Source organism: Anguilla anguilla, chromosome 12, assembly GCF_013347855.1.
Source record: "Anguilla anguilla isolate fAngAng1 chromosome 12, fAngAng1.pri, whole genome shotgun sequence".
In the NCBI taxonomy this organism is placed as follows: Eukaryota; Metazoa; Chordata; class Actinopteri; order Anguilliformes; family Anguillidae; genus Anguilla; species Anguilla anguilla.
In genome coordinates this window covers 30265059-30335752 of record NC_049212.1, presented here as the reverse complement: position 1 = coordinate 30335752, position 70694 = coordinate 30265059, and the positions used below count along the sequence as shown (strand labels likewise).

The window sequence follows — 70694 nt, the reverse complement described above, 5'->3', positions numbered from 1 at the left end:
CAAGAAGGCCTCCCCGACACACTGTTATTCTAAAATGGCCACCTGTTTTTCCTTCCAATATGAATGAATTTCATAGAATTAAAAGGGTTTCTTCTTTGTGAAGTTGAACAGGCGAGTGGGTGAGGGTGGGGAAATATACATTTAAAGAAATGCTATGGCTTTGTAGTTCGCATTTATGAGCTCCATGTTTGAAGAGAATGATTACTTCACTGCAGTCATCATTCTCTTACTACCATTATTTAATGTAAACTGAATCCATTATATGGTCGTATGTGTGGGTGAGCGATTGTATGCTTATTCACTGTGGTTATACGCTGTTTGTCTCTTGTTCTTTCTCTCTGTTCTGTGTTTTATTGCTGTGTCCTGTGTTCTCTCTCTCTGTGTTGTGTTCTCTCTGTGTTCTCTCTCTCTTTCCTTTGTGTGTGAGTGTGTGTGTGTGTGTGTGTGTGTATGTACTGGGATCATTTGTTCATCAACTGAAACATGTTCAGCACTAGGCACATAGGCTAGAAAACACTATTATCAAACTAACATGGAATGTACACACGCGCACACACACACACACACACATACACAGTAACACTGATACACTCGCACACGCACAGAGAGAGAGTTCAGCCGATTTATCATAATATGCTTTATCTGAAAAGTAAGTATCTTACCTCGGGATAAAGAGAGGAAAGAGAGCTTTCCCATCAGTGGGGCAGAGGAGAGGAGGATGGAGGGAGCGGGTCAGTCGCATGGAGGGAGGACAGCACAGAGCCCGGGCGCTCAGACGGACACACGGGACAGAACGTGGGGGGACAAGATGGAGGAGAGGAGACGAGAGGCCGGCGAGGTCACATGGTCAAGGCACTGGGCCTCGCTCGCAGAGCTGGAACTCAGGCTGATACGCAGGAGGACAGACAGAGGGACTCGGCCGGACGGACAGACGTGGACTGCCAGAATGAGAGACCCTCTGTGTGACTGGTGGACAGGCAATGGATATGACAGGTGGGCTGGAGAAACTTTCTAAAGTTTGCCGCTCAAAAGGGGAATGAGGAAGGAGTGCGGGAACAAGAAATGGAAGAGAGAGAGAGAGAGGGGAGAGAGGGGGGGGTTTAATGAGAGAGAAAGACAGAGAAAGAGAAGGGAGGGGCACAGAGGATGTGTTGGGCCTTCAGAAATGGAGTTGTAATGCGCCGAATAAGTTTAGTTTGGTATATACAGGATGCAAGTTATTTGTATTTTAGAAGATTGCATATTTGTGCATCAGTGTATCTGTGTGTTTATGTTTTCATGTGCCAGTGATTTCATCCATGCATTTGTTTTTTTGGTACCTATCGTGTGTGTGTGTGTGTGTGTGTGTGTGAACTTTCATTAAAAGCTTAACTTTAGAAGTCGTAAATCCAGAACTATCACCCCTTTCTGGAATGGACATCACCTGCTATCACTGCTATATTTATGTCAGGGGGGGTACTTCAATTAAACTGGGGTGTCAGAGTTAATTTTCCAAAAAGGGGATTTTCATTCTAAGCCGTTCTGTCAGTTTCATAAGCCTAATACCTGACTGTGTGCCCATCTATTTATGCAGTGCCTACAGAAATATTGCTCTCAGTTTAATTCTTTAAAACAGGATGAATCTTTTGGAGGGAAAATGGGTAGATCCTGGCATTTTATTTGAACTAAAAACCTCATATGTATTCAAATATTTTTAGGCCTTCGCAATATATACACTTAAAGAATCCAAACAGTCTTCATCTACATAATCTGCATCCATCCACCGAGTGGAGTTCCATGTTTTCAAATTATTCATACCACATGCTGCCAATGTATTCTGCAGTATGACTAGCAATGTTAGAAAAGAGTGTCCGATAAAATCGGTTTTTGGTCATTTTAATTGGGGAGGCAGATGATATGTCCAAGTAGGGAGATGTGCAGTGCACTGCATTCCCCTGGGGGGTGTGGCTCTAATATTTTCTCCCTGTCCCTCGAGATGCAAATCTTTCTGGGGAGAAGCCAGAAGAATTCATTAACAGTCCAATAGGGTTCATTGCCCCTGTAGGCCTGTGTCCATGTTTTCTCTATCATTTCCACTCACTTCCACCCATTTTATCTTTCCCAATCGTTCTTATTCTATATGCCCCCTGCGCTCAGGAGGGTGGGCGCTATATTGTCTTTCCAGTACGTCTGAGGTATTTAGCCAGTTTAACTGTTGCCTTCAGCCATTTTACACTGTGTTCAATCATTGCCTGTCCTGTTTGACCATTTTTCATATCTGTGTCAAGCCACCATCTTCAGTTCTCAAGCAGCGCTTTCAGAGTCCAGACTTTATTCGCTGCGTTCAGCCGTGGTCTCCAGTGTTCAGGCAGCGTCCGCCATGCTAAGCCGTCTTCTGCTGCGCTAAGCCTTTGTCCGCTGTGTTAAGCGATCGGCAGCAGCGGCGGCGGCGGCGGTCAGGTTGCAGCCCCTCCGGTGGCAGACAGCTCGCTAATCCCCCCCCCCCGAGCACAGACGCAGCAGCAGGACGTCTTCCTGAACGCGTCAGTGCTGAGAGCGTTAAGCTCCCGCGCGTGCCGGCCAGACGCACGGAGCCGTCTCAGCGCGGGGATTGCTCCGGTCTCCACCTGTTCCCACCTCCAGGCAAAGGGTCACCGCACGACGCCTCCTCAGCCTGTTAGAATCTCACCAACAGGTAGCAGTACCCAGCCCACGGCGTCACGCTCCAGGTATACTTCCAGGTATGTGGGGCAGTCGGTAATGAATGTAGCATTACTGATTGCCCCATAAATTCCGCCCACTATATACTGTGACTGAACCTGCGTACATAGGCGCAGACCTGAGGCTATACTTGCAAGGTGCACTGGCGGTAGACCGAAATCAATAGCAATATGGAGATCGATATGGAGTAAAGCACACTAATTCCATTAATCAATATGAAACCTTGGCTGAAAAAAAACATTTGGCAGTTAATTGTTTAAGCTACTATTCGTTGATTTCAATAGCCCAATTAGCAGTACATATGGTGGTCACTCACAACTACTAATCTGTATAGCATCTAAAGTAAAAAATACAACAACAAAAAAAAAAAACAGACTTTAGCCACCAAAAAAAGAGAGAGCTTCAAAAATACCCTGGCGTAAAGACACTTTAGGTGAATATTTTAATTTCATATAATAAATGGTGTGAAATGTTACTGGGCATATGCCACATAGTTGTTTGGGTGGTAGAATGGAAGTTGCAGTGTGTTAGATTTTGAACTTGCTGAGGGACAATATACATATTGTTGATCCATAATTGCCTGCTTGTATTGGTTTAATCCCAACACTTTTTCCTGAGGTTTTTCCTCATTTTCTGGGCAAGGCATTAAGAAGGCTAACAAGAGGAAGAATGAGAATTAATTAGAGCCCATAACCAACTTACACTTTCAGTGGAAATTAGGGGGTGGCACGGTGTTCAGCTGAACAGGGTATAAGTACAGGGGATAACTGATCGTAGAGCAGATATGCTTTATGAATACAGGGCCAGACATACAGCGTGACCTAAAAACGGACATCGCTCACAAAGATTTAAATGCAAAACACTAAAAAAACGGTCATTAAAACAATTCTGGGGCTCACTCTCATTGTACCGTCCTTGCAAAATATGCTGACCTATATTATTTTATAATTTATCAGTACTATGATCCTTGGCCCTTAAACCCCTGTGTATTTCTTTTAATTAAAATAAAATTGTAGCCATACATTTTCTAGGACATTTTGAGTATAGCATTCACAGAGATTTTGGCAAACATGGGCCCTGCAGGGTGATCATTAAACAGTCCATTAAGCAATTTCCACACGCCGCCATCTCCCAATTAGAGCATTATGCGCTGCGTAAGCCGACCAATGAACACGCTGTCACAGGGAGCCTCGCGTTAGCCGATCAGTGAACATGCTGTCACAGGGAGCCTCGGGGCACAGGTGTCCCGGGTCCCACACAGACATGCTCACACCCAGAGAGACGGGACAAGCGCACGCGCGAGCGGCCGCACTGGCCTGTATTCCTGCTTCAGATGTTATGGCCTGAGCCAGAGAGGGTCCAGCTGGTGTGTGTGTGCAGGTGTGGGTGTGTGTGTGTGTGCGTGCGTGCATGCGTGTGTGTGTGTGCATGTGGGTGCGTGTGTGAGAGTGTGTGTGCGTGTGTGTGTGTGTGTGCGTGTGTGTATGTGTGTGTGTGTGTGTGCATGCATGCATGCATGTGTGTGTATTTTTGCATGTGTGCATGTATGTGTGTGTGTGTGTTTATGTACTGGTGTGCTGGGGGTGGGGGGTGGGGGTACAGGGTGGTGGGCTGTCGGGGGTGGGGGTGGGGGGTGGGTGTACAGGGTGGTGGGGGTGGGGGTGGTGGTGGGGGTACAGGGTGGTGGGGGTGGGGGTACAGGGTGGTGGGGGTGGGGGATGGGCGTACAGGGTGGTGGCCTGGCTGTCCATATGGCAGCAGACAGCAGTGCGGATGCAGTAATAATCAGGAGTAATCAAGGAAGTGGAGCGACAGGCCTGAGCTTCAGTAATCCCCAGCCACACGCTGACACGTGCCACACTGACGCACACGCTGACACAGAGACACACTCTGCATCTGTCCCCCTCTATCTCACACACACACACATTGCATCTTTCTTTCACACACCGACACACAAAAGAAGCTATTGTTGACAGCAAGAATGTAGATTTAGCCAAAATATTTTCTCAGCACAACTGTAGGAGCTATGCTAATTAGACATGAAGGGAATTAAGGGGAAGTTCAGTGGATGCCCATGAAAATGTAAATGAAGGAAAAGTAAATGTTGGCAGCTCAAAACTAGCGAAATACGTGGACACCATCAATCACACGCTCAGTTTGTGTTGTAGGGGTACATACTGTGGCAATTTTTCTCCTCTGTAATTCCTAACCACGTGGAATTCCAACGTCACCCAAACATTGCGCCTCACAGTCACACGGCCTACTGTAATGCCCTGCCAAGTGTCGACACACACAATGGCAGCCATTTCAACATGCAATGCAGCACGCAAACGAACACAGCCACATACTGACGCTACAGCACAACACAGTGACAAATCGTTGCCTGCACTCTGTGTCACGTAGTATAACTGTTTCGATTTCAGGCTTGTATCTTGGAACTGTGTTTTCTTCTCAAATACACACACATACACAAAAAACACACACACACAAACCTCGTTTTTTGTGACGCACATGCACACACAATCACAATGGGTCTCTCATTATTAATTGGCAGTCTAATCCATTGGAATGCCACTAATTAGCACAGAGTGGTGGTTCAGGATCTTGCACAATCTGTTCCGTTACAATAGAGGGGCTGTACTAACAGTCTCACACCACACACAGGGAAACACACTGCCAGACAAAATCACACACACGCACACACACACGCAAAGACTGCACTATCAAAGGATACAGTCTTGCCACATAACATCCAGGACTTCAAGAAGCAGAAACAAGTCTGGGGGTAAAATGGTCTCAGCCATACATACCTACACCCCCTGAAAGGTTCCAAACAGGCATAAACACAGGCCCAGATACACACACTAAACACAGGCCCTGATACACACACTAAACACAGGCCCTGATACACACACTAAACACAGGCTCTCATACAAACACTGAACACAGGCCCTCATACACACACTAAACACAGGCTTTCATACACACACTAAACACAGGCCCTCATACACACACTAAACACAGGCTTTCATACACACACTAAACACAGGCTCTCATACAAACACTGAACACAGGCCCTCATACAAACACTAAACACAGGCCCTCATACACACACTAAACACAGGCTTTCATACACACACTAAACACAGGCCCTCATACACACACTAAACACAGGCTTTCATACACACACTAAACACAGGCCCTCATACACACACTAAACACAGGTCCTCATACACACACTAAACACAGGTCCTCATACACACACTAAACACAGGCCCTCATACACACACTAAACACAGGCCCTCATACACACACTAAACACAGGCTTTCATACACACACTAAGCACAGGCTTTCATACACACACTAAACACAGGCCCTCATACAAACACTGAACACAGGCCCTCATACACACACTAAACACAGGCCCTCATACACACACTAAACACAGGCCCTCATACACACACTAAACACAGGCCCTCATACACACACTAAAAACTGGCCTAGACTTAGAGTCTGATACAGGAGCTTCTCACATCTGAATCTAATGTGTGTTAGAAATAAATTTAAATCTTCTCACTGTAAACTCATTCGATTGCAGTTAAATTGGGAAACACATGGGAATTTTTAATGAATTATGTTACTAACAAAACATACAATCACATGAAGGAAGAATTTGTTCCAGATAATTGTGAAAATCGCAGTTTCTTTAAAAAAATAGTTCAGTAGTTTAAAGGAATTTTACTGGCATGTAAAGGTTTTTCAAATAGTTGTTTGACCCAGGTCTGTGAGCAACAGCAGGGCATTTGGGCTGTTTGTAAGATGAGAGCATTGTGAAGTCTTTTTTATCTCATGTCTTCAGAATGAGGCTGCTGTTTGGTTCTGAGCACTGCACTTTAAGTACTTCCTCTAAAATGAAGTACATTTGATCCCTATAAAACTCATAAACTGTAAGAGTTAAATTATCGCTGAACATTTTCCTGAGTCTGTTTATGATGTGTTATCATTTTAGAGGAGTACTAAAAAAGTACTGTACTTCCTCTAAAATGATAACACTTCATAAACAGACTCAGGAAATTGTTCAGCTGTAATTTAACTCTTACAGTTTATGAGTTTTATAGGGATCAAATGTACTTGATGAAAGTGAAATAAATGAGAGCATGTACGCATGCCCACAAAATGCACACAAATTCAAGTCACATTAAGGCTAAAGAAGAGTGTGACTATTTTTCTGGTAGATGGAGAGTCTGAGTGATAGACGGTGTGGACACAGACGTGAGATGGACTGATGGAAAGGAATTATTTGAGAGGAAAAGATGGACAGAAGGAGTTAGGGGGCATGCTGAGGCTGGGGGGGCCACCGCACCTGAGAGCGGAATGGCTCCACCTGAGGGAGAGGTGTGGGGAGAACCAGCAGCCGGACACACTCACAACTTTGGACATCAATCACAAAGTAATTATTATTGCTAATACCATTCATGTTACTAGTTGTACTTGTTACATGTGGGAGAGAAAGAGAGAGATGGAGGCAATGAGTTGGTGGGCAAGGGTTAAGGGGGGGGGGGGGTGGGGGGGGGGGGGGGGTGGGGGGGGTGCTGTGGGTTCGGCGGTGGGGGCTGAAGGAGGTCCGGGGACCTCGTTGCTGACACACTGCTGTGACAAATCCAGATTAGTGCGTCTAAAACGGGCCTGAGAAATCTGCCGCAAGGCCTGTAATACAGAGACTGCTGTCACCCCCAATAACTCACACACGCCTAATCCCCCCCTCCACCCGGTGACCTGCCGCACCACTGCCGCAACCGCACACTGGCCCCCGTTGCTCAACGGGACCGTCCCGGGCACTGGGTGTCACGGGCGCAGGGGTCAGCCTGCTGAGCTGCAGACTGAGCAGAGGGGGGGTGGGGGGGGTGGGGGGGGGTGGGGAACTGACCTGTAGGGAACTCAAAACTGAGGTGAGAGGATACAGGCAGACACAAGGGGTCAGACGCAGTTTGATGTGCCCAAAGAATTACTATGTGTTAATATTCAAAAGCAATCGCGTGAACGCAAAAATAGGACTAAATCAGGTTTCTGTTTATGGTGTATATTTGTATTTTAGTGTATGTAATATTATATGTATATTGCATTTTATTTTATTTTTCCACCTACCATACCATCTCCTTTTAACTGATTTCCGACCCCCTCAAAGAATTATTATTATTTCTATTTTCAGATTGCCATCCAAGCATGGACAGAAATGCATCTTTACTTATAACATGCGCAAATGCAAATACAGCATTAATAACTGCTGTAACATCCAAATACTTTAAATAGTTCTTAGTTGCTATCATTATTCTACCTATTGCAATTATCAAGTCATATTTAATTTCAGTTGCTTTCTGGGACCAAGTCCTGTAATAGGGTTTGAGTCCTGGGTGAGACAGTATTGTTGCTCCTCAGAGAGAGAACAGTAAAACCTTAAACACTCAGCAGTAATGGCTAATGTGTTAAATGTCTGTCCCATAGACAGGTCCCCTGGTAACAGCCTCCACAAAGTGAATTAATGGTGCCCCTGTGGAGTGTGAAGGACTGGAATCAGGCCAGAGGTTGAGTTTAGGAACTGATATTCAAGGTGTAGCTGGATTGTGGAGGAACCTTGTACCACTGGACAGGGACTTGGACTTGAGGTCAGGATTCCTACACACTCCAAACCCACTGATGTTCCAGACACAGTCACAGTCATGCTCACATTCCCATTCAAATATTAAGACTGTGCAGCCTCTTTTTGGAAGCTTTAAGGTGCATGCTTAAAACACTCCTCTTTAGTATTTCCTTTTCTAAGAAACTCGCTGTTGTAAATTTTGACTGCGTGCGCAAGTATGTGAGCGAGAATGGAATCGTGCGCCTTTGGAATTCTTTCACTTATATTATCTTATAACTGTTCACTTTTGTAAAATTAATGTTTCTTTCCACTTTTTTTTGTTTTTGTTTTTTTTTTGTCAGCAGCAGAGGTGGAGCTGTGCTGGAGGCTGTAATGGTGGGCTGGCCAATGCTTAATGGCTTTTAATGGCTGTCTCTGAGTTCTGATGCCCTCTTTCCCAGTTTGCCGGAAGAGGCCTCCCTGAACCTGCCGCAGTCAGCCGCAGTGGAATGAACCCAGGTAAGTATGCCCAGGTAAGTATGCCCAGGTAAGGGCCTTTGGGCAGCACATTGCTCATTACTCACCTGCCTTTTAATTAATTAGTGAAGCCAAGCTGACTGGGTGCCGATTAACACACCCGCTGCCTTTGACCGCCCGGCGTTGAGTGCATGAATTAACTCGCTTCAGACGATCGTTCATCAGGCATGTTGTCACATGGCTGGCACGAGGTCGCCACTCAAGTCTACCAGGATGGAATACAGTAGGATTTAGGAAGCGAAAGCATATTAACAGAGGCACACGATGCACCATTATGACCTGTCCTTTTGTCATCAGGGCTTAGCCCTCCATAAGGATTGCAAGAAATATTACATTAAAGCATGTCTGCAGTACCTTCTATTCATAACAGCATCGTTGATTGATTGATTGATTGATTGATTGATTTTATTCAATAATTTTTAAAAAGAGAAAAACATGCACCTGAAGCCAACTTCTCTTACACATTTAAAAAAAAAACTACCAAGGATAGATACAATAAAGCTAATAGCTTATTTCCATTGTGGTCCTTTTTTGATCAAGTTAAAGATAAATTTGATGACGTGCATTTTGGCCCAGTGTGAAGAAGTGCAGCCAGATTACAGTGTCCAGATTACAGAGTTAAAAAGGTACTGAAGCACAGCTAACTCCCCACAGTCTCATCACATCTCAGATATATCTTTCTTTTACAGAAACTGTGCGTAGGGCGTTTACAATAATTTTTATCAAATACGGTCGTATATCATACATAGGCCTCAAATAGAATAACAGCCATTGACTAATATAGCAGACATTGTGCTCTTAAATCTGCTGTTGTTAATAACAATCCAAAGACCATTCAAGATCTTAGAGAGAAACTACACTACAAGTTATCCAAGAACAGACGACGCCAGAAACTAGCAATGTGTACAAAACAAAAAAGCAGGACATTGATTGAATTTTTATGTTTTAGTTTTATTGTGTTATGTTCAGAAATTGCATTCTATATGGCAACCCATATGGCATAGGACACCATGTAAGAAAAAAGGACATTGATTGAAACATTTTTTGATTGAACATTGTTAAGAAGCAAAGTGAAACACACTCTCCCCTCTGCTTTATTCTAAGCGAAGGTGAAGGTACCTGCTATCACCCCTGCTATTCCATTCCGCTGCTTTGTTTCCATTTTGAATCCTTCCCTTAATGGGTTCCTGCTACGTTACAGATGTCTAAAGATGGTGACATACTTTGATCTTGAAGCATGTTGTCTCCTTTCAGCAAGGCTGATATATTATCTGTACTTATGCTGGTTTATACGTTCAATAAAATTATGAAAAGCATTTGCTGTTTGGGTGTAAATCTCATTTTTACATTATAAACACTTTCAATAAAACACATGTTCCCTGTCTTTGTTATTATCTTGCCTTAATGAGTTATATCCTTTCATAAACTGCACAGTAAGAGCATTGAAATATCTTGCAAGTCTTGTTATTCTGTTCTACTTTTGTGAAAGTTCAAGGTCATTTCATAAATACATACAAATACCATGGGGTTTATTGATAATGTCTGACAGTAATAGCTCTGTGTCACAGAATATAGTTTAAAAAAGTAATATTATTGATTCATAGGTATAGGTTCAATGATGGTGCCAGTCTATGTTCGTTTATGCCAGTGTGTGTACGTGTGTGAGCACGTGTATGCATGTGTGCATGTGAATGCCAGTATGTATGAGACTCTGTGTGTGTGTGTGTGTACGTGTGTGAGTACGTGTACACGCATGTGTGCATGTGGATGCCAGTATGTATGAGACTCTGTGTGTGTGCGTGTGTGTGGCAGTGAGTGAGATGAGGCTGCAGTTGCCACAGTAATTGAAGTGGACAGTCATCCAGTCAGGAGATTAGAGGGTCAGTACGGGTGCAACTGGAAGAGGGGGGGAAACTATTCTTGAGCAGACAAAAATACACAGTATAGACAATTCAGAATAGCCACCGTCTCCCCATGAGGGGTTCTTTGGCTAATACATCCACACACACAGAACCTCACATAACCACGTACATCCACGGGTGTGACTTATTCCTTAGTCTACACACCTTTCGTCTGTATTTTCCTCCTCAAAATCACCCATCCACATGCATATAAAACTCACCCATTGTCTGTCACCACAAAAACATTAAATTCTGCCACATGGCACAGGTCTCTTGTGTAAAACAGATTGTTTTATCTCTTATGTTACAAACCTGTTACACTAATGGTTGAATAAACAAATCATAAAAAAATTTTTTATAATGCAGGCACTGCAGGCCCAAATATCTCAGTGTTCTCGAATTCATGCTAAATCCTACCGTACCTGAGGAGGAGTTGTGTATGGAACTCAGGTTCCAGCTTCCTGAGGAGAAAGTGAACATATTTTCAGTGTTCTGTCTCTACGGAGAGAAAGGAGACAGAAAAATGCCTTTAAACAGCCTTAATTTTCTTTCAGATATTAGTCCAATATAAGGAAGGATTTATGCACAAGACAAATTCTGCCATACATTCATATCACTGTATTACTGAAAATCCATTTATTTTTGAGGGAATCAGGAGGTTACCTAACATGTATGGTTTCCTATACAAACAATATACTCATTTTCCTCCAACATGATGATGATGTTCTATGTTGTAGTACTACTACTAAAAATAAGGGGGCAAAGAATTAATTTGGGGTCCCTATGATTGGCAAAAATCTGGTTTTTATTTTATGACTTTTTATCATAGAACTTTCAGTGATGTCAGTCAGAGCCTTAAGTCATTAAACGTTACACCAAAAAATTCTAAGCCTGACCCAGGAAGTACTCTGCTTATATTTTCATTTTAGAATAAAGATGACTTTGAATAGTCGTGCAAATTTTATTATTATTATTATTATTATTATTATTGAATCATCAATCATTGACCAACTCTATTAATAAACTGAAACAAATAGTAGGAAAATAGTCAGAAGTGTAGTGCAGGAGTACATGAAAAAACAATGCCTGGCAGGGAAATATAGACAACAGGATAAAACAATTAGTGGAAAAAAAAGTCTTCACAATAAAATACTACATAAAAACAAATCTGGATTGTTGTTTCATCTGAAATTGACCATGAGTGTTTTATTTGATTGCCAAAGTTTCATCTTAAAAGGCACAGCAAAACTGGCATTATTTACTAGTTTACAGGAGACAATAATTGTGCAAGCAGAAATTTAACAGACAAATACAATGAACTGTGAGTCTGGGATTTCATGCCACATAATGTGAATCATGAAGTTAGTCTACAGGAGTCTGAAATTTATTTAATGAAGCCCACCAATGTTCCACCAAATGTATTGCACAGTGGAAATTCACAGTGGACATACAAAACACAGTGAAGTCAATTCCACCCAGGTCAGGATTCAATTAATAGCTACATCAAACCTAATTAATTAAAACCTCAATGTGGAACAAAATCCAACAAGTGCAGCATGCCCCCGCGCGGGGCCCTGGCTTGGAAACACTGACCTACTCCGGGGCTATTAACGGGGTGTCAAAGCCCTGGAACTGATAGTCATTTAGTGCCCTCTAGAGGTGAGACTGCAATGGTTCTAATATGTTCGAACATAAATTAGAAGGGCTGCATTGTGAGCGGATTTGTGGATTTTGGTAGTTTATAAAATATAGATTAATGCATGATCTTCAAAGCAATTCATAAAATCAGTTGATTATGGGTCTAGTAGTATCCAGGATTAAGCTACGACTCTCAATACACGTCAAAGTAAAACTTACATGCATCTCTGCTGTGTTTACAATGTTCATGTCTAACAAGTAGAAGATATAGAGGCAATTAATTTTGTATAAAATATAGGGGAAATATTTCCTGTTACTATGTTTCTACTGTCTCTGTGCGATTTAACAATCACAGCCGACAGATGGCAGTATATAGCTTTTCACACCATATAAAATCACAAAGAAGACAAAGAAGAAGAAGAAATCGCGAAGAAATTACTCGCTAGGTTTGTCCACAATTATGTCCTGTAGAAGTTGGTTTCTTGTAACATGGCGCTGCTCATGCTGGTAAGTTTATCCTTCGGTTACTGACAGAGTGGAATATTGTTCAATTTAGTGTACGCCGGAGAAAAGGAAACGAATAAACGTAACGTTATATATTGCAATCGAGGTGAAACCGTATGAGTTTTTTTCCAGCCAGCGGTTTATATCTGGTATGTGGTTTATCACCGTTTAAATCGTGGTGTCATATTAACGATAATCTCATTTAGAAAACGTTAACTATTTACCATATTTACTTATCGGTAAATCACAATCAGGATGTTGGGACGTTGCGCGTTGTGCTTTGTTGGGAAGTTGTCTGCAATGCCGCGTACCTAACGTTTCGGCATTACAGACAAGACGTAGGGAGCTGTTGATACTGCTTCAATGTTGTGTGAAGAAAACTGTTGTATTATTGTGACAAGAATTGTGACAATACCACCATTCATAATTTCAGTCCACTACTAAATGATGTACAGCCTGAATGATATCAACTTTGATTTGTGAATAAGGCTTAGAGTCATCGCTGATGCCAAACCCGTTCGTAGATGGTTAGTCTCTGGCAGCGTTTTGAAACGTTAGCCACACTACCATAACACCTTGAAAAACGTAAAGCAATATTTAAAACAGTCCAGTTAAATGCTGTTATCCAGATTAAGAGTGTTTTGTAGACCCTATGCCTCTAGTTAAAAATATCAGCTGGGTATCAGGGGGAATTGGAAATTCTTGTGAATCGAGTTTGAGTAGGCTATAAGTAGACCCCCTGGGCCAATATGGTGGTCGACAGCTGAGATAGATACACAATCCATCAGGTTAGTTGTCATGACATGAACCTGGAACAAGGGCACATAGTCAAAGCTAGATCCTTGCCTCTGCAAGTAGCTAAGTCATGGTCCATGATCACAGTTCATAATAGCACTTAAGCTATTACTGTTGACATTATAGTTATAATGAGTCATTGGACTACTCACACAGCGGACAACAACCATTGTTGTCACTAGATTGAGAGCCAGCATTGAATGATCCTAAGGAGTGGACTAGGTCAGAAGTAATGACTGAATATTTGTTTTTAGTGTGTTCTCCCTGTTTTTCTTGGTTTATTCTTCAATGGTTTTCATGGTTGGTTCTAAACTTAACTCAAATGTGCTGGAGTATGGAACAGAAATAATTAATATTCGGTTTGTTATTCTGTTTTTCTGGATTCAGATGAAGTCACGGGGCTGCGTGAGGTCATGTGTCACTATTACCAGCCGCAACCTGAGCTCAGCTCCTGCACCCCTGGCTCCTCCCAAGCTGAACTCTAAGCTTGCTCTCTTCCTGTATCAGCGGTTCCATGATGTGGAGCAGATGGTTTCCTGGAGCTCTTGGCTAAAGCGATGGACTCTGAGGCGCAAGAACGTGTACGGTGACAGTCCCCGAATATACTGTCTGTATCTTCAATTATGCAGCTAGCATGTTAGCTGTAAGTAGCAATAACCTGGGGGATCAAGCAGAATGTGGCATGACTGTTGTCAGAAGTGTGTCAATTAAAACAGGTCAAAAGGGTCATCATTTTAAAATGACCATTGTTCCTCTTAGAAGTTGTTAGTTAGCACTACAAGTTAGATTATAATATCCAGAAATATGTGCATCTTTCTGCTAGCAGCCTCTTAGCATATCTATGCTGCTAGGCTGCCTGTATGTGCTACACTTATGGTATCTGTACGTGTTTTGAGCACTGCATGGCCTACCCGTATAGTCAAAACCACAAGCCCCTGTGACTGAACAAGCTCCTGTCCCTCCTTTCACTGCAGTTACTATGGCTACACACAGATGCATTATGGGGACAACGTCGCTGCGGCCTACTACATCCTGTGCATGAAGGGCAGATTCAGGTATGCAGTCTCATGTGTCTGACATCGGGATGGATGGTGTCTGTCAGAAAACAGGACGATATTTTTGCAGACCTCTCAGATAATGGTATGGACTCTGGTATGGTGTTACTGTATGAATGTGTATGTATGCACGTGTCTATCATGTCTGAACTGTCTTTGTGTCTTCATATTTGGTGTCAGTATGGGATGCCATCTGCTTCCATGTATTTATCTACAGGTGCAGTCTGTCTGTGGGTCTCATGTCTTCTTTGTCCGTCTTGTCGCCAGGTTTGCTGGGCAGTCAGATTGGTTCCAGGCCAACTACAGAGGAAAGTTCAGCTGGGACTTTATGAATTTCCGGGATGTCCCAATCGAGGAGGTGGACATGAGCGGAACGCTGATTAATTATTCGGGGTTGGACAACCTAGGTACTGCTGCGTTGTGCCTAGACTTCATAATGATAACAATAATGGCTTGTGTGTGTGTGAGTGCACAAACACACACACACGCACACTCAGTAGCTACTTTATTAGGTATATTAAGTACACCTATCTAGTACCTGATAGAAGCCCCTTTTGCCTCCAAAGCCTATATGTTTGTCTGGTGGAGCCATGTAAGTTAAGGGTGACATGGTCTGACTCTGGAATAGGTCATTCAACATGTCAGGCTTTTCAAACAGCTGTCAACAATACCTGGTGAGTCTGATCCTCAGTATACGTACACAGACAAATTATCTTGCAGCGTTAATCAAATTAAAACAATATTGTTTCAGAACTATAAAAAGAAAAGGGCAGATGAAATCATTGAAAAACCTAAATTAAGAACATATCATATTAAACAAAGTTAGCATCCATAGTAGTATGTCACCCTTAACCTGACCAGAGGGAGAAGGTGTATTTGTGCCCAATTTAGAGGTGGTGCCCTGCCCCTGGCTCTGGAAACAGTCCGGTTTTATGGTGTCCCAGAGGAGGACAGGAAGTGTCTGTTGTGTGATCTAGATGAGGTTAAAAATGAGATACAGTTCATATTTAACTGCCCATTTTACCATGATTTAAGGTTTAAACTTTTTCTTGAGCTTCTCTTCACTGCTCCTGCCCCTCATCACAGAGAGTCAGCAGGGCCTGCGTTCCCTCTCTCTGCGTGGCTGTCCCGAGGTGGACGACTGGTTCCTGTCCCACCTGCACATCTTCCAGGACAGCCTGGAGGAGTTGGACCTGTCCCACTGTTCACAGATCACCGTGGGAGGGCTGGCCTCCCTGCATCACCTCAGGTATCCCAGAATTCTGCCGCTCTCTGCTTTTGTGTGATGTTGCTGATTTACTCACTGTTTGAAGCTTCACCTTCTTCTGACTCCTCCCCCTGTGTCTGCCCAATAGAAAGTTACGGAGACTGGGCCTCTCCTCCCTCCCCCGCCTGCAGAGCCCTGGGCTGGTGCGAATCCTGCTGGAGGAAGTGCTGCCTCACTGTCACATCAGCGGAGTGGAGTACAGCCAGGGCCTGGATGAGACAGGCACTGATACAGGCCTACAGACTGAGACTGAGATAAACCAGCTCACTGAGGACCACACATACACACAGGGTCCCCACAGGCAAACCCTGACACGATGACCTGAAAAAACACACAGATGTGCACATGTAAAAAGAAGCCAGTCCTCACAAAGACATTGACAGACAGGACAATGGTTTGGAACATAAGTGCATTCTGGACTTAAATCAATGGTCAGGCCACTGCCGCAGTAGATGTAAACTGTAACTCCTATATCAGTCTGTACATATTTTCTAAAATGTGAGCTTTGGAAGCTCTGCTTGGTAAATAGGTAAAGTAGTGTCATATGAAGACGAGCCTAATGTTGACAGATAAACAGGAATAAAACAGGGTCAAATTTGTTTCTGCATTTCTATTTGAAAGTTCCTCTTCAGTGTCGAAAAGGAGTAGCCTGCCCTTGGTCAAATACTCTCATCAGTTTCTTAAAAGTCCAGAATGCATTTATGTTCCAAACCATTCTCCTGTCTGTCAATGTCTTCGTGTGGACTGTCTTTTTTTATTTTAATCTAATGGAAAACTAATTTGTCTCAACAGGCTGCTTGATATTTTCCACTTAATGTCATTAGTTTAGACATTATTATGAAGTGTTTTAATGCAATGTCTGTGAGAAGGACAGGCTTCTGTTAAAGTATTGTATATAAATATGTAAAGTATATTTGAGATTTTGATTGCTATTGAATACATGGCACTGTAAAAATGGAAATAAAATTATTTATTAACTGATTTATTTTACTTGTTGGAATGTTAATTCAGACAAAAATTATTATTCTGCCTATTATGAATTATTGTTAAATATTATGTCTATCATTCATACAAAAGCTGTATTTAATGTTTTGGGTACCCTGTGAAATTAACCCTTTTTGGAGGGGTATGGTTTGAAAGTACAACTGTGTGGTGTTAAATTTATAGTTCACTTACTAAATGTATACTAAAATAATATATTTTTTAAATGCGGCAGTAACTGAACTATCCATTTAAATTAATAAACATACTGTAAGTGTACAAGTGATACTGCTAGAAAAGTCTTTGGTTGCTGTATCAAAAACTTATTGACAATAGGATGTCCAGAGCAATGAGACCTGAGTGCTTAAGGTTGGATTCTGAAACAGGTGTAAAATCTTGTTAACAGACTAATGTAAACCCCATAATCCTCTGGGAGTGAGACTGAGAGGGTTGATTGCTCCCAGTGGTGTCATAAGGAACAACTGCCAGAGAAAGAGAGAGAGAGAAGGAGATGCTGCGTTTGGTCTGAATAGACAGGTAACTCAATGAATTAGAACTATGGATGGGTGGAACTAAAATGTTCATGTTATACAGTAATAAAGTACCTATGTTAGTGTATGGCAGTGCTGTTTTTGTACCGTATTTGACTATGCACATCAAGCTATTTACAGTAATGTACATGTAATAATATTTATATTACAAAACATGTACATGGAGCAAGTCGATTCACGTCCAGCTCTTCGTATGTAGTTTTAGTTCGGCTACTTTTAACGTTTGAACATACCTGGTAGCGAACGAGTGAATAATATACCGATTTTTTGGGGGGAGTTGTTCTTTACTCCTGCCAGTTTCATTTCTTCATGTACTGATTCGATGCGTTTACTTTGGTGGCGCTTCATTCTACCCGGATGAATTTTGTTGTGACAGATAGCCTAGTCTTACGGAAGCAATTCGTGGCGGACGAAAACAAACCCAGTTCTTTGACCCGTTTGCAACGAATACAACAGTGAACTGCGGTCCTTCCTCTATGAAAATAAGTGTCTATATATATTTAGCGTAAAACGTGTTAGTGTGGTGGCTAAGAGGAGACGAATAGATGTCTGATGTACCAGGTAACAGTAATGTTAATTCTCTTTAGCTCGCTATCTGGGTATGCTGACTGATGGCTGACGTTTTCTGCATATCCCGTCAGTGAAGTAGCGAACTGAGTTAGCTTGTAGCCTATGTCAGCTGGCTGTATATAAATACTTGGTGGAATACTGTCTTTCTGTGACGTTGTCATGTATTGGTTTTAACACTAGAACTAGACTAACTAAATGCTGTCACTTTATCGAGTTACTCCAGCCACAACTAAAAGACATTTTCATTCCTTTCGAGATTTTCTTACGAATAACGTTAGATATATCTGACGTTGGTTAGTTAGTTATCTGACATTGCACCGCTCAATTAACGCTAGATTTATTATTATTATTATTATTGTTGTTGTTGTTGTTGTTGTTATTATGCATTTTATTCTTTAGAATCGTCTGATAAAAAGGAAGAGGAGACCAACATCCCTGATCCCGAGGTATAGCTGGCCTAGCATGCTGTGTGCAACGGAGATATATAGACTAGCCAGCTAGAAACAACATAACCTGGCGATTGACTGACCAGTGATTAGTTTTGTTTGGTGGTGTCTTATTCGTAAGGGGAGATACCATTTTTTTAACAGAGTGGTTGACCAGACTAAGCCCGGTTGATAATGCATTGTCTGTGTTTCTGTGAACTAGTGATAGATACCAATTAACAAATCCTAAATCGAAACAACTGTCGATTCTTCAATTAATAGGAGGAGGAATCTGACGACAGCAGTGACGAAGGCGAAGGTGGTGCGTCGGGGGAAGCGGAGAGTGAGTGACAGCCAAATTGGCTTCATTCTCAATATCCCCCCGCACCCCCCCCCCCCCCCCCCCCATAAAAACGAATGAAAAGTTCTTCCGAGTAGAAATACCTGTAGATGTCTTTCCTTTTTTTGCCGTGCCACACTCTGGTTTCGGCTTTTTTGGCTGACAGATTGCTACACACAACTTTAGTTTTGGATTGGATTTTGAGCACAGCCTTGTAGCCCTAGTGAGATCTGTGGATAAAGGAACCGGGCAGGCCCAGAGTGACTTATTCATCTGTCAGAAGGAGAGGTTATAACTTTTCCTTATTTTTTTACTGTGCATTTCAGTGGATTTTCTTCGCAACCTCTTCTCTCGGACTCTGGGCCTAGGGCCCAGTGAGAAAGTTCTGGATGAGCTCACTTTGGATGGCGTGGCTCGATACATGCAGAGCGGCACCTGTGAGTCACAACACCCACAACTTCAATATTGTATTGTATTTTTGAGGTACTGTCGCTTTAAGTGGGAATGATGGCATTGTTAATTATAATGACTTGATGTTTGGGCTCTTACTGGGATGGGTTAGGTTGGAGTATTAATTGACAACCTGGAGGTTGGTTATGTGTGCATGAACTGTCTCTGTTATCACCATAGGAGCACTCAGTATGTATATGCAGTTCTACCTTTTGCCATGTTATCCAAGTGAATCACAACCTGGGCTGCAACAGCACACGTGGAAGGGAGTGTATTGAGGGCACCCTGGGCAAGTTCCCTATTCTGCCTCTCTGCTGCTGTTTTACCAAGCCAACCTGGAACATGCTAGGAGTACAGTTACACTGTGCTGCAACACCATCCCAGAATGCACAGCATCAGGCTTTACATTACCACAAACCCTCAGCCTCTTTGCAACAAAGTGCCAGGCTCTACGCCATCAAGACACTGCACCAAAATACACCTGTGTCATCACACCAGTGTGCCTGTCCATCACAGGAATGATAATATGTGATCTCTCTCTCCCTCCCTCCTTCCCTCCCTCAGGTAAAAACATCATCTGCATGGTGGGAGCAGGGATATCCACATGTGAGCATCTGTCCTGTCATCTTTCACATGTTTATAGTACAGCGAGCGATAGAGAAGATAATATACTCCCTCTCTCCACTTCTCTTCCCCCTTCTCCTCCTCTCTAGTCTTCTAATAATAAGCAGATGTCCCTCTGATAGTCTTTTTCATGATGGGAATTTGAAAGCCCTGTCATAAAAACAAACAACATGGAATTAAGTTTACAGTGTGCTGATAATTGGCTATACCTCCTGAAACAATGAAATAAATTGTTTCGTATTAAAATTAATTATATCAATAATTAATTAGATGAATCTCCCAACCCCCCCCTCCTCCCCAGCGGCTGGTATCCCTGATTTTCGCTCTCCTGGCACCGGACTGTATGCCAATCTGCAGAAGTATAACCTGCCTTATCCAGAGGCCATCTTTCAGATCGACTACTTTAAGGTTGGCCTCCCTGCTCCGCCCACTCTTGGGTGCCTCACTGTCTGCTGGTGTCATGTGACATACTCAATATATGACCATGTTATTTTCCCTGTGTTCTGCTTATCTGCCTGATGACTTTCCATCTGTGCTTCTGTTCCTCTCTCTGTCTTCCTCCCTCCCTCTGTCTCTCTCTCTTTCTCATAGAAACATCCTGAGCCTTTCTTTGCCCTGGCCAGGGAGCTGTACCCAGGGCAGTTCAAGGTAGAGAAACCTCTGTGTGTGTGTGTTTTGTGCGTGTGTGTGTGTGTGTGTGTGTGTATGGGATTGGCTATGCAGTGTCTCTGATGTTTTTAGACCTGTTTTTATTATATTAGTCCTTGGTTTGAAGTGGTTGACTGGACATTTAATTGTTTAACAGCATGCCAATCTGTATGTCTGCAGCCCACAGTGTGTCACTACTTCATCAGGTTGCTGAAGGAGAAAGGTCTGCTTCGACGCTGCTACTCACAGGTCAGTCCACCTGCCCGTCAGAACGCCGCCGGACCAATCAGTTGGTGGCCGTCAGTCGAAAGCCATTTAGCCAGTCGAGTTTCACCAAATTTTAGTCGCACCCACATTGTTTTAGATGTCGGGTCAGGGTGAACCTATGCTCTCTGATTGGTGGAGCAGAACATCGACACCCTGGAACGCGTGGCCGGGCTGGAAGGAGACGATCTGATCGAGGCCCACGGGACGTTCTACACCTCCCACTGCGTCAGCTTCTCGTGCCGCACGGAGTACAACCTGGACTGGATGAAAGGTGAGACACAGCGGGTTAAAGCTCCTACTGTGAGCACCAGAGGCCCGGGCCAGGAGATCCTGCCCAGCATAGCAGTGTAGTATGTAGTTGAATGGTTAGGAACTTGGCTGGTTGCTGAGAGGTTGCAGGTTCAAGTCCCAGCTGGGACAGTGGCGCTCAGTCTTCCAGTTCCCCGCTGTCCTTGCCCACAGTCAAAGTTCACAGAACATATTGAAACGGGGAGCAGGCTCTCTGGCTGATATCCAAGCGCTTACTTCATTACGTCCTCTTGCACTTCCTGTTGCACTGCTTCCTGTTGCACGCCCTGTGGCATTACTTTCTGTGCATTGGTCATCCTCTGTGTGCAATGGAGTCCTGACCACATTGGTAACTCATGGTCCACAGAAAAGATCTTCTCAGACGAGATTCCCAAGTGTGACAAATGCAGTGCCCTGGTCAAGCCTGGTGAGTTTGCGCCTGTCCGGCCTCTCTCATCCCCCTCTGTCCATCTTCCTCTGTCTGTCCTGTCTCCTGTACTCCTCCTTCAGCCTTTCCCTCTTCTTTACAAGCTTCAGTGTTGTTTGTTCCCATACTATCTCCTTTATCTCTCTCTTCTCAGTGCAGTGCAGAATTTAAATTAAATCCTTTCATTTATCTGGTTGCATGAATCATGGCTCCATATAGTGGCGTTCCTGTGGCATGTGTCATGTCTCTTAGCCCTCACCCAAGATTCCCCATTATTTCTTCCTCCGTTCCAGAACATTCTCTCTTTTCCATGCCAGATGGCACAGGGTTTCTAAAGCTGTTTCTCTCTCCATCTTATGTATGAAATAATTTTTTAACGCATCCCCCTGATGACTTTCCATCCCTCCCCCCTCTCTTTTTTTCTTCCCCTCGCCCCGCCCCCCCTTTCTCTCTCTGGTCAGACATCGTGTTTTTCGGTGAGAATCTCCCGGCCCGGTTCTTTACCTCGATGAAGATGGTGAGAGAGGATAAGTGTGCCGTTCGGAATGTGTGTCTTTGCTTAATGATTATCAGTGTGTCAGTGTTACCCTCTCTCCCTTTCTCTTCCCCTCTCTTCCTGTCCCTCTCTCTCTCTCTCCCTCTTTCTCCCCCTCCCTCTTCCTCCTCTGCAGGACTTCCCTCGCTGTGACCTCCTCATCATCATGGGAACATCCCTGCAGGTTCAGCCCTTTGCTTCTCTGGTCAGCCGGTTAGTCCCTCTGTCCCTGTGTCTGTCTGTCTGTCTGTCTGTCTTTCTGTCCGTATGCCTGTCTGTTGGTCTGTCTCTCTCTGAACTGGTCTGTCTGTTCACAGAGTCCCAAAAAGCACTCCCAGACTGCTCATTAACATGGAGAAGACTGGGCAGGTAATCATTCTTTCTGTGTGTCCCCGGCTCACACACACCTGCACACTCTCTCACGCTTCCCCTCCTCTGTAGGTTTTAGATGTAACATTTCGCACTCCGTAATTGTCAGTAACAGTGTGTGTGTGTGTGTGCGCGTGCATGCATGTGTATGACTGCGTGCGTGCGTGTTTGGGGGTGCCATAGTGGAAACACAGAGCCACAATTGGCTATTCCAATTTTTATGACAAAAATAAAAAGGGGGTGCGTAGTTTTTTTTATTGTTTGTTTTTGTTTATTGTTTGTTGTTCTATCTCTTTCTCTATAATTCTCCCTGGTAGTCAGATGCCCTGATGGGGATGTTGGGTTTTGGAGGGGGCATGGACTTTGACTCAGAGAAAGCCTACAGGTGAGAGTCCTACAACCTCTACAGACCCTACAGACTGACACAGATACAGACCCACAGATATACTGACCCACACAGCTACAGACACACTGAGCTACGTGCCCAGAGAGCTATGGACCCCACTGAACTGCAGACCCGCACAGCTACAGACCCTAACCTCACTACGAACTGCACTCAACCACACACGCGCTGGTGTTTGGGCACAGATCTGTAGATCCGTGGTTCTGTGCATGAAATAGACATTATTGCAATGGTGATGATGAGGATGATGAGGGTGATTATGGTTACTGTCTGTCAGAGACGTGGCGTACCTGAGCACCTGCGATGAAGGCTGCTTGGCCCTTGCTGACCTGCTGGGCTGGAAGGTAATTACAGACAGACCGACAGACAGACAGACATACACACATTATCATTCAGTGTCAGAGGAGCTGTTAGAATTGGTTTGAATCTGGCTTTTGTTTCTCTCTCTTCCTCAGGTGGAACTGGAAGAGTTGGTGAAACGGGAGCACGAAATGATTGACAGCAAAGACAAGAAAGACAAAGCCAAGCCAGCCAATCAGAGCCCTGGGGCAGCACAGGGAAATGCTGGGGCGGAGACAGGGAAGAGTGACAAGGCCGAGTAACCAATGAACGGGCAGCGCAGATCATGACCAACACTTAGCCAATCCTGAGCCTGTCTCCGGCAGCTGAGTGATGCAAATAAGACTTTGCACTTTGAATTATGTTTCAGTCTCCCTGTGAGGCAGTAGTTTGTACTTCCTGCGTCCTGTCTTCTTCCTTCCTGTCCACTGTTGTTCCTCTACTGCATCAAGCAACAAGCAATATACACAGTGTCATCCAGGAAAACAGGGGCGTAAGCGGAGGAGAAAGACAGACAAGAGATTTGCACACTAAGGCCACTCAAGTTTGCTAATTGAATTGGGTCAGTCTTGACTGGAAGAGGAAGTGATATAGAGAATTGGATACCAACAAGGCAATTTTTTCAAAATGGTTTACCAGAGGAGCAAACTTATAGGTGATGTAAATATAAACACTGATGGAGTGGTGTCTTCTCTTCCTAGTGCCGCTATATTTCTCTTATCAGTAATGGCTACTAATATATACTGAACTGATTTCAAGATTTTTTTAATGGATGGTTTAATATAATTTCTCTTTCAAAAAATATTTACTAGATATTACCAACACCTTTTGTCTGATTTTATTTATATGTTAATATTGGCTGGTGTGGTTTCTATATCTGAATAATGGAGGCAAAATTGAATTGACTGTAGGGGATATTTGCATGACAGTACACCTTGTGGCCTCAAGGTGGAGACAACGCACAATCTGGGTGAAGCTATCAGGCAAGGGCGAGTAACAGGTAAAAATAAATCAAGTTCCAATATCTAAAAATTAGTGATGTTGGGCTTTTTTTTCTTTCATTTTGTGAGAGATGCACACACACAGGCTTCAAAATCAACGCAACCTGTTTGACACCAGCAATTTCTCCTAATGTCTCCGAAGCCAAAAGCTACTTTCCTTTCACTTAATTGGTCATTGGTAACAGAGTTGTGCTTGTATGTGTTCAGAAACCCAAAATTGGGTGTAGCATTACTGGAAGTTGTATAACCACAGAAATTGGCAGTTTTATGGCCTATTTTAATGTACATTTACATATGGAGAACTGGCATTTCCCGCTGCTTGCTTCCAGTTTATGTTATGGCCACTTCTGCGTTTCTGCCTGAGTAGAGATTCACATTCGGGTACTGCACACCCCCAACTGACAACATTCAGTTCATTTCAGTTCAGTTCATGGTTACCAGTAGTTTCTCGTATCATTCCAGTATGGGTTTTCAACTTCTCATGAAAGCAGAACAGACCCAGGAAAGTGTGTGTGTGTGTTTGTGTGTGTGTGCACGAGCATTTGTGTGTGCGTGTGTTTGTGTGTGCGCGTGTACATGTGTGCATATGTGTGCGTGCATTTGTGTGTGTGTATCTGTGTTTGTGCGTGTGTGTGTGTGCATGTGTGTATGTGTATGTGTGTGTGTTCCAGCCATAACCAGCCATAACAAGTCCAACACCACACAGCATATCTGAAAAGGAACAAAAGCCTGGGGACTTCACTTCCTCTGCTCTTACACACGAATACACATACACACACACCTACTTCACTGGCAGCACATTGAGAGCGATTTACACAGAAAAATTGTCACACACCCACACACTCCTGAATGCATGCATACACCCCTCCGAGGACTTCCTTTCCTCTTGGCTGTGTTCAGCATTTACCTCTCTGGTACTTATTTCACACATGCACTTGTCTGTCTCGTATTCTGAAAGAGCACCTGTAGACCCTGATGTGTTTGTGAGTGCTTCTCAAAGATGAGGAATTAGGAACCGAACTCTCCATGAGCCCAGTCATTCCACATCTATGCATCCTGGGTTTTTTGTTGCTAACAGATTTGAGAAGTAAGAGACCCTCCTCTGATTGGTACAAACTGTCCAGCAGGACTGTCCAGGGGCACGGTCACCCATCCCAGACTGGCAAGAAGTGCAAAATTGGAATGTGAAATGACCTCGTCCGGCACTGTGTCTTGAGTGACATAGGTACTGAGGAGTACTTATTGACTTTGATCCATTTTGACTTCTGACCCATGACTGTTTGTCCCAGCAACAAGCCACTCTGTTGCTTTGGTGCTTTTTTTAGGGAACAGTTTGCTATAAAATCAAGTGCTGTAAAGGGCAAGGCAATGTGAACAGTGAGCTGAGCAGAGTGCACACTTTCATTGAGCTGAGCAGAGTGTGCACTTTCATTGAGCTGGGCAGAGTGTGCACTTTCATTGAGATGAGCAGAGTGTGCACTTTCATTGAGCTGTGGAGGGTGCACTTTCATTGAGCTGTGGAGGGTGCACTTTCATTGAGCTGAGCAGAGTGTGCACTTTCATTAAGCTGAGGAGAGTGTGCACTTTCATTGAGCTGTGGAGGGTGCACTTTCATTGAGCTGGGCAGAGTGTGCACTTTCATTGAGCTGAGGAGAGTGTGCACTTTCATTAAGCTGTGGAGGGTGCACTTTCATTGAGATGAGCAGAGTGTGCACTTTCATTAAGCTGAGCAGAGTGTGCACTTTCATTGACAGGATTTATATGTAGTGTGTATGTGTGTGTGTGTGTTTGTGTGTGTGTAGTCTGTGCAGATAGACCTCATTGTTTGGGTGTATTTATGAAATGTCACCCATTGAATGTGCACTTGAGTCTCTGGAGTCTAAATGCATGAAATATGGTTTGCCTTCTGTTCAGTTCTCTGTGCAAGATAAACGTGAGGTAAACCACACTCATCAAGTTTGGGGAGGGGGGAGGGGGAGCAGAGAGCACACAAATTAAAAATACAGTTTCAAGTGGAAGAGATGATGGTAGAGACTGAGAAACAGAACAGCGAACGACCACAAATTTAGAGGGAGTGAGGTTGATGTCAGCATTCTGCTAAACACAGCGCATGTACACATTAGATGGGGAAGATGTTGTGAAAGAGGGAGAGGAAGAGAGAAAGTCGTTGAGTTTTAGCAGAGGATTGCGAGAGAGGAGGGGTGTGATGCAAAAAAAGACACGATCACAAAATACAACAAACACAGACCTGAAGATCTGGAAAGAGAGTAGCAACCGAAACATCAAACGTGAGTATGGGAGCGTACCTGTTTCATGCTTCTTTTACTCCTCTTAGCTCAGTCTGCTTTTCGCCATTACAAAGAGACATTTGTTTTGCCAAAGCGTGTACCGCTTATATTATTATTACAAAGCTGATTTAAATGACAAAATAATTAACTTAAAATAATTTACTGTTAATAACGGTAACTGGAATATCTGGAATATATATAAAAGTTATTTATGGGGAAAAAAATAATCAGAATTATAAATAAAACTCCAAAATAAAGTGGATGTTCATGCAGTGAGCCTAGCAGTACAGCCCAGCCTTGTGTTTATGGGAGAAGGGAAGGAAAGTTTCAAACTCGGTTAATAATGAATACTCCCTGAACTCTGCTTATAAGATACTTACAGTATGTTTGTATTGAAATGCTGCATGTAGGGTTTATTATCCATCTTTGTCAAAGTTTTGTGAAATCAAATACATAGCTTGAGATGTGACTTCTTCGATTACCTTCAAATAGGCTTGGCAGGGGAACTCATGCAGAGGATATAGCATGCAAATGCAGATGTTAAAAAACGTGTTGCTGGTAAATGCATCTAAGGGGAACCTGGCAAATATCTACTTCATTTTCTCAATTCAAACTCTCCTAGCAGATTGCACCCTATTTTGGGAGAAGGCAGATCAGAACTATCAATCAGCTACTTTTTACTTATTAAGGGAGCATTGCACGTGAGTGAAAAGAGTGTAGGCAAGCCTACAAATGGTTTGATTGACAGATTGTCCCTTCTTTAAACATTTATGCAGGTGTCCCCGTAAAACTGTTGGTTTCACACCTGCTGTTTTTCCACCCTGTATCTTCACCACGAGCTGTAGGCATAAATGTCCTCATTTTCTCAGTGTGTCTCTCGTGCCCCCTTTCCATTGCCCAGAACAGTTCATTAATCATTCATACCCAGAGCTATGGGGAACCAGGATAGTTCTCAGAATGTGTGCCTGTTCCTGTTTCCACCAAACTTTGAGATTACCCTCCTACTGCCACCCTTACGTGGGCAATTGAAATATTTGATCTGAAGCGGAAAAAGATCAAATTTTGGCGACAACAATTCTATCAGAAGTTAGCTTGACCATCATCACAGCAGAAACGCTGCTATTATTGGGTCTGCGGCAGACCTGGGCAGGTGATAGAATGCTCGTTCTTTATCTTTTACAACTTTTCAACAGTTCTCTCAAGGGGAAAAAACCAGGACTGGTTACAATTTACAGTCCGGTAACAAAGAGAGGGAACAAAAACCAAAGTTCCAGCCCCGTAACCGCTGAAATAGTGTGGACAGAATGCACCTTTGAACACTGATGCTGGATCGGTTCCTGCTTTATAGCACGTAATAGTGTTGCACATAATACTGGTTTGGTTACAATTTCAAGATCAAGATTTCAGTAGGGTGAAATTTGTTATTTTTGCTATTTATGTAAGGCCTTTGGATTTTAGATGAAGAAATGAATATGAGACAAAAATACACACACACACACACACACGTATAGAAAGAGTGAGAGAGACAGTACTGACTGAAAAGATAAGAGAGGGAAGGAGTTTGGTTACTTGGGTGGTAATGTTAGTGGGGTGGGGCAGTGGGGGTGAATGAAGCAGGAAGTGGTGACATCATCACAAGCTCTTGTACCCATGTGCTCAGTGTTACTTTCATTATGTTTCTCAACGTTGCCCCACTTGCCTCCTGCTACAGCCTGCAGATTTCCAATGGAAGGGTGGTGCCATTTTAAGCAGCCCGGCTGTGTGTGCTAAGCCCAGCATCGCCTGTCCACCGAGCTGGGGGCGATGAGGGGGTGGGAGGACCAGGAAGATGCTTCTGACAGGTAAGAACTGTGTTGTTCTGCTGGACTTTGCTAAATGTCAGCATTTACAGTTAATGTTCGTATTATGGCCTTGTCATGCCAGCAATACTACTTCATAATCCGCAATGGATCTCAAAGAGAGATGTACTGTCCACCCGTATGCCTGTGCTGTCTGACTACAGCACATTGGTAATTCCCCGTTTCATGTGATGAGTAGCGTAGAGTTGGAGGGTGTGTAAGGTGTAGGGCACTTGTGTGAGAAAGGCGGGGGTTATTATGATGCTTTCGTCTTCTCTTCACCTCCATCTATCAATCAATGTTTCAGCAGAGATACATAAAAAGCAACAGAGGCCTGGCTTTGGCATTGCAGGCACTGAAATGCAGGCATTGAACTACAAGCACGTATCAATCATAATTATGCCATTAGACTGTTCTTAAGTGAACACTCTAATGCTGATGTAATAATCACTACTGGTAACTGAAAGTGCTAGAGTTCTAGAACACTAGTTATAGAACATTTTGACTTTGAAAAAACATTCCAAAAACATACTCTTAAAGGGGGTTAATATTTTCATGTGGTTAAGTTATCCTACAAGATTTGGAATCTTCATTCAGAATCAAACAGGATACTAGAAGTATAAAATGGGAGATGCTGCTAACGCAGGCTGTTGTCCTGACATGCCTTTTAGCCTGCCTGATTATTCTAGGTCTGTGTCAGCAGGTGCACTAGGCCTCCTGGTGAGCTGGCGAACGGAAGCGACGTCGCCCCAGGCGGGCCCCTCACTTTGCTGGACAGGCTGCGACTCTGCCAGTCGGCCTGGGCCCCTGGGAGCCCCTGGGGCCGAGACGGGGCCTTCGCTGCTCTTTGGGGGCGACTGCCTGGGGTGAGCTGTCTGACCATCACCTTACTAACAGAGCAATATTGCCCCAGGGTCAGCGTGAGGATGTGTACATGTCCCATTGTTGCTGGCTACATTTATTAGAAAAAGTTGTGAGAATTCTCTGTCTGTGAATGCATATTCTGTCTATTACTTATTACTAAAAAAAGTATGACAGAGATTAGAATGGTTTTCCTTTATACTGTGCTTTTCCAGAAAGGTTTGCACCCTTGGATAAAGATGCGCCATTGGTGTCTATCAACTTGATCTTTCACTCAAAACATGACAAAACGAACCTTTAATTGTGAGAAAATTTTTTAAAGAAAAATAATTTTTTCAAGAAATTTATATTTTTCTCAAACCACAAAGTCCCAATTATTGAAATTCTTATGAACAAAATATAATAGAAGTGTATTGCCTTTTGTATCTTATGTTTAAAAAGTTTATCCGAGTCTTTAGGAACTCTTGATTGGTCAGCCGTTCCTTCCTGTTTGTCTGTGGTGTAAAAACGAGGTGACAAGCGTGCCAATCTCCCTTAGTCATCTATCAGCAAGGGGCAGGGCTGAGAGCGCTCAAAGGAAATCAGACAAAAGGCTGTTGATCTTCATAAGTCAGCCAATGGTTATAAAAAATGGCTAAATGCCTGAAAATACCCACCCTCACTATTAGGGAAATAATTCATGAAACTGCCTGTGAGGAGATGCTAGTTTGAAGGATGCTCTGAGAGTTTCAGAAGCAGCGTCTGAGTTTCAGAGCGTGCATGTCCCAGCATGCTGTGTGGCAGCAGAGATGGCAGGATGCTACTCGGGACAGTGGCCCTGTCTCCTGGTTTTTGGGTGGGTTACAGACCGGCACTATTTCAAAGAGACACAATAGGGTGCTCCAGGGTGCCAGGTGAACCTGTTTCAAGAATAGTGGGTGCCTGTGTGAGGGACATTGGGTGCCAGGCTTACCTGTGTGAGGGACATTGGGTGCCAGGCTTACCTGTGTGAGGGACATTGGGTGCCAGGCTTACCTATATGAAGGGCGTTGGCTGGTGACAAATGCAGGCAGCTGAATGTGGAAGTCCCAGTTCTGTGTGACATCGGGCAATGACAGTGTGTTAGTTCATGCAGTATTGCAGAAATATAACATGATGTCTGATATAACACGAGATACTGTATAGTGTGAGAGGGGGAGAGATAAACAAAGCATGCATGTGTGTTTGAGAACGGGAGAGAGAGGGAGAGAATGCATATGTGTGCATGCTTGTGTGCTATGGTGTGTGTGTGTGTGTGTGTTTGTGTATGTGTGTGTATGTGTGTTTTTGTGTTAGAGATCTCAATAAATAGCATGGATACAGTATACTACCTGCATGTTATTCTTTGTATGTCAGACTACTAAAACATTGAATTGAACTGAGAAAGAGAGGAAGGGAGGGTGGAGTGGAAAAGATAGACTGCTAAAGAGGAAGCAGAACAAAATAAATAGGCATACCATCAACCTACTGAATAGCAAAGAGTGGCTGTTTGCTGGCCGGCACAACGTTACGAAGAGCAGTATAGGTAGGTTTACAAGAGTCTGGACTTAACAGGGGTGTGGTATTCAGCTCTGAGTGAAGTGTATTCTGTAAGTAATATTACGCAATATAGAGAAATTCACTACAGATTCTAAGAATATGAAATAGCTGTTAGACGGGTATTTACACCACAGTAACATAACACTTGGTTTGCTGTAGTCTGGTTGAAGAGTAAAGTGAACTATAGTGACAATAAGGGTTTTTGCTAAATACTCTGAGATGTACACTGTAAGACTCAAGCTTAATAATCTATTTCTATGTATGGTAGTGTGTATTGTAGCACTGGTTTAGCCTCCTGAAACTTTCAAAAACTTTAGTCCTTAAAGTCCTCTACAATATATTAGTAGAAATTAGGAATTGGAATCACATGTGATTGATCTCCTTTTTATTTATTTATCCGATTGCCCAAACAAATTTGCAATGGCCAATTGTCTGCAAGATCTCTGCCTAATATATTAAGCAACACAGAGTAGAGTATGGACTACCTGTCTCTGCTATCAAACGTCAAGGGAACTGAGATTAGCACATTGTGTTTGCATTGCAAAGCAGAAGAGTTTTCAGACAAGCACTTGCACTTGCATTCCAATGATCAATACAGCCACAAATGTTTTCATCAGATTCAAAACAGTACATGAAATGGGTGCTCTGTTTCTCTCCACAAAGTAGCCTTCAAACAGCCTTTCCTCTCTCCTTTGACTTGCAGTGAACTTTTCAAAAGGGTTTCTTTCAGTGTTACCAACACTGTGTTCTATTCTGGTTTGTCCTGAGCGTTGCTCTCACTTATGTCTCTGACTTCCTGTAACCTCTGTGAGTCTGTGGTGTGTGTGTGTGTGTGTGTGTGTGTGTGCATGTGCAAGTCTGCGTGTGTGCATGTGTGTAGGCTTGTGAGTGTGCGTGTGTGTGTGTGGGTGTGAGTTTGCTCGTGAGTGTCTGAGTGTGTGTGAGCGTATGACTGTGTGTTTATGCATGTATACATGCATTTCTGTCTACATGTGCATGTGAAAGCGAGAGAGAAGAACGGGGTGAGAATTATGTTAAGTATTCACTGTTGACTTCACTGCAAAAAGCTATCGCTAATCCCTTCTTTGTTTCTTTTTATGGTGATTGACTTCTAACTTCTGGTGTATTAGCGCCATGTTGCTAATCTCATCATTATTTATAGTGCTGACAAGGCTTGGTAGTTGAAGCACTGATCGTGTGGCCGCGTATGCATGTGTTCCGGGGTCAGTAGAGTTGCGGTGGGACAGTTGTGGTGTGTGTGCAGTGTCAGTATTGTGTTTCTGGTAATGACGCACCCCCCCCCCCCCCCCCCCCCCCCCCCCGGCTGTTCCTTCGCTGCTCATTTCGGTAATTCCTCTCTGCAGTCACCTTTTCCAGAGCCCTGGGTGGAAAGACCGCTGACTCATTTCCATTAGTAACCTCCCAGCCCGTGCGCCTCTCTCCCCTCCATACAGAGTTTCCTGGTGCTGAGCGACTCGTCCTCCCAGCCGCAGCTACTGTGTTTGTCTGTAGGCGGCAGCGATCAGCCAGTGAGGGATTTCCCCATCCAGCGCACCGGTGCAGGTAGACACTCCCCACAAGCAATCAGAGCCCCTCTGAAATTCCTATGCAAACACAGACACACACAGACAGGGACAGTGATTCAAATTCGAAGAATGTTATTGGCAGGAAAGACATTTGTAAATTTTTCCAAGGCATTAGTCTATATTTTTTTTCATTTGAACATGAGCACAGGTGTATTTGAATACTCAGTAAATTCTATTCATACCTCTCTCCCTCTCTATTAGTGTTCCACCTTCCAGAGTCTCACCTGGGTTTCTCAGACCTGGTTCAACTGGTTGCCTTCTACAGTCTGTGCAGGTGAATGAGAATTAGTCTATTCTGCCTTTTTAGAGCAGTGTCTTCATCCTTAGTTTTCTTTAAGCACTCTGACCTGTGCAAATGTGAATATATTGCCATGAGGGGTAACGTTTATGGGCCGATTTCGGGTGGGTTTTAATGTATAATTTTTGGTTTATGCCCCCACCTCCCCAGGGATGTTTTGCCACTCTGCCTGTTCCTTCCACCCTGTATGTACAGCCTCACTGAGCAGCCAGGCCAGGACATGTCTCTTCTGGGACCCAGTGAGTCTCTTTCTCACCCTGTCCTCTCTCTCTTTCTCTTTCTCTCTCCCCATTTCTCTCTGTTTCTCTCTCTCTCTCTCTCTCTCTCCCCCTCCCCCTCCCTCTCTCTCTCTCTCTCTCTCTCTCTGTCTCTCTTTCTATTTCTCTCTACCGCTTCCTTTCTCTCTCTCTCTCCCCCCTCCCTCCCTCACTGTCTCTCACTCTCTTGATCTTTCTTTATCTCTGTTCTCTCTCTTGCTTTCTCAGTGCAAAGCAGGATTTTCCCCTCCTGTCTCTCTCTTCTTCTTCATCTCTCTCTCTACCTCTGTGAATCACACTCACTTTAATATCAAAAGCTCTCTGCCCTCTACCTCTATGTGTTCTCCGTCTTCTCTTCCATGGTGTGCAGAGCTGGCCCTAAGGTTTAGGTGGCTATAAACAAGAATGCTGTTGGGGCCACAAAGCGCTCAAAAACAAAGCTTGAATTGTGTGGTCCAGGGGTGGTTGTGGCCCTAAACGACTTTAGTGGCCCTAAATGACTTTAGGGACTCTAAATGAGTGTTTATGCCAGCGGCTGGCCCTGGCTGTATGAATCTTCCTCTTCGTCGCCCCATGAAATTTGACAAGAGGGAATAAAGTATTTCCTTACCCCAGCAACTTTTCCAAAGGGCAAGGGTAAAAGACAGGAACACTTAATATGCAGTGGCACATGCATACCTTCATTTAATAGAAATGAACAGAGACACGTAATCTGGACTGACTGCAACATTGGTCTTCATTTTGTGTTCCTGTTTGAGTCTTGTGAACAAGACAAAAAATCCTCAATCTAACCAAAGTGTTTACTCAAAAGTTCACCTACCCTAGAAAAGTCTGCATGTCGCCCTAGGTTGAACACTCAATTCATTGTATTTAAAATGATCAATATAAATATTTCTCTCAGCTATTTGTTCTGGTTTCGCCTGCATTACTGCAGTGTGCACTTATTGTTTGATCATCCCATCTGTCTATCTCTCTCTCTCTCTCTCTCTGGTTCATCTCATCTGTCTTTCTTTCAATGCATCTCTCTCTTTCAAAACATCACTATCTTTCAATTCATCTCTCTTTCAACCCATCTCTCACATTCAATGCATCTCTCTTTCTCTCTCTCTCTCTCAGTCTGACTCTCCCTGTTCCATCTGTTTGTCAGAGTTCTGGCTGTGCCCCTCCCCTGATCAAAAGCTTGATGACATGTCCATGAGGTCTACTGGAATCACCATGTGCTCCATCCAGGTACAGAGGCCCATTGATCCAGTCTGCAGTATGGTGTTCATTTCTAAGCAAGAATCTTTGTATTGTGTTAATCCTCGGTTTTGGGACGCTGACTGACAGGTGACCTCAGCCAGTGGCGCGCTCTGCATCATCAATCCGCTCTACCTCCACGAGCACGGAGATGACTGGCTGAGGCCGGCACCGCGCTCCCAATCCAGCCCCTCGGGTGCCAGCCAAACAGCCAATCACAAGCGAGAAAGGCGACTGAGCACAACCAGACCATGGGGAGGGGCGGGGCTACGTAGACTGAGAGGCCTCTCATTGGACCAGGAACTCCATGACACGCCTCCAGATGGTTCAAGTAAAGCTGCCAACTCTCTTCTTACTTAGTTTAACATGATGGTCATTAAAATGTGTGTGAAATTGTTCTGTATAGGATTAATGCCCCTTTAAAATAGGGTCTGCGAAAGCCTTCACGATTTCGTAAATAAGGGCCATAACCACTGGCAAAAGCATAAGCATCAACAGCACACAACTGGCATGATTCTGCACTAGTGACATACTGTCACATATATCCTATGAAATTTAGTTGTTTTAAGCTGTTTATAATAATTATGCAATGCTATTGACAATGAGCAGATGTATTATATGCCACTTATTAATTAATTGGTGCTACATAAGACCTTTGAGTTTTGTTGCTACTGAACCAATATGACCTGCTCAGATAGACTAGAAAATTTGATTGACTATGGCTGTCTGCTGGGATGCTGCCAGATTTTGGACCCTATGAAAAGATCTCACATTGGGTCCCACCACCCCAGGCCTCCCCATCCCTGAGCAATTTCAGCATCATTTTTGAGGGCCCTTGGAATTATCCCTGACTCCACCCAACAGCCCCCCCCCCCTCCCCCCCTATACATTGTCCCTGGCTCTCTGGGATTGTATCCAGGATTTTGCCTCCCTAACACAAAGGGATTTCAAAAAAGCCAGTTTGAAAATCCAAATCCAAAATTGTGTTTCTGGTCAGGCCAGCTGGGTTTGGGCTAAAAAGCTTGGGCAAGCTGGAGCATGAAGCCTTGTGCTAAAGACCACTGACCCATTTATCTGTCACCATTCACCTCAGGGATGTGAACAACTCATAAGCCCATCCAATATGCCTCCTTTAACATCACACTCACATTGAAAGACTTTATTTTAATGAATTCAGTTTATTTCTTAGGGATGAAGGAAAATAATTGTTGCTTCATTGAGGGCAGGTTGGCTTTTAGGATTAGTACTCCTGGCTGAGGCACAGTTGGGTAAATGGTGCTGTTACTTCTCTCTTCAGTGTGCTGTCTCTGTAAGCCGACTGGTACCTCTCTCTTTCCTCAGTGTCTCCCAGTGTCCCGCCCCCTGCCTCCCCCTCTGCCCCAGGGGGTGTGGTGCTCCGGAGGGCCAGTCAGCCTGCTGTCTGTGACTCATTCAAGAGGCGGAGCGAAGGGGCCCTCCCTGTGGACCCCAGACGCTTCAGTGACACCCCTCAGTCCCCGCACCGCGTTTCGTGGATTGAGGAAGGGGTGTGGCTTTCACCCCCTCCTCCCCCTTCAATGCTCCACCCCCCTTGCCTGGAGCTGGACTCCCTGTCCATCAGCAGCCTGGAGGAGGAGCCGGACACCGCCCACAGCCCCGCCCTCAGCCCCGCCCTCAGCCCCGCCCAGCACCACACGCACCGCCTCCCGCTGGTCCTGGCCGACAAGATGAAGAACCGCCTCTCGGCCGTGGGGCAAGCCTTCGGCGGGCTGGTGTCGCCACAGAAACGGCTGAACAAGCGGGTGCAGGAGCTGAGCGAGCGGAAGGGCGGGGCCTTCGCCGAGGCGGTGCGGGCCTTCGTGGGGCACACGCTGGGGGGCGACGCCCACAGCCACCCCTCCGCCACCGAGATGCTGCAGGAGGTGCGCAGCACCCTCACCAGGCTGAAGGAGGCGCTGTTCGACTGCCTGGAGATACAGGTTCTCATAGACGGCCTGGGAGACGTGTCGGACTGGGAGCTGGGTGAGTGCTGCAGGCAGTGTTTGGCTCTGTCAGGGCCCAGGAGCTGTTCGCTGTCTGCTCTGGGTATGAGTATAGATGTCCTCCTGAGACACGATGGAATACATGTGTCACGGATGGAAAAAATGTGTTGTACTGAAACTACTTATTGTACTGAAAATATTATTTTGTTTTTATTGAATGTCCCTTTGCAGTGTATGTTTCAGACTCATAGAATATATGATTCTTGAGATTAAGACCAAAGACATGTCCCTTACAAAAATTAATGAAAATATTTTCACTGCAAGATGTTTTTGTCATTCTTATCATGTAAAAAATTTTTTAATATTTTTTGATTTGTCCAGTTGAGGAGAATATGGGCCTCAAAGCCATGTCCAGTACCATATCTGTCCTGTGGTTATACTCTATTTTTTTACACAGGAATGCATGTCTGTGTATCGCAGAGAAGGAACAGAATGGTAGTCAGTTTATTTGGTCTGTTTGGGGGGAAATTTTGGGCTGCCAGGCAGTGGCCTGACAACAGGAAGGTACAGCGGTATCATGTCCTGTCAGCGGTTTGTCACCTTCGTGAAGCCAGTGCGTCTCATGATTGCAGCGTTACGTGGTTGCGTGACTGTCAGCAGAGCTCATATCCGGGAGTCTCCACTCCCCCTCCATTTCCTTTTTTCACCGCTCAGAATGTCCGGTCAGAATTACGCACCCCACCATCGCTTCGTCGCCTTCTGTCAGTACACCGGGCCGTAGACCAGCGCATGCCGTCCCTCCGAAGCGCGCGCTGACCCCCTTGCTGACCCCCCTCGCTTAGCCCTGCACTTCCTGTTCAGGGCTGCACTTCCTGTCCGGCTGGTGCAAGCAGAATGCGGGGTTGCAGATGACCAGATGCGCCACTGGCACGTGACAAAGAGGCCTTGCAATACGTTTTTGCCCTCTCTAGAGGACATGGGTCTCTGATCTTAACGCCCTCTACCTGTCTACTCAACCAAATGATGGACCACATTTGATATTCTACCATGCTGAAACCTACACTACAAGGGACGTTCAATTAAAATAAAATAAATACTACACATTTAAAAAAATATTTTCACTGCAACAAGTTCTTGTCATCTAATATACTCGTATTATATTTTTAAAATGTAAATACGGAACTGTTTTTTTCTGCTGGGTCTCTGGAGGGTATACTTGCTGATTCGTACCCTGTTCACGTTCTCTTGCTTTTACTCTCTGACAGTGAGATAGATGTTTAAATGTTCCAAAGAGACTGGAACGCTCTCTCTTTCTCTCTCTTTCTTCAGTTCCATGCTATTTGCAGTGCAATGAGTTTATCTGGCTCTCTCTGTCTGATATATGATCAGTGTGCATGACCCTCCAGTCTCCCTGTTACTGTGAGATTGAGGCAAGCTGGATATTAATAATAATAAACACTTATTATTCTTGTTGAAATTAGCTGAGGGTCTGACAACTGATTTTAATGTTAATCTCTCTCTCTCTCTCTCTCTCCCTCCTCCTCCTCCTCCTCCTTGGCAGATGCTATGGTAGAGGGCTCCTTGCACAAGGCGACCCTCAAGCCGGTGTCCACGCACCTGTACACCTGCCTCCGGGAGTACCGCAGCCGCGACGGCAGCCTGCGGCAGCTCCGGGACAACCAGCAGGCCCTGGAGGCGCAGGACCCGAAGGGCCTGGGCGGGACGGCGGGGGCGGGCGTGCCGGACCCCGTCACCCTGGAGAGGATCCAGCAGCGCTGGGCCTCCATGCATGAGGCCTACTCCCCGAGCAAGAAGGTGCAGATCTTGCTGAAGGTCTGCAAGAGCATCTACCACAGCATGAGCGCCAACGCCAGCTCAGGTGAGGGGTGCACGAGGTGCATGAGTATGTATGCTGCCCCCTAGCCCACTGGCGGTGAATTACAAGGGTCCACAAAACATTCTGGTATTGGTAGAATTAGTAGAAATGAGCTACATAAAACACAGAGAATAAGGTGTGCTGTTCAGCTGTGTATATCTGCAATGACACCATTTAACTACATGAGACACAGCTTAATATTGGTATCGCAGCGATCAGGATAAAATCAGCAGTGAGAATATGTTACAGGAGATCACTCAGCCACCCCCCTGGACCTTTGATCAGCAGTGCAGTGTAGGCTCCAGCTCCCCCTTTCAATTCAACGATTCCCCTTGCATAGTCTCTCTCTTCTCTTCTCCTCATGCCCCACTCTCTCGCCCTTTCTCTCCCTCTCTCTACCTCCCTCTCCCCATCTCTCTCTGTCCCCTCTCTCTCTCCCTCTGTCCCCCCCCCCTCTCCCTCTCTCCCCCCCCCGTCCTCTCCCCCTCTCTCTCTCTCTCTCTCTCTGTCTCTCAGGGGCAGTGTTTGGGGCAGATGACTTCCTCCCGTGCCTGACCTGGGTGTTACTGCGCAGTGATCTCACCTCTCTGCAGCTGGACACAGATTATATGATGGAGCTGCTGGACCCAACGCAACTGCAGGGGGAAGGTAGGATTTACTCTCTCTCTCTCTCACACACACACACACACATGCTCACACACTCATACACACACACACACACATGCACACACACACACACACACACACATAGGCGCCCACTCACACACACACACTCACATACATACGCACATGCACACACACACATACGCGGGCACTCACACGTACACACACACATAAATACGCACACCAACAGTGTAGAGGTTAGGTTGTATTATTTCCACATCCCATAAGCCTGTGCATAGTCAGCATTTAAACCAGTCTATAATAACAAACCCGCAATATATATAACAATCTGATCCGGTTATCCATCACAGTTCCACTGAGGCAACAATACATGGGGATGGATTACCTTATTAACTTTGCATACCCCAACAGTGTACTCTAATATGCTTCCAGAGGCACTTCACATAATGTTGTAAGTTTGCATTATGATGCTTGCTATCGATTGTCACACAAATAACTGTATTGTTACCAATCCTTGCATAACTCTTTCTGTTTGCACTTTATAAGTTGCTCTGGATGGGAGCAATGTGATTGTGAGAGCAACGTGATGTGACTGTAAAAGGCGATTACAGTAATATTGAATTTGCTTTCCCCCCTCCCCCTGTCTCCTCCCAGGCGGGTACTACCTGACGTCTCTGTACGCCTCCCTGTTCTACATCAGCAGCTTCCAACCTCGCCTGGCCACCCGCCAGCTCAGCGTCGAGGCCCAGCAGTCCCTCAGCCGATGGCATCGCAGACGGACCCTGCACTGCAACCAATCGCGACGGGGCAAGACCAGGAGGACTATTCGGAGGCATGTGCACAGTGAAGGGGCGGGCCCTCGGAGGGAGGTGGGGCCAGCTGATGAGGACATGCCCGGGGATGCGAGGGGAGGGGCTGGGACAGAGGCGCCCTCTGGGGGCGGGGCAGGGGCGTCGCTCCCCACTGCTCCGGAGGGGCTGGAGGTCCTGGGGGAGGAAGAGGGCTGCCGAGAGGCCCCCAGGACAGGAAGCAGGGCAGGAACAGCGGAGCCAGTGGTCTGTCCCCCCGAGGGTGGGCAGGGGGAGCAGGGGTCGGCTCGGGAGGGCAGGGGCATTCCAGAAACGGCCGAAAAACATGAGAAAGAGAGGAGCGAAGGGAGAGAAGGAGAGAAGGAGGAAGGGAGATTCCGGGAGGAGGGGTTCGCTGACTGTCTGTGGGACGGGGGGACAGGGGTCCGGGGTCAAGCACAGGTCCCACAAAACCCACGGACTACATCAGAGAATCTGCTCGGTTGGGAGTGATTGCAGCTGGGTGAGAGGAGTCGTGGGCTGGCCTTCCAGCTGCTGGGACACCATAGAGAGCAGCAGGGGTTAGAGCTGCCTACACAGCCCCCTGTGAGGAGCCACAGCTGAGTGGCTGTCTGGGCTTGGGGGCCTAACCAATCAGAGGAGGGCCCTGCTGGGAGACGTGCAAGGGGGTGGAGCTCGTGACCACAGAGATGGAGCTGGAAGTCGTGATGTCACAGAGAGCATTCCTGTGGGGTTCTCAGTCCCAAGACAGTGGCTCAGACCAGCACTGCTGTAGGCCATTTCAGAAACCTTCCCTCAGAAAAGCTAGAGAAGATAGACAGACAGGGGTAAATAATCATAGAAATTGGGTAAATATTTACATTCTTAAAACATGATGGATGACAGTCGATCCTTTTATGTGTATGTACTGTATGCATGTATGATTGAAATGAACGCACATGTAGAACTGCATACATTATGTTCCAAGTAATTTCATAGATTATATGTACCTCTTCTGCATACACCCATTGCTTATTGGAATATGTACATCATATATATCAGTTGAATTTTGGATTAATAGCAATTATTTCAGATATTTGCATAAATTAGCTTAATGTCTGTATTTCTCATGGTAAGAAAATGCTAATTAATTTCACTGAGTGTGTTTCAATGAATGTAAAACCGTTTAAAAGCAAACACCATTCGATGTGGCAGTATAGACTGAGTAAAAAATTTTGTATTCATATTACAATACTAGTTACACTTTTTTTACCTTTATGATGAAAAATAATAACCTTTTCTAACAGGCTTCAGTTGCTGGGGGAAGGTTATGGAGATAATATGCTGTAATCTATAAACTTTTTATAGGATGAATTTAAAGTATATCTGGTTGCCTTGTGACCGTGAATATCTTAGCTGAAAGGATGTTAGACTTTTAGTCTGAACTATTAGTCTGACAAACTGGATGTGCTGTCTCTGGATAACTATTGCTGCTGGTTGTGAGAGTATTAACATTAATATCATTCAGATTTTTTTTTCACAAGCAAAGCTTTATTCATTCTTAAGAGCACTTAAGTACATTATGTGCTCAAAGTCCTGCACTTAGATTCATATATTCCAATTATAATGGCTTATATATAATGTATATCGTAATATATTTTTGATTAGACCTGTGTGATTGTATTATAGACATTTCTCAATTGTGGAAATGTATTTTGAACTTTATTGTCGGTCTAATTTACAGCCTCCAAACCTTACCAGATGCTCGCAATTATAATATTTATGTGTTTTTCCAATTGTTTCACTGTTGTTCCTCTTCTCATCATGTTTTTGACAATCAATCCATCTACACCTAATACTATTTTTTATTAGACTGGGTGACTGCTGCTTTATTATGTTTTACCACAAGATGGCGCATTCACCTCATATGTGTCCCCAGATTAAAGGGGGGGAAAAATGCTTCCTGCTGAAGCATAGTAGGCTATCTTACCACGTCCCCAGCACCATACTACACTCACAACCTCTACACACAAAGCCAGGTTAGCCACAGTTTTAAATAGACATATAACACGTTATGTACTATTCAGTAATGTGTTCAGAGGCACGATGAATTGTATGACCTAACCACAAAACATTTTGGCCTTAACACCGCTATTGCACCTAACCTAAATGCATGCACTGCTAACCTGAATGTATTCAAGCGATACCCAGCTGCTTAAACGTATTTCAGATGTGCATGTATGTATTTGTTTGAGCGTCCACGAAGACAGTGCAAACACATGACTCACAAATGAACCTGGAACCTATTACAAGCCTGATACACGCTGCTCAAACTGGTGCTCACTCTATCACACAGAAAAAGAGCCTCATGAAACTATATTTACACTTATTACACATAACATGCATAAAGCACTGAAAGGCATAAAAAGTAATTACACACACACACACACTCCTGTTCTACACATGGAGACACACTGCATCCAGTCTTACTGTTGTCTGCAGTCATTACACCCACACAGTTTTGTGAAAACTGGGGACACCTGGCAAAACCATCCCTTTATACACACAATCATTACACACACACACACACACACACAAACACATACTCTCTCTCACACACAGACATTCTGTATCCATGCATACTACTGAACACACACTATCCATGCTTCCTACTATTCTACACACAGTATTCATACACTGTTCTGCTCTTACTATATAATGAGTCCATTCGCATTACAAGTGTGTGCAGTAACTCCAGTTTGAAGTGTCCATTTCTTTACCTCTAAAAACATTCTGCTTTTTATAACACATGTTGAGCTTGCACGCAAGCATGCACTTACACAGAATCTCTCCCTTACACACAAGCACATGCACACCCACACTCATGCAAGCACACACAGAATCTCTTCCTCACACACAAACACATGCACACACACTCACGCACACACAAACTCAAATTAATTCACATACATTCCAAAACATATGGAACGACCATAATTCTGAATTTTAAATCACACGCCCCACCAAATTTCCCTAATTGAGCATCTGGCACAAATTCAGAATTTTTAGATCAGGGCATGACTGCCAGAGAATGTACACCTTATCCAACAAGCACAATTTGAAACACATTTCAAAGTTGGAATCTTGAAAAATATGTAAGTGCCCAAATACAGGGTCGCCCGTCGTCTTCTTGCCAATGTGACGGGGTTCTTTGATATGCATGCGTCATCTATTATGCATGCATAAAATACAATAAGCATACAGCGAATCCATAAATTAGACATACAGGCCGTGCGTGCGGGGCAGTCAGCACACAGATGGCTGCAGCCCGGGGCAGTTAGCCAGGGCTAGCAGAGAAACGCCGGGACGCACTCCTCCTAACCGAGGACAAAGAAGGGCGATATCTGTCTTTGTCTTTCTCATTCTTTCCCTTCTCTTTCACTTTCTACCACTCGTTTTACGCTGCTCAGATTGTCCCTCTCGGTTCTCCCCTTTTGTCTTTATTTGTGTTCTTTATTGACAGCTTTTATAAGTGCTTTTAAAATAAGTCTCTCGCTTTTAATCTCTCTCTCTCTCTCTCTCTCTTGCGCATGTGCAATCTCTCTCACTCTCATGCACACATTCCTGAAAATAATACCCAACAAAGCATAAGCATAACAAAGTAATGAATAACTAATAAAGTGCGGGACATGGCAACAACAACGTGGGTTCACATCAATAGCTAATCATGTATGGATTGATTACTTGACATATTCATTTCACATCTGGGTCTACATAATAATACAATTTTCTGATTTTATTTTGTTACATTTTGAACAGCTACATACGACTATGAGCCATGTTACAATGAGTACAATTTATATAAGGAAGCAAGTAACAATAGTTATATGCAAAACATTTCACAGCCAAATGCTTAACTGAAAGACCTTTCGATATATTCTAATTTATACTGCACAGTGTTTGTCATTAATATGTCCTCTTTCCGAACGAGGCCAAAACAGTGCACATTAAAACACAATCCAGCTGCCATTCCATACATTTGTCCCTCCCCAAGGAAAATAATAACAGGAAACTCTGTTTACAGTGACACGGAAGCCACACCAAAATGTGTCGATCACTGTATCGGGTGATCAATAGCACTATCGATTCTTTGGTTCCACCATATGCGTCGATTCTTCCCTGCTTTTGTCTTTCGGACGCAATCATTCTCTTTTATTGTTTGTTTGTGTCTTTGTCTTCATTGTTTTTCTCTCTTTTCAGCCCACTGCGCACTGTAGAGGTATAATAGCTTGACGGCCTCCCCCTTTCTTTCTCCCTCTTTCTCTCACTCTCTCTTTCCCCCTTCCCCGCCCTCTCCGCCTTCGCTCCCCTTGTCTGTAGTCTGACAGGTGTGTAATTGGATGATTAATGATCACCAGTTCCCCTCCTCCAGCTCCCCTCTCAGCCACATGCACACACAAACACACATACTCGCACTCACACACACACACACACACACACTCACACTCACACACTCACACACTAGCTCTCACACACACACTCGCACTCACATACACACACTTGCTTTGTCTCACACACACACACACACACACACCCGTCACACATTCACATACAAGTTCCTTCACAAAAGCGTATCCATACACACATGCATTATTTCAACACTGCATTATGCTACACTGCTACAGTACAGAAGTGGGCATTGCCACTACACACCACACACACACGCACATACCCACAAATACATAACAGCAAATACAAATGTATGTGCCTGCACGCTCACACGCAGCACATAGCAGGGAATGTCTGTGCACGCACCCCTGTATGCGTGCCTGCGCACACTCTCGCACGCTCAAACGCACACGCTAACCTTCTCCCCTACCCTGTTATACTACAGAGCGTCAGCGGTGATACTGGGTGACCCCGCCATAGTGTCACCACTCATCCGCTGAACCCCCCGCCTCTCCATCCACCCGCACGCACCGTTACCGTAGCGATACCGCTGGGCGCTAACGGTTTTAGCCTTCGTCGGCGGGGCCTGGCGGCGTTCGGCTCGCCGCGGCAGGGGCTGTTTACAGAGGGAGCGTTTGTCCTGTAGCGGACTGGAAGTGGTGTCAAACGGCGCTGACCCCCTCGAACCAGAGCGGCGGACTGACAAACAGATGGACGCGCGAACAGGAAAAGCATTTAAAGTGGAGGCTATCGCGGTGTCTCGGGTCGCCACCGAGGGTCAAAGAGCGTGGCCACTTCCTGTTGACCCCTGGCTGAACTCTGACCTCTTCTGCAGCCTGCATCCATCATAAGGGGAGGGAGCAAAGGGGAGGAGGGGGCGGGATTGGTCAGGCCAAATATGTTTGAATTCATGTTTGACATTCAATGAATAATTACCTTGGCTTGAATTTGAACTCTGGAAAGAGCGAGAGGGAGAGAGAGAAGCAGACAGGCAACAGATATGAGGACCGTAAGCGAGGAATGCTGAAGACAGGGGAGAGGAAGAGGGGAGGGACGAATGAAGTAAAAACACGAGCGAAAGAAAAAGCCAAGAAGAGAGACTCAGAAATGCACTGAGACGCTTAAAAGAAATTCAAACAGAACAAATGCAACCAAAAAATAAGAACAGTCGCCCATGCAAAAGCATACTAATAAACTAATGGATAGAAACACATGCCACACTCACTATGATTATCATCAAATGTATTTAGCGTTATAGTGAACAGCCATTTTTTTCAGCATTCACAATGTTATCTCCTTTTTTTCCCATGAGCTATACTGGCACCGTTACTGATCCCCCACCCACACCCATCCCCAACACAGATACACCTTTTCTGAAAGAAAGTTTACACAAGATTGAAAAAGAATGCTTTCTTTTTAATATTACCATCATAATTATAACCATTAACATCATCTTCAAATGTTTTTTTTTTTAAATCACAGAAATAAAATTAAACAAAAAGGCCATCATCCACTACTGAGTCTTTCAACTGTCCACCACACAGAGTCCTCCAAGCCTCCTTCAGTTCAGTCCTCCAAGCCACCTTCAGTTCAGTCCTCCAAGCCGCCTTCAGTTCAGTCCTCCAAGTCGCCTTTAGTTGAGTCCTCCATGCCATTCAGTTTAACACACACAAGCCGCGTCTGCCTCTCCAGCAGAGGGATCAGCGCTGTACCCCCGATTGGAATTCGGAGGTCCGGCTCGTCCCCGGTGTGGGAGTGTTGAGTGGGAAGTGCCGAGGTAAGCGTGGCTTTGGCCGGTGAGTGCGGCAGGCAGCTGTGAGCGGCAAGTACACGCATGTTTCCAGGGGAACGGTAGCCGTGTTGCTCTTGCGACGGCCGAGGCGTCAATCCGACGCAGGTGGTTAGAGGGCCTCTCCGAAGCGCGGGAAGGCGCGTCGGGATGGAGAGCGCGGGAACGCCACGCGCACGTTTTGCAGCAACGTCGCCTGGGCTCGCACCGCTTCAACTCAAAAATGACCAAAAAATAAAAGAATGAAAGACACGAACAAAGCAAACCCGTGAAACTTCAAAATGCACCGGCATTCACTCCGCACCATGAAACAACCGTGATTCATAATGCTGCTGCACAGATATATAGATATATATACAAAAATACATTAATAAAAGGAAATTTAATTAAATAATACGTGTGTGCATGGCATAGAGGTGAATGCTGTACAGGCAGGCTGATCCTCCGCTCGTCTTTGTTCTGTTTTACTGCACCCTGTGAATGCTGCTGCGGACCCTTATCAGTCTGCGGTACAGTGAGGGAAGACCAGGACCGAATGGAGCTGTGTACCAATCAGCAGACAGTTGCCATGGCAGCACTTCCAGGAAGAGCATCAAACTCCTCCCCCTTTCCCCCCTCACTTCCTCAATCTCACAGCCCCTCCTCCCTTTCTGTGGCAAATGGAAGACTGCTATTCCCAAGCCACCAGCGTTAAAACTCGGGTGGCTGATGGGGAATGCTCCTGTGGGGTGTCGGTAGGGCCCACTTAACAGTGCACAATTATTTCTCCTGTTGCTGGTGTTTCTGCTTTGCCTGTTGGGGGAAGAGCCTGATCAGAGTCGATTGCTGCAGTGTGTCTGCTGGGCTGCTCACAGAGGGGGCGCTGTGGGGGGAACTGCAGTGGCCATGTGAGACCAGGAGTGTCACAATGGGAGGGGGGCAGTCTTTATGGGTTGGGGGGAGTCGTTAGAAATGCTCAAGCTTGTGTTCAAGTCATAAGGAAGAACAGAGTGTGTTGGTGCATTTCGTTGGGCCGGGCTAGTGTTAGTGTTATGACGACTGACTCCTGGTTTGTTGGTATACAAGCTGTCCTGCTAAATTGTGTGTTTGTGTGTGTGTGTGTGTGTGTGTGCGCGTGTGTATAGCAGAGTCAGCGGGAGCATGTCTGTGAACTGTGGGACCCTGTCAGCCAATGTCCTCCATCCCAACTGGAGCCCCGCCCCCTTCCTGGTTAGTGGGCGTGTATGTCCAGGCCTTGCCCTATGAGCGGGTCCGATGGGTGGGGGTGGGGTGGCGGGTGCAGCAGCATGGCGGGATGGGGGGGTGGGTAGGGGTGCAGGGAGGGAGGTCCGTGGGGGTATCCCGGCTGGGGCAGGACAGCCCCGGGGTACTCTGAGGACAAAGCTGTCATTCCCTGAAGCCCTGCAGACAGAACCATGAGGAAAAAGCACTGTTTAAGCACACAGTACCGAAATACATCACTTAAACCTCATAAACACTTGCAATTCACACTCATGTCTGGGGTCAATGCTAACGAAATGTCAGATTACCACTGTGCCTTCATTTCAGAGTGTGTTATTTATGTCAAATCAATGTGTCTTAATTATCTATAATTAGTAATTATGTCATTGATCACAAGGAAAGATGGACCAGGACCAATTAATATTGCAAAAGCAATGAAGCTTTACCTTGTAATGGCATTTTTATTTGATCTGAGATGAATGACATGTTGGAGTATGACATATGACGGAGAGGGATGTTCTGATAAAAAAGCCCCCAGCTCTCTCTCTCTATCCCTCTCTCTCTCTCTATCCATCTCTCTCTCTCTCTCATGCTCTTTTTCATGACTGCAGGTTTCTTCCCTCCATATTTGCCATTCAAGTGATGGATGGCTGATCCACTATTCTCCCCACAGACGCTGATCTCGGATCAGTGCTATGCAGGTGAGCAGATCAGCAGGCCCCCCTGCATGCTCCTTACGAACTGATCTGGGATCAGTGTTGCCGAGGATAGCATGTCACCTGGCAGCAGTCTGGAATGCCAACTGTGACACATCAGACGGCAATTCTATCCACTCTCGCCCCAGAGGTGGAAAGTCCAGGGGTCACAAAGTAAAAGTCCTGCCACGTGTTTCTTTCACTGATTTCACTCATTAGTTCTACTGCTTGAAGAATTGTGCTAATTAGCAAATCCAGGTGACTGGAACAAAATACCGGGGAAGACTTTTACTTTCTGAACCGCCTGATTCTCCACCCCTGTCTCCCCCACTCATCCGTTTCTCCTCTTCCTCCCCGTCCTCTTGCTCACCTGCAGCCCTGATGCCCAGGTGGGGTTGTCCATCCAGGCCAAACCCTGCCATCGCCGCACCCTCCGGACTGTAGGGGGCGCCCTGACCTGAGACACACACAGACGGACCAGTTCAATTAGCACGCTTTCAGTCAGACGATCTGGGCACGTGTTTGTAACGGGGCTTTGTAAAGATCAACTGAGGAAGCTGATCAAGTGTTGAGATAGAGGGATGGTTAAAAATAGATGAGGTAAGTAAAGATAGGCCTGCAAATGAACACAGGAGAAAGAGAACAAATCTACCCCTGCAGAGGAAACTCTGAATAGATATAAAGCATGTCTAAAAAAAAATCCCCAGCATTTGAATAAGCCTATTTATGGATATTTGGAAGCCTTCTGGAGTAATTAACCTTTCCCTTTATTCTCACAAACAGTACTAGCTGATGTACATTAGGAGCCTAATGCATACCTGCTGAAACAAGAAGACACACCTTTTTACATTTAAATCCAGTTAGCAGATAAATAAGCATATCCTCCTGATACCCAGCAGAAAAAAGGTCAAGTATTTCAATTGTTTTGACATAATGCAAGTGTCTTGCAGTTAAAAATATTTTCAAAATATTATTCATTTTATTTATATTGCATGTCACATGTAGTGTAGATTTCAGTAAAGCAGAATATACAGTTCTTGAGATTAAGACCAGAGACCCGTGTCTCCTACAAGGGACAGAAATTAACTATCGGGTCTCAGGAGTATATAGGCAAAAAGCACAGCCCACAGGTCCGCACGATTGGACGGCTCTTACCTGAGCGATTCGATTGGTCTATCATAGGCTGGACGATTCTGCGTCTGGCGTTGATAAACCTGCAGGGCGGGGGGGACAGGAGACAGGCAGACGGGAGGGTGAAGCCGAAGGCCGAACTCAAGGAGACCAAGCCCCTTAAATTTTACGACCTTTTAGCCTATTACCTGCTCCTCATAAATCGCGGGCCCAACGGGCCCCGACATTGATCACGGAGTAATAATTGATTGTAGGGTATCGATTGTGTCGGGGCGGGCGGTGATTACAGATTGCATTATGGGCCGGCGCTGAGCGCCGGAGCGCTGCCTGAGGGGTAAACGGAGAGGGGCTCATTGATTATTGATGGACGAGTACTGACCAGTTGTTGACCTGCAGGATGGTGAGCCCGGTGTCCTGTGACAGCTGCTTCTTCTGCTCCTCGGAGGGGTACGGGTGCTGAGGGGGGACACACAGAACCGCGCTACGGTGACTAAGAGTATAAACAAAACAAAACAAAACATTCCCTGAGGAGATATATCCTGTTGGTGCTTGATATTTTTTAAGCGTACTTAAACTTGAATGTCTGATCAAGCACTAACCCTGGATCTAGTCATCCGAGGGTTGTAATGATCACTATGCTGGGGGCAGACAGCTGGGCTGGGCGTGTATATTGTCATACAGTGTTCCGAGTGTGAAAAAACCCTCAGGCTCAGTACACAGTCACAGTACACAGCATCAGTGACTGATTTGGTACTAGAGCCCAACCAATATGACAGATGACTGATATATAGGGCCAATATTTTTTAAGCATATCTGTGATGGTAATCAAGGACGACATGCGGCCAACATACAGGACCGAGATCCGATCTGCCAACCTCATCTGTCCCTACCCCACCTCTCATCGAATGCAAACTACAGCACAATTCGACACAATTCGAAAACAGACCCTGACCCGTCGAGACAGCCGCTCACAGAAGGCTGGACACACGGGCTGCTCGCGAGCCTGCAGTTTGGGAATACTGTTTCTTTCTCCAGGGGAACCAATGGTGCCAGTTTGAAACAGGCTTTGACAGCGGGCAGGTTCAGGGAGCAAAGTCACGTCAGTGCGGGTTCGTTTCGTTAATTTCAAGCATGTCACTCGATACGTATTGTGCAGAGTCCCCGTCACGAGGGGGGGGGGTTAACAGAATATCCAGCTGCACCCGAGGCTGACTGCTGCTCTTAAACTTTCACGCGCTATCACAGTAGCAGATTATAGGCAGAAAGAGAAACTGTTGTACCTCTGCTCATTTTCTCTCATTTACAACCTACAGCAAATGTGTCTAAATATAGAAACAGATAGTGTTACTCTTGTGGAAATTCTTTTTTTTTTTTGGCACAATAGGGAAAATCTAGGAGGGCAAGAGGAGCTGCCTGGCAGGTGCAAATCCAGAAAAGCTCAGCTTATTGTGGTACACTTTGCCACTAACTGACTGACAGTACTGGCCTTCAGTAACTGATTGATGTTGAACACGCTGATGCGCAGGTGACGCAAAGTTTCATGTAAAATTGGTACGAAGAACAGATCATTTTTCAATAAAAGTTTTTTGTTTCAAGAAAGAAGCCTTCTGAGTACCCCTGCGTCATCATATCAGTGCAAGATTGGTGTACAACCCACACAGGAAGGTCTACATTCAAAAATGTCCTATATTGGCTGCCGTACCAGTAAACGCTGAATTTTTCCCCTGTAAAATCTCACGTTAATCAGGAGCTCTACGCACACTGTACACACAGTCACTCAGTCTCACGGACTGACAGGGGCAAGACCGCTCAAAGACAGCTCAAGGAAAATAAGGAAAAGAATTGCACAGTCCCATGAACGGCATAAACGAGAGCGCGGGAGAAGCTCAGCTGAACTCCAGCGCGCTTTACGGACCCGAGAAGACTCATTATGCGCTAAAAGAGCTTCTCCGCCATTCTCTCCCGAGGAGATGAGGCAACACTGTGGGTAATTAAGGTCCTCACAGTCGTTAGCGCTGCTTCAATTAGCTCCTAATTATCTCACACTCGTTACTGCTACTACTACTGACTGTTCACTGGGGGGTTTTCTTGGGCTCCACTTTAACAACTCAATTTGATTAAATTCAGCTTTATTCAGTTTAATTTCATTCAATTCAAAGTTCTTCAATGGCGTCAATTAAAATTCTCCGTGTGTAGTACTACAGTATTGGACATTGTCATCGTCACACAATGCAAGAAATAAAACGTGATTCTTATCGATAATGACGGACATTTCATTCTCATTTCCCTTCTCACTCTCTGTCCTCTAGTCCTCCTGCTGACCATCACTCTGTCTCTCTCCTCTCCTCACCTGTCTATCACTCTTTCTCTCCTCTGTCTCTCTCTCCTCTCCTCACCTGTCTATCACTCTTTCTCTCCTCTGTCTCTCTCTCCTCTCCTCACCTGTCTATCACTCTTTCTCTCCTCTGTCTCTCTCTCCTCTCCTCACCTGTCTATCACTCTTTCTCTCCTCTGTCTCTCTCTCCTCTCCTCACCTGTCTATCACTCTTTCTCTCCTCTGTCTCTCTCTCCTCTCCTCACCTGTCTATCACTCTTTCTCTCCTCTGTCTCTCTCCTCTCCTCACCTGTCTATCACTCTTTCTCTCCTCTGTCTCTCTCCGCTCCTCACCTGTCTATCACTCTTTCTCTCCTCTGTCTCTCTCTCCTCTCCTCACCTGTCTATCACTCTTTCTCTCCTCTGTCTCTCTCTCATCTCCTCACCTGTCTATCACTCTTTCTCTCCTCTGTCTCTCTCTCCTCTCCTCCCCCCTCCCTCGGTAGTGCAGCCCATTCTCACCGACAGGTGCTGGAAGAGCCAGGCTCTCAAGATGTTGGTTGCCACTTTGGGGAAGATCCCCCTCTTTTTGTTGTTCCTCCTGTCCCGATCGTTCTCATCCTCCTCGCCCGTGCTGGGTGAAGCCACGCCCACGTCCATACCGTCCCCTGCAGGACAGACACACGGACGATGGATCAATACAAACAGGGCTGACAAGGGCTAGCAGAACTGCAGACAGCACACACAGATCTACAGGACTACGGACTGCTTGTACAGACAGCAAAAAGAACAGACAGTACACAGACAGTAGAGGTACAGACAGCAGTACAGACGCACAAACTATACACACACATGCTGATGCAGATATCAAAGGAAACTGATACTACATTTGGACATCTGTCAGTGCTAATTTTAGCTTCCTTCAGTGTATGAGTGTGTACATCTGTGTCTGTTATATACATATATGTGTGTGTGTGTGTGTGTGTGTCTGTGTGTGTCTGTGTGTGCATGCGTGCGTGTGTGTGCTTGCATGTGTGTGTGTGTGTTTGCATGCATGCATGTGTGTGCTTGCATGTGTGTGTGCGTGTCTGTGTGTGTGTGAGTGTTGCTTGTGTGTGTGTGATTGTGTGTGTGGTTGCATGTGTGTGTATGTGTGTGTGCATGTATGTGTGTTTGCGTGTGTGTGTGTCTATGTGTGTGTGTGTGTGTGCATGTATGCGTGTGCATGCGGGTGTGTGCGTGTGTGTGTGTGTGTCTATGTGTGTGTGCGTGCGTGTGTGTGTGTGTGTGTGTTGCTTGCGTGTGTCTATGTGTGTGTGCATGTATGTGTGTGCGTGTGTGTGTGTGTCTATGTGTGTGTGCGTGCGTGTGTGTGTCTATGTGTGTGTGTGTGTGTGTGTGTGTCGTACCAATGTCGCTGCAGTTGTCGATACAGTGTGAGGGCAGGCCACAGGAGGAGGGGCCAGGGGTACCTGAGGGGGTGGATACACAGTCCTCTGGGTCCTGCAGCCAGGAGGGGTTCTACAGGGAGGGAGGCACACTCAAACTCAAACTCAAACTATCACACCATCACAGAGGTAACCAAGCAACACCCTCAAACTAAAACCATCACACCATCACACAGGTAGCCAAGCAACACCCTCAAACTCAAACCATCACACCATGACACAAGTAACCAAGCAACATGCCAGGCCTACCTCGTACTATCAAATACAGTTACATTAATAAAAGTTTTATCTTTCTGCCGTGTGTCGGGGGGGACTGCGTATATGTTTAATATGCATGTGCATGTTTGTACAGTGGAGTCAGAGATCAATGAGATGCACTCTTCCAATATGGAATTGTAATATGGAATCACATTTGCCTAAATGTCTTCACAGCGAGGAGATTCTGAAACATTTAAGCTTTTTCTTAAAGAATAAATAAATCTTAAATGTACTGTTTTTTAAAGAGAAACCAGAACTCAATTGAAAACACAGTATTATCAATCATTCAGTGTTATGAAGATACACATTTTAATTTCTACTTTGACTGGCTTAAACAGTGTAGAGCTGAGTGATTGTATGAATAAACTTTATGAATAATAAACACAGCATTATAAAAAGGAATGCTCTCTAGTAAAGGAACCAAAATGGGGCAATGAACACATTTTATGGACTGTAAACTATGACCTTTCTCAGGGCTCAAACTGACGGGAGGTGGGGTTGAAGGAGGAATCCTCTTATTTTAGAAAATGTCCCTTTTGTTAATGCAGACCCATTAACTTTGTTTCCAAATAACAGGAAAATATGTCCTAAAACCAATTTGATTTCACTATTTTAAAAAAAGTCTGCGGCAGCAAATGATTGATTACCTTAAGAATCTAATCAAAAACAAAGCAACAAAATACCCCACCTACCACCTCGACTGACAACTCCACCCACCCTTTCTTAATGTGGTGACGTGTCACTTACCTGGTCTGACAGACTGGTGCAGGAGCCAGTGAAATCCTCCATGTCGGACTTGGACCCGCCCTCCCGGTCATCCAGCACCAGGTCTGTGGGCATCTTGCCTTTCAGGCAGGTAATGTAGCGGTGGCAGAAGTTGTCACACAGGTCGTGTACCTGAGGGGGCGGAGTCAGAAGGAGGAGAGACGTTATTGGCGCCCCCCCGTGGATGCCCCCTTGTTGGGAACGTTTGTGCTCCTCCTGATCATTGTTGGTGAGGACAGTGCAGAGACAGTTGCAGGGTGAAAAGGGCAGGTGTGGGCATAGTGACAGGGTGAAAAGGGCAGGCGTGTATACCTTCTCCAGCTCCAGCAGGTGGAAACGCAGTACCTGGATGGCCTGGATCATCTGATTGGGTCACAAAAAAGAGAATATGAGGTAACCAAAGTAGGCAGCCAGGAAAATATAAATCATATTGTGTGTGTGTGTGTGTGAGTGAGTGCATGCTGTGTGTTTGTTTATGTGTGTAGGTGTTGTACAGTATGTACTCACAGTGTACGCCTGTGCGTGTTTGCAAGTGTTTGTGTGTGAGTGTGTGCGTACGCATGTATGTGTGCGTGCTTTACCAGGTTGTCCAGTTCTGGGTTTGTGGAAAAAATGGGTTTCTCTGATCGGATCTGAAAGACAGGGAGATTGGCGGTTATGGCGGCTGCAGCAGGAGCTGGCGATGCAGCACAACGCAGCAGCAGCGTCTGCTCTGCGCTGTTCCACTGCTGCAACAGCACCCTCACTCACCTGCTTGGCAAACACAGCGATGTCGTCATTGAAGGAGTCCGAGGAGCAGACGTCGCTGTGATTGGACATCCCGGGGTGGTGGGGCGGGGCTGAGGACAGGGCGGTGGAGTCCCGGGGGGAGCAGGTGGCCAGCTCACACTTCTCAAACACCAGAGCGAGAAGGGGGAACAGAGGGTGGCTGTGGAACGGACACACACACTCTGAGCATACGTAGTGCAAAACACATAAACACATACATGCACACAAGCACGCACACACATGCACGCACATACTTTGTGCATATAATGAACAAAAACACAGAAACACACATGAACACAAACACACACACACATACCCAGACAAACATGTTCATGGTATATGCACACGTGTGTTGTACACTGCACTTACTATGTGCATTTTGTTCAGTGTATGCTCTGTGTGTGTGCGCGTGTGCGTGCATGTGTGTCTGTGTGCATGTGTATGCGCGCACGTGTGTGTGTGTGTGTGTGTGTGTGTATTCGTGCGTGGGTGTGTGTCTGTGTGTGTATGTGTGTGTGCGCGTGTGTTTGTGTATGTGTGTGTGTGTGTGCATGCATGTGTGTGTGTGTCTGTGTGCGTGTTTGCATGCACACAACACAATATGGACATGTGCAGTAGGTGCAGCGATAGGAAGCAGTGCTGAAGCTGGCAGTGCTCACCCGTAGATCTGATCACGGTGGTGTTTGAGGGAGTCTGTGAGGGGGTGGCCGTAGTGGGGGGGTGGCAGGGACCTCATAGCCTGTACGTCCCTGTACCCCCCCATAGGGATGCCTTCTCCCTCCGGCCCTGAGTAGTGCACCTGGTCCTCATACTGAGGGAAGAGAGAGAGAAAGAGAGACAGAGAGAGAAAAATTAAAAGCGAGGTTATACTCATATAAAGAAAGAAGCACTGTGCTAAGGTAGAAAATTCTGGATTAAGTTTTGTTTGGGTAATATCACCATTTTCTGAACTGAACGAAGCACTTTTCTGTTTTGTTTACCAACCCAAAATGTCTCGTCATCTCAACGGCGTGCTATCGTACGGAATTAGTCTGAAAGGAGGGATGGAGTGAGGCAGGAATGAGGAAATGGAGATATGGAAGTCTGAGAGAGAGCGCGCTGAGCGCAGGAGTGCGGACAGAAAGAAGGAAGGGTAGGAGCATGTGCGGAGGAGTGCTGTTTGTGTTGGTGAAGTCCGGAGCTGCCGCTAATCGTCTCTCCTCCTTGTTCATTAGGGCATTAGGGCCCCTTTGATGTTCTTGCATGCACTGCCTCATGGCAGACGAAAGCCACAATGGGACACACACACACACACACACACACACTAACATGCGTACACACACACACACACACATGTGCACACACACACACACTCACATGCGCACACACACACGTGTGCACACGCACACATACACACGCGCGCACACACAACACACGAACATACACACACTACATATGCACACACATGCGTACATGTGCAAACACACACGCACACACCCACATATACACAACATGCATGCACACACACACAGCACAGAGACAGACACACAGTCTGTGTACGGTAATGAGCTCTAAACTCACACACATCCTCTTCACTCCTTAATTTACTCACACACTATACAAACACACAGCACGCAAACACTCATACTTGCAGCCTTAAAATAAATAGTATTATAGTCGTCACCTGAGACATTTTTTTCTGGCACTCTCAGATATTCCTTTGAATTATGACATGCCCTCCAGTACAGACACACGCAGAACATTGCTTAATCACACTAGTAAACACGTAGCAAGAATTCACCACCCGCACTAGAACTAGTGGTAAACCTAGTAGTAATTCCAGCGGCAGGCTATAGAAATGTGAGCCTCTGTTGTTGCCCTGTGATCACCGAATCCACCTGCGTGCAGTGTTTAGGCACAGTACTTTTAGAAGTAATTGCTACGAACACGGCGTATCAGTCCGTCTCTACATAGCGGTATCCACTTACAACGTGCACGTCGCCGCTATTCGTCGCCTTGTCAAAGCACCGAAACGGAGTTCTCCAGTTCATTCTGACTTTTCAAGGCTCGTGAGACAGAGAAAACTACCACACATGTGCAAAACACGTTACACGGTAATAATAGTAAGACGGCATGAAAACATAAACATCATCAATAATAATAATAACAATAATAATAATAATAATAATAATAGATCGTTGATAAAACATTGAAAAAACAAACTAGCCTAACTTGTACTTGAAATTTAAAGCTTGTTTAATTATAAATAATTATCTGGACGAGAAATAATCAGATGGTGCAACGATACTTATTGCAACTAATAAGTGGGGAGACAGTTTACTAACTTAATGAAATTTATTTTCACATAGTTTGGTAATGTACGGTGCATTAACGACATAATTTTTTCGCAGTGAACGCTCACAGTATACACCGAAATTTTCGGAACAGCCACCCCATACAAACAGTTTACAAATAGTTCGCAGTAACAGTATGCTGTTCTTATGACAAGTGGAAATGGTGTCCCTGGGTAACATAGGAAAATCTATTCTTTTAAACTATTATTTTCATAAGAATTAGAAGGCACTGGGGTTCTAATTTTTTTATGACAAGTAAATAAGTCATACAATAGCCTTCAGGGTTAAAATTTTGAATTATATAGCCTAGGGCTTTATTTAATCTTTACTTAAATTTTAGATGTAAATACAACTAATTTTAACTTCAACACTCTCTCCGACCCTTCGCATATTCCATCCTCAAGGTAGTAGTCTACTGAAAATATTGATTAATTTCGAAAGTAATTAAAAAGTTGTCAGATCTTTTGTAAATGTGTGCGAAGCGATGAAGCGCGAAGTGGAGCAAAATAAATCCACTTTATTTTTCCTTTAAATGTGAGCTTGCGATGTAAGATCATACCAAATTCGCAGATAGAAACTGTAACCCGATGAAACTGACACTTTACATTTTTAAATGCAGTCACAATGGCAACCCTGGTGCGGTTTCGATGTGTTTCACATTTTAGAAAACTATATTTGTTTTCTGCACGCGCACGCGACATCAAACTAAAGAGCTTTATTTTTCCTCTTTTAACGTTTTCATTAAGCAGTTTCCAGTTTAAGATGCTTTTGGATTGCATCCATAAGAATAAAAACTGCTTGTCATGGGCTATTTTCTTAAGCCTGCCCATGGAGAATCGCAATCACATAGTTAGTTGTGCATGTCTGCTAATAAACCATACTTAAAGTTCAGTGTAACTATATCACATCCATTAAGATCTTTTTTAAAATGCAAACTATTGTCTGCCTTTAGTGAGATAGCCTCAATTAAAAGACATGAATTGACAAAACCGTTAGAGGCCTCTGCTTTTAAACCATTTTTAAAGACTTAGGCCTGTATTCTGTTCTTACCTTTTATTTACAAGTAAACCCAACTAATACACTTTTTCTTCACAAACTTAGTTTTGGTGAGTCAGTTTTAGTAATTGCTGAACTTGCCTGATTGTGTTTGTGGGGGAAAATGCTTTTAATTGTTAGTTTAAGTAAAAGATGACTGTTGACTGAATCCAAGCCTTTGTGTAGCAGACTACGTATGCTAAATATTCCCAAATTTGTTTTCTCAAATACGCCTAATTTAATGGATTAATAAATGTTTCAGTTTCTCCACGGTCCAGGTTCAAGATCTGTAGGTATGCGCACTGCAGGTTTTCAGTGAGAAATTGTGGCTGATAAGTTAATTTTACTCTGATAGCGCACAGTAAAATGCCCAGTGCGGTAATTCAACTCACAGAGTAGCCTACTTAAATCCAATAGGGATCATATGTACTCCATAAGAGTGGATTTAACACAGAAGATTTTGCCGTGCAGCTATATTCATATCTCACTTGAAATCAAATTAAATAAACTCTGCCGGAGTTAGAACATTTTCGGGGCACTCATGCGAACAAATTAAATTACGGAAAAAAATTGATCAGTATTTTAGATAATTGATTTATTTATTTATTTAACAGGGACGGTACACGTTGTTATCCGATAAATGTCTATAAATGAACTTAATATGAAAAGAGATAACATTGTGCATTTATAATGTAGGCTACAGTCAAAGTTACACTAATAACCTTTAATAAAATGAGTCAACACCTAAAGTTCGTAGGTTTTCCCTGCACTAAAATGCAAATCTCAGAACCATTAAAACGTCCAAATTTAGTTGTCTGTAATAAATTATAAGGTTATTGTCTAACTTTGTTTTTACTTGATGAGAAATGTGTTAGTGGTCACTAATATATGGATACAAGATGGGTTTTAAGATGGATACAATATTAAAGTTTGTTCATGTGAGAGGAAGAATGAGAGAGATGTCTAATACGATTTGTAATATGAAGATATGTATGACGAGAATTATCCAAAAGCCCACGCGGCAAGAGGCCGCAGTTCGATGAAGTCTAGCACCGCGCTCAGCTCCAGTCACCGACCCAATGTAGCAAAAAAGTTGACCTACTTACCGACTTGTCTGCCTCTCCCTCCATCTCCCCTTTCTTTACCCCTGTCAGGTCACAGTATTCCTCCAGTTTAACTATTACTTCCACTCCCCATCTCTACTTTTTATTTGATTGCATCGCATCTATGCCATTTGGGAAAGATTTGCACACACAAAAAAAAGCCGAATAGTTATTTCCTATCATTGTATTTCCCGTTTCACAGTTACGTCGGACACACAAAACCGATCCCAAAGTGTGACGGCTTGTCGCTTTCACACCAATAGGCTATAGCCAGGTAATAGTCCGCTTATCCAGAGTTTATTGCTTTAAATAATTTTAGTAGCTTCGTGTATGACATTACAGAAAATAACAGATACATGCCTTAGATCAGCCAAAACAAGGAGCCGGTAATAGTATTACATTAACTGCAGCAATTGGCCAAAGCAATACTGTACAAGAATCCAAATTAGACACATTTAGCCTAGTTTAATCAAAGATCAAAGGGACTGCTATTATTACGTTGGTTATTAGCATGTTATTATATAGCCTACAATTATTGCTCAGATGTCAAATTAAAGGTAAGTTAGGTGATACATTTAGAGAATAATGGATTGTGTTATTACTTCCTCTACAACCTGCTACCGCTTGATACAAACTCAAAGCCAGATTGCTCCCTTCATTGGCCGGGCACAATCTACGGAGCGACTCGCTAGCCAAGGAGGAGAGAGGGCAGGAAGACGGGGCAACGAGAGTCAGGGTTGTTATGTCGAAGGGCAGAAGTCGCACGAAATATAGAGAAAGAAACCACGGCGACAGAAATGAGCCTACGCAAATTATTAAAAGAGTAAATGATATTGAGGTTTCAAAAGGCAATTGTGATGATAATAATAATAAGTCTTAAGAAAGTGAGTGTTCTAAAACGAGCAGCAACCATGAACAGCAGACCTACCCTTTTATCCATGCGACACGGAAGCCAATCCTGTACCAGGGAGGACGAGATAGCGGCTTTCCAGTTGAGGCTTTCTGCCAGCCGAATCCGGATAACTAATCCAACTAATTCGAATGATATGGTCCTTCTTAGCCTACTGTAACGCCGGTTAAATAAATAACAGGTGCTCCAAATCTTACTGCCTATTAATGAGACGTATCCTTTGGTTCACTGTATTAGGCTATAGGTTAACAATTTCGCTTAAAATAAATAAGAGTGATACATATTTTGTCTATCGTCTATATAATGGTTACGCTTATAAAACAGCCACTTAAAGAGAGTAAATGAAGCGGTCGCAATTTATAGTTTTTGATCGCCAGTTATAATAATATAAACATAAAATCGCCTGGTTCAGGCATGTGAAAGATTGTGCGTATATTGTAAAATAAAATATTTTGAATTGATTAGATTCCAGATAAAGGGGTGTATCCACAGACTCCCCTATCCAACGTAGTTCGAGTTCCGTGTCAGGCCGTGCCCCGACAATCCTGCACGGGCTGCGGTGTTGGTTCTGCAAGCGCGCTGGATTGCACGGTGTGTCTGGAGGTTCGGCGACCAGGCAGGATGTGAAGTGCGGAAAAATAGCGTGCTTTTTGGCCGCTCCCGCTGTCCATCAACTGAGGCGAATGGCTGGAATCTGTCACTACGAAATGAGCGATGAAGCCTTAAATCAGCGCAGGGATGGATGGAGCGATGGAGGTTGGGAGTTGTTTGGGGGGTCAAAACACGGTGGGGTCTCTCACCCCCCACCCTCTTTCTCTCTCATACACGCATTACAATCGCGCTCTCTTATTTTCGTGCAACGGCGCACACTTCGGCTTACACACATGCATAGGCTACAGACTCCCCCTTTCGTTTGAAAGAACTAAAACTGGATTCATTATGCGGACTGTTTCCAAAACACTCAGAAATTCCCACATAACCAGCCTTTCTTTGATACCTCCGCTGTATCCCGGGGGTCGGGCTATAGCAGGCTTTATTAAAGGTTGCCGCTGCAAATTGCACTCTCGATACAGGTCTTGTTTTCATTTTTCTGTCTCGACAGCCACGCGTCACTCAGTCACTTCAGAACCAGTTCGATCTGTGGGGCTTTTGTTACCAGTCAGTCCCGATCTTTGTTCTTGAAAAGCGCAAACTTAAGTTCCCATAGGCGAGCTTAGTGGCATTCCCTCAAGCTATAGCTACTGTTTGTAGTAAGCCACATACATGTATAATTTGTTTACCGAATAAGCAATACATGCTTATAGTATTACGCTACTTTACGTCTTATTGCCAGTATTGGAACACGGCAAGATTTTGCTGTTTTGTTTTGAAACGACGAATACAAAATAGCTAGGCTTATGTTGGCTTCGGCATTAGGCTATATCCACCCTGAATGCATCAGGACTAGAACACGAAATAACATTGTTATTTTTGCATTTACTTTCATAATTAGACTACATCTACCCCTCTTCCATACATTCTTAACCATGGGGAATGCAAAAATGGGCTGATCCGTAACCGTGAAGTTTGGTCGATAAAGGGAAACCTAAGAAACTCAGTCTTTCTTTGTCCCAAAAAACTCTCAGGAGGGCGAGAGGGCCTACCTTTTCTTATGTTGTAAATTACACTTAAGGAACATCATAATTATTCAAAACGTTCTCCTTATCCCCCACCCATTGTGAGCTATCACCGGGAGGGCAGAACTTCAATCGCCAGCGTGCAGGCGAGCATACTGGGCCGGAGCTGGGGGCGCGGCGGGCGGCAGGCAGAGTGACAGAAGCGCAGCGAGCGAAGGCTGTAACAACAACTGAACTACGGCCTTTCAACACCGCAGGAGGGTCACTGCTAATAGGCGCGATAATGGCTAAAGAAAGCTCCAAGAGAGGACTGGTGTTACCTTAATGAAAGTTATGGATGTTTTTGTATACATTCCTTAATGTGCCATTTTCAGTTGTGCAGCAGGTTGAATATTAACTAGTCTGAAATGAATATCCTGTGTAGGCTACTCAAGATATTTCAAGGGGGATTCTTAAATGCAGCCACAGTCCAGCTCTCCCTGTGTTGTTTTAGATCGCATACGGACCGGTATGTGCCTATTTCTAGCGCATTCCGGTCCATGTTACTAGTAGATGGGGAGTGAGTCGCAGGGTGTTTGCGGGTCAGCTGGCCTTCGTTTGTTTATGGTCTGTTATTGTTCGGCAGTTGGTATTGCGTGCGGTTTTTGTGTGTGTGCACGTGTCGATGAATGTGCGTGTGTGCCTGCTTGAAGGGTCAGTGTCAAGGTGGCCGCCCTTCAAAGTGAAAGGCGACTGCAGGCCATGCCCTAGGCTACAGTAAGAGGGGAGGAGAGAGGGGAAACGGGCTGTTTGTGACTGGAAAGGGAGATGAATGATAAAAAAGGAGGGAGTGTGTTTGGGGCTGGGGGGGGGGGGGGGGGGGGCTTGGGTGGAGTGATTGAAACATTTTTGCATCTTCTCGCTCCCTCTTTCTTTTTCCATTAATCTCCATTTGCCTGTGTTTTTCAATCAACTGTAATCGCAATGAAGCCCGCATTTTGTGTCTGAACATAAAATTTTAGTCACCATAAAAAGTCCCTTAGCAGTTCTAGTTTATTGGGCCATTAGTGTGATGTTGTCTTTTTTCAGCTGTTTTCAGAATGGGCTGTCCTAAAAGGCACAGTAGAAAGGGGGATATCATCGATTGTTTTTACAACTCTTTGTAGTGGACTTTGTATTTGCAGGCTGTTATGTTGAAGAAGTGGGTTAAATACAAGTCTTACAAATAGGAATACTTTTTGTTCAGACACTGTTTTAGTCCCATCACTTTTGCATATACAGTTATACATCTCTGTTGGGCACACAGTGCATAACTGGTGTATGCAAAATGCACACGCATGCTGAATAATTAGAAAATCTGGTCCCCAAAGCTAGAATGATACTTTTTTGTATATGGAAAAAAGTGTAATAATCTGGTTTTCTGTGTCTAGGTTATAGTAGATACTTCTGTAAAAGTAAAATCCGAAACCTGGATGGTCTGCCAGCACCCAACATCTGAGCTTAGCAGGTCATCCTCTACTTTTGTTGAATAATGTGTGATGTCACAGGCCAAAACTTTTCTTTAAATTTTTGTCAAAAAATTAAAATTTTCTCGTAATTTTTTGTCAGAATGGGTTAACACATTCAAGTTAGCTGCTGGAGGGCTACAATCTATTGGGCTATTTTGGACTACATGTCATAAGTTTTGTACTGTAACTAACATGAATCAATGGCAATGTTCTTGAATTTCCCTTAAAGTGCTAATCAAGAAATAAACAGCGTAAGAAAGTTAAAAATATAAGCCAGGACGTGTGATCAGGTGATGGTGACGAACGCATTAGCTGAGCGCGCGCTGAGATGAGCGGCTGGCTTTGGAGTCCGCTCGCCAGCGGCAGATCGACAGGTTCGGCGCTGACGCCCGTGAGGGGGAGAGGAAGCGGGGCCTGGCCGTTCGGACGCGTCACCCCTGCCGGTCCGTTCCGACGAGCGGCTGAGGAGTGCGCTGTGACCGGGTCCCCCCTCGGAAGGGGTGAGCCTCGGAGCGACGCGGCGCGCGCCCCGCCGCTAGCGCCCCGGCGCACCGCGCTAGTTGACACCATTGACTCGGCCATAAAGGTAACATGGCCGCCGTGACCCCTCGCCGAGCCCCCGCCAGGCCCAGCGGGGAGATCAGAGCGGAGGGGCCGCCTGTCACAGAGCGCCGCTCCCTGAAAAAGAGACGGGGGATTAAAGGCAGGTGTGTTTGTGAGTGTGTGTGTGTGTGTGTGTGTATGTACCTGTGTGTGTGTGTGTATGTGTGTGTGTGTGTGTGTGTGTTTGTGTATGTGTCCATGTGCGTGTGTGTATGTGTGTGTGTGTAGGTGTATGTGCGTGTGTGAGTGTGTGTGTGTGTAGGTGTATGTGCATGTGTTTGTGTTTGTGTGTGTGTGTTCGTATACGTGTACATGTGCGTGTGTGTGTGTGTAGGTGTATGTGCATGTGTGTGTGTTCGTGCGTGTAGGTGTATGTGCATGTGTTTGTGTGTGTGTGAGTGTGTTCGTGTATGTGTCCGTGTGCGTGTGTGTGTGTGTGTTCATGTATGTGTACGTGTGTGTGTGTGTGTTGGGGGGGTTTGAAACGGAGAGTGCTTTTTTATGAGCACGTGCCTCTCCAGTTTCTGGGACGTCTAGCAGCCTGCTCATAAATCTCCCCTGCCTTTTTCTTTCCATGTCCCCCTTCATCCCTCCATCTACTTTTCCTTTCATCGGTATCATCTACCTCTATTTCTCTCTCTCTGTCTCTCTTTCTCTCTCTGTTATTAACTCTGTTCCAGTTATTGCAATGTCTTCCTGTTTTGCCTGTTTCCTCAACTTGCTTAAATTCGGAAGGTCTTCGCCATTTCCACCCCACACTTTTTATTCTTCGTCCTCCTCCTCCTTCCCTGTTTCTCTGTCCCTCCTCCTTACCTCACTGTCCCTCATCCCTCTCTCCCTCTCTCCCACTCCCCTCCTCCTCCTCCCCCCATCTCTTTACAGATGGAGATTAACTCTGCGCCGAGGCACCATTAGTTTCCCTGCCTGTTTGTTATTAAGGAGATGGATGGGGGCTCACAGTGCCAGCCTGACGCCCCACAATTACAGAGCCCGGTGATAGATAGAGGGAGAGAGAGAGGGGGCGAGGGAGGAGAGAGAAAGAGGGGGCATCTATCATGCCCCTTAATCTACCTGTCACTATTCCGGAGAGAGGAAAACAGTGAGCGGGGAGACAGGGAGGGAGAGAGAAAGAAAGAGACTGAAGAAGAGGAGAAGAAGGTGTGAAGACTGGCCTGTAGCTGGATCCTCTCCTACATAAAGACCCTGTGTGTGCATTCTCTATTTTCAGGATTTGAGGATTAACTGGTGAAATTTGTAAAAGGGCGTTAGCATTAAGTTGTGGTTATTAGCCATGTTTGATGTGCCAGGTTTGGGGTACTTGCCCCACCCCCAGGACTGGCCCTTCTATTTTGGGCCCCATTGGGGATAATGCCTTTCCCCCCCTTTGTTGGCAGTAATGCACCACCTTGGAAAAGCAGACATGTTAACCCTGAAGTATTTTATCAAACACTGTGGGGCGGCGACTTTGAAATAAAAACCATGTGATTGCTCATTTCACACTGGAAGACAAACGCAGGAGGACAGCTAGCAAGGCCCCAGGTCGAGATGGTGTAAAAAAGGTAATGCATGCTAGTTTCCCAGCAATACCAGCAGGATGAATTAGGCAATGGTATTAGTCTTAAAAGAAAAATGTGGGGTCCCATATAAGTATTAGAAAATTGCTTAGACTGGTGTCAACAGCAACTACAAAAAAGTATACTACAGATAAATTATGTACCGCAAATAAGTTCGGACACACAACCTGAGTCATCTGAAATAGGAATATCAATAATTTAAATAAAAGTCAATCAGGTTACACATCACATTTGCTTGAATGGGAGATGGAGTTTGTAGTATTAGTAACCTTACCAGTAATAGCTGGTCCGCATTGCTGGAAGGGGCATTAGCAATAGCGATGTTGGAAGAATTGGACCTTGCAGTCTTAAAAGTAGAAAGGTGATCAGCTATGAGCAAACTGTATTTTGATGGTCTGAAGCCCTCAGAGGTTCAAATTGACCACCAAAAACAACGCAGACAAGTGAAACAGGTCACTAGCTTAGAATGCAAACAACTGAAAGGCAAGCATAAAAGTTGAAATGACATCATATTTTTGCTATTCAAGCACTTGTATTATGTCAAAAATTAAAATATTTAAAATTATATCTGCCAGTTATCAGGAAGATATAGCAAAATGATTGTTTTTGGCACCCAGAAGGCAAGGGGTTTTAATTTGCTGAACTCATGCAGGCACCTGGCTTTTAGACTGTGCGGTAAGCTTTGCTCCTGTAACTGCATGGCCAGACGTTCAAGAAGAAACAAACTGAACTCGTAAATGTGCCATTTCTTGTGTATCTCTGGCTGTTAAACCATGTAATTTGAGGTAAATGTGATTAATCCTTTTTGACTTTATCAGTCTTACAGCCTCATAAAATTTTCTTTGTGAGGGAATGTCCATAAAGTTACAGGATACAGGTTGTTGCAAGGTCATTGTGTGACCAGTTATATCGCAGGTATCAGACTCCAGTCCTGGAGGACCACAGTGTTTGCTGGTTTTCAGGGTGTGTCAGCACCATGGTTCATTTAAGTCATTGATTGGCTAAAAAATCCACATGCCTTTTTCTCCAGGCCGTAATTGGCTGCCGATTGAAAGGAAATCACAAATACCTCTAAATATTGGGGCCCTCAATGACTGGAGTTTGACACCCCTGCTTTATACTTACTAAGTGACACGAATGCTGCCTGCTGGCCGCTCTGAATAGGTAGACAAAACTGCATTTACCTTCCTCGATTCTTGCAGAAATGCAAAAGAGAAATGTAAATGTAAAAGCAGTCAAGAAAACATATCAGCGGATGCTGTTATCACCGCTTGTCACTTGCATGACCATACACTGTTCTAAAATCTGACTTCATCTACAGACATTTGAGTGACTTGTTAGAATATTGGTGGCAACCTTTGATTGTAGGCTGTAGACATTTGTGGCAGTGAAATAAATTAAAGTAATGGGCAAATGCCAATAATCAGTTTAGAAAAACCAGTGCACCTAAATATAGAGATATCCTAAACACCCATTTGAAACATTGATGATTACAATGTTAAACTGCATCTGGATATAGAGACATCCTCATTGTGCAAATTAAACATTGGTCATTACAAACCTAGAAGCAGCAGACTGGAGTAAAACAAGTTTCAGAGGTGGCCCACATTTGGATGCATTTCAAGTAACAAGACAGGCCCAGATCCTCATTCACACTTATGAGAAACACAGAATCAAAAATGCTTTGTAGAAGCCGTTTCTCACAGTTGCTCACCCGTACGATGCGACAATGCTCTCTATGCGGCTGAGTTTTAAATCACGAGGTGTTTAGCATCCCTGAAATGGCAAACAAAGGAGAATTCATATCGTCTCTGTGATTCAAACTGTAATTCTTTCACTGATCAGGCATTTTGTTTTACCAGCATATAGTTGGGGACGTTGAGAAGTGATAACATAAACCACACAGTCAGAATGGCAGGTAAGAACTTGTTTAATAAGGTACACTTTAGAAGTTGTGGAATGAATGCATTTTGTATTGTGCTTAGCTAGAGAAGAATGTAGGCAATGGAGTTTCTCTGTTTCTCTACTGGTGTGTATGTCACCAGTTTATCCATCCAACAATTTTGGGGGGATGTTTAAAATTATCAATAAAGCGACTGTTCAAAATCTGCTCATATTTGTTGACTATGTGCTTGATTTTGAGACTCACATGATTATATGTTGTTTTGAATAAACTGGAAAATGGTTTGGCTCATTTGCCTTGACTTCTGAATCACCTTTGTTTGAGAGCTGAATGTCACCAGACTTGTGATAACCACGCTGTAGTAAGTTTACTTGACCGGAGGTCAAACTCATTGTCACTGGAGCCAATTCTGCAGATACGCAAAAGCTGGTTGTATGGAAGGCCCTTCTGTATTAGCTGACTTCTTGGTGTGACCCTGTGAGTTGTTGAGTTGCTTTGAGTTGATGCTGGATGGACTTTGTGTGTTTATATGAGCTAAAGTGAGCTGTGATGTGTTGTGCCTGACTTGGTGGAGACAGGAAACAGGAAGAGATGATCTGTAAACCTCTGGTCCTCCAAAGCAAAAGATAAATTAGACAGAATATTAATGAGGCAAAATGTACAGAACATCTGCCAGACACCAGCACAGATGTTTTAGAGGAGAATCCAAGTCATGCACGCACACACACACACACACACACACACAGTGTCTCTCTCTCTCTCTCTCTTTCTCTCTCTCACACACACACACACACAATGAGAAGAGTAGAAGTGCAGAATATTGTAACCACTCCGTTCCACCCTGCTGTGTTGCATAAAGCATGTGTAATGCATTCCCGGGTAATATAGCACATATTCTGTGGTGTCATAGCTTCCAAATTACAGGGATGTTTACAGGAGAAAACAATCCAGGACTATTCTGTCCATCTTTCCCAAAGCCCACTTTGCACTACCTTTCTTCTCTTCTTCTCTTTCTCTCTTTCATTTGCCCCTGGTAGTGAGGGCTTTGACAGAGGGATTAATGCTGTTCCGGTGGCCATGCCAGTGATGGATGGGCAACTGTGGAGAAGGACAAGAGGAGGAGGGGATGAGAAGGAGAGGAGAGAGAGATCAGCAAAACCCAGAGATTCCTCTGATCACCTGAAAATGATTGCAGTGTTGTTTTCCACTTCTGATGGAACCGGAGTACTTCCTTAAAAAGCATAATTACACAAAGAGGGTCTTAATTTAATTTTAAACAGGATCTCTGATGAATAGCCAAAGAACTGCCTTCATGAACCAATAAAATAATGAATAAGCCTATTAACCTGCTCTTATAAATCTATTAGCCTACTCTTCTACAAGGCACACAAAGACTGAAGAAACGTCCCACCAAGTACAACAGAGAACTTAAGTAGTCTGGATTTGGAAATGATCATTGCCCCTCGTTTACAGCCCAAAAACCACCGTCCCAGGGCAGGGTCCCATAAGGAATGGCACGGAGCACACTCCCTGGATACAAATAGGGAGGGGGGGTGTAGGGAGAGGACAGGAACTGCACCCATCAACCTGCCAAGAAAGGGCCTAACATACATCAAGCAAGGGCCACAGAATGAATGGTTCAGATATTTAAGTGGTGCTGAGTCCTTGGTGCGTGTGTGTGTGTGCCTGTACACGTGTGTATGTGTGTGTCTGTTTTTCAATCAGCGTTCTGAATCGCCCATGAGTGCAGTTGCGCTGTGACCTGGCCAAGATCAGATAATATGCAGCTCCCTTGCCTTCCTCCCACGTCCATTTGTCATTGGGCCAGCTGTCGGAGGTCTGTGATTGGTTGTTTCGGGAGACAGATAGCCGATAGGCCCTGATTAATAGGTGTGGCTCTGGCGGTTGCTCATTGATCAAGGGAACAGGCGAGAGATGGGGAAGAGAGAGGGGGGAGGGGGAGGGGGAGAGGGAGAGAGGGGGGAACATATGCCCTACTGCGCATTTAAATGTTGCGCCAGAATTCACAAATGGAAACTCTGTAAGAATACTTTTTTCCTCATAACATTACTGTTTATGGGTTTTATTATCTATATGTGTGGTGGTTCAAAACTATGTTAATGCAGTACAACTATATGGCAATCATATTTGTAATACACAGTGACAATGATTACTGTCCATGTGATTAGTGCTTGAGCATAAACTCCACTTTTGTATGTATAAGTACATTTTATGAGTGATAAAGAGGGAGAGGGAGAAGTGTATATATTTGTACGTGTGCATGAGCATATCCACAATGGCCTCTTTTATTTGTGCATAAAAGTTTCACAAGGTTCATCTTCATTGGTTCACAAATGTAAAAGGATTATTTCACAGAGAGAAACATAGAATCCACTGAAATGTGCCAGCAGGATGTGTGTGTGTGTGTGTGTGCGTGTCTGTATCACTGTGAATGAAGCATTATCTGCATTTGGATGAAAGGTGTGCTTTGGTGTGTTGTGGTGTGTGTGTGTGGTGGGGGTGGGGGGGGGGGTGATTGAGCACTCTCTGTGGGGGGGTCAGTGCTGGGAGGTCATGACCTGGGTGACCTAGGGGGAGTGGAGCTCATCAATCAGTGAGGGGCAGGACAGAGCAGCAGGGGCACGACACAAACCCCTCCCAAAATACCACCCCCCAGCCCCACAGGGAGACAGATGGGCCTGGGACAGCATCACACACACACACACATTTATACACAGGCATACACACACACACACATTTATACACAGGAATACACACACACACACACACACATTTATACACAGGAATACACACACACACACACACGCACACACACTTATACACAGGCATACGCATACACACACACACATACACAAGCATACTCGCACACACATTTATACACAGGCATACACACACACACACTAAGACACATTTATACACAGGCATACATGCACTTACACACATTTATACACAGGCATACATGCACTTACACACATTTATATACAGGCATAATGTACACACACACACACACACACAAACATTCTCCAGTACAGTTGTACACAGGCTTATGCACACACACACATACACACTCATGCACAATTAAAGTTCTGCACAGGCTTACGTGCATAAACGCTTACGTACACGTGTACAAACACACACACACACTTAAATCTATACACAGGCTTACACACACACAGCATGCTGAACAAACGAGATACACACACTGCACATTCATTTCTAACAGTCTCTTAGTAACTAAACAAAATCCAAACCAAACTGTGACCTTAATCAGTCTAATTGTCAATGGTATCATGTTAGTGTGAGAGGACACAGCTATACTGAGGTACCCAGAAAGCGTGTAGCAGTACCAAGCTTTCCCCGACTCCTTATGTAGCTTCTGTTTTCTTTCTATACCTCCTCCACTTTACTGTCATTCCACCCATTTTCCTCTCCTTTTTCCATCAGGTGTTTGTGTGCTAAGCAGAGATGGCTCATAACATTTGGCCTTTTCCTCTCACTTCACAGGGAAATGAAGAGTTTATCCACTTTTAAAATGCAATTTTACTGCAGTTCTGCACATTTCTACACTACAGACTCATGTGGGCTGCCACAGGTGAGAAATATGTTGGACCCATTTTTTACCAATCTGTCATTTCAGAAATGTGGAGCTTGAAGATTGAAGATAGAATTACTAGATCTGGCATCTACAACACAGAGCAGTAATTTGCTACGTGTGCATTTCAAAGTCCCGTGTAATATGGGGCGAGAATGGGTCCACACTCAGACAATCTGGTATTTCAATAAAAGATTGTCCCTGTCTATCGAGGTGGATCAGTTTACATACCAGACCAAAGGTAGACCCAGCTGACATATACACAGGAGCTTG

General features: G+C 44.7%; 4 protein-coding genes across 11 annotated transcripts; 3 read left to right on the top strand and 1 right to left on the bottom strand.

Moving 5' to 3' along the window:
* The first annotated feature begins 12797 nt into the window (after positions 1-12797).
* On the top strand, positions 12798-16997 carry si:ch1073-228b5.2 (distal membrane-arm assembly complex protein 2). Of its 2 annotated transcripts, none has more exons than XM_035384169.1 (6): positions 12798-12901; positions 14081-14274; positions 14668-14748; positions 15016-15155; positions 15835-15997; positions 16104-16997. In XM_035384169.1, the coding sequence occupies exons 1-6, from the start codon at positions 12884-12886 to the stop codon at positions 16333-16335; spliced, it is 828 nt and encodes a 275-aa protein (XP_035240060.1). In that variant the 5' UTR covers positions 12798-12883; the 3' UTR covers positions 16336-16997. The 2 variants fall into 2 exon arrangements, with proteins under 2 accessions (XP_035240060.1, XP_035240059.1); XM_035384168.1 differs by lacking the exon at positions 12798-12901 and adding an exon at positions 12913-13047.
* Positions 16998-17914: 917 nt separating this feature from the next.
* On the top strand, positions 17915-24267 carry sirt2 (sirtuin 2 (silent mating type information regulation 2, homolog) 2 (S. cerevisiae)). Its single transcript, XM_035386612.1, has 16 exons — positions 17915-18108; positions 18517-18563; positions 18825-18885; positions 19209-19319; positions 19897-19938; positions 20258-20364; positions 20548-20604; positions 20785-20853; positions 21013-21142; positions 21527-21586; positions 22048-22103; positions 22258-22334; positions 22439-22490; positions 22808-22875; positions 23171-23237; positions 23349-24267. The coding sequence occupies exons 1-16, from the start codon at positions 18093-18095 to the stop codon at positions 23493-23495; spliced, it is 1167 nt and encodes a 388-aa protein (XP_035242503.1). The 5' UTR covers positions 17915-18092; the 3' UTR covers positions 23496-24267.
* A 1971-nt stretch (positions 24268-26238) lies between these two features.
* On the top strand, positions 26239-41202 carry rinl (Ras and Rab interactor-like). 4 transcript variants are annotated; one of them, XM_035386295.1, is made up of 12 exons: positions 26239-26521; positions 28233-28362; positions 29060-29225; positions 32232-32340; positions 32565-32637; positions 32812-32900; positions 34066-34148; positions 34248-34488; positions 35499-36158; positions 37680-37997; positions 38511-38642; positions 39273-41202. In XM_035386295.1, the coding sequence occupies exons 2-12, from the start codon at positions 28325-28327 to the stop codon at positions 39917-39919; spliced, it is 2556 nt and encodes an 851-aa protein (XP_035242186.1). In that variant the 5' UTR covers positions 26239-26521; positions 28233-28324; the 3' UTR covers positions 39920-41202. The 4 variants fall into 4 exon arrangements, with proteins under 4 accessions (XP_035242186.1, XP_035242187.1, XP_035242189.1 ...); XM_035386296.1 differs by having other exon boundaries at positions 26240-26521; positions 29063-29225; XM_035386298.1 differs by lacking the exons at positions 26239-26521; positions 28233-28362; positions 29060-29225 and adding an exon at positions 30332-30763.
* A 4048-nt stretch (positions 41203-45250) lies between these two features.
* meis3 (myeloid ecotropic viral integration site 3) lies at positions 45251-61345 on the bottom strand. 4 transcript variants are annotated; one of them, XM_035386250.1, is made up of 13 exons: positions 59318-59620; positions 58719-58837; positions 54904-55055; positions 54227-54404; positions 54058-54108; positions 53789-53839; positions 53459-53608; positions 52415-52526; positions 51528-51673; positions 49071-49147; positions 48716-48774; positions 47931-48017; positions 45251-47045 (listed from the first exon to the last, which is right to left on the bottom strand). In XM_035386250.1, the coding sequence occupies exons 2-13, from the start codon at positions 58740-58742 to the stop codon at positions 46855-46857; spliced, it is 1278 nt and encodes a 425-aa protein (XP_035242141.1). In that variant the 5' UTR covers positions 58743-58837; positions 59318-59620; the 3' UTR covers positions 45251-46854. The 4 variants fall into 4 exon arrangements, with proteins under 4 accessions (XP_035242141.1, XP_035242144.1, XP_035242142.1 ...); XM_035386253.1 differs by lacking the exons at positions 58719-58837; positions 59318-59620 and adding an exon at positions 61269-61345; XM_035386251.1 differs by lacking the exons at positions 58719-58837; positions 59318-59620 and adding an exon at positions 59644-60693.
* Between the last annotated feature and the right edge of the window lie 9349 nt (positions 61346-70694).

What these genes read in the sequence shown, in the direction of transcription:
- si:ch1073-228b5.2 (XM_035384168.1), top strand. Translation starts at nt 13,015, where the DNA reads ATGAGTTTTTTTCCAGCCAGCGGTTTATATCTG. An exon ending in ACTCTGAGGCGCAAGAACGT is followed by an intron (nt 14,275 to 14,667) that starts GTACGGTGACAG and finishes CTTTCACTGCAG; the next exon opens with TTACTATGGCTACACACAGA. An exon ending in TGCATGAAGGGCAGATTCAG is followed by an intron (nt 14,749 to 15,015) that starts GTATGCAGTCTC and finishes TCTTGTCGCCAG; the next exon opens with GTTTGCTGGGCAGTCAGATT.
- sirt2 (XM_035386612.1), top strand. An exon ending in TTCAGATCGACTACTTTAAG is followed by an intron (nt 20,365 to 20,547) that starts GTTGGCCTCCCT and finishes TCTTTCTCATAG; the next exon opens with AAACATCCTGAGCCTTTCTT. An exon ending in TTTGCTTCTCTGGTCAGCCG is followed by an intron (nt 22,335 to 22,438) that starts GTTAGTCCCTCT and finishes GTCTGTTCACAG; the next exon opens with AGTCCCAAAAAGCACTCCCA.
- rinl (XM_035386295.1), top strand. Translation starts at nt 28,325, where the DNA reads ATGAGGGGGTGGGAGGACCAGGAAGATGCTTCTGACAG. An exon ending in TCACCATGTGCTCCATCCAG is followed by an intron (nt 34,149 to 34,247) that starts GTACAGAGGCCC and finishes GCTGACTGACAG; the next exon opens with GTGACCTCAGCCAGTGGCGC. An exon ending in AACGCAACTGCAGGGGGAAG is followed by an intron (nt 38,643 to 39,272) that starts GTAGGATTTACT and finishes GTCTCCTCCCAG; the next exon opens with GCGGGTACTACCTGACGTCT.
- meis3 (XM_035386250.1), bottom strand. Translation starts at nt 58,742, where the DNA reads ATGGAGGGAGAGGCAGACAAGTCG. An exon ending in CACCGTGATCAGATCTACGG is followed by an intron (nt 54,405 to 54,903) that starts GTGAGCACTGCC and finishes TCCGTTCCACAG; the next exon opens with CCACCCTCTGTTCCCCCTTC. An exon ending in AGACCAATCGAATCGCTCAG is followed by an intron (nt 48,018 to 48,715) that starts GTAAGAGCCGTC and finishes TGTGTGTCTCAG; the next exon opens with GTCAGGGCGCCCCCTACAGT.